Source organism: Erythranthe guttata, chromosome 5, assembly GCF_056151865.1.
Source record: "Erythranthe guttata isolate IM_541 chromosome 5, IM_541, whole genome shotgun sequence".
Lineage (NCBI taxonomy): Eukaryota > Viridiplantae > Streptophyta > Magnoliopsida > Lamiales > Phrymaceae > Erythranthe > Erythranthe guttata.
Window position 1 is genome coordinate 12,848,050 of NC_142537.1, and position 56,271 is coordinate 12,904,320.

General features: G+C 34.2%; 1 protein-coding gene and 1 pseudogene across 2 annotated transcripts; both read right to left on the reverse strand.

Annotated features, from left to right (window-relative positions):
• Window positions 1-5,516: 5,516 nt before the first annotated feature.
• Window positions 5,517-21,962, reverse strand: LOC105967371 (labd-13Z-ene-9,15,16-triol synthase, chloroplastic-like; annotated as a pseudogene). Its single transcript, XR_016031169.1, has 4 exons — window positions 21,881-21,962; window positions 21,447-21,763; window positions 6,017-6,877; window positions 5,517-5,929 (listed from the first exon to the last, which is right to left on the reverse strand). The product of XR_016031169.1 is annotated as a labd-13Z-ene-9,15,16-triol synthase, chloroplastic-like (transcript).
• A 6,729-nt stretch (window positions 21,963-28,691) lies between these two features.
• On the reverse strand, window positions 28,692-30,785 carry LOC105973266 (labd-13Z-ene-9,15,16-triol synthase, chloroplastic-like). Its single transcript, XM_012998287.2, has 2 exons — window positions 29,693-30,785; window positions 28,692-29,596 (listed from the first exon to the last, which is right to left on the reverse strand). Exons 1-2 carry the CDS (start codon window positions 30,602-30,604, stop codon window positions 28,964-28,966), a joined length of 1,545 nt encoding a protein of 514 aa, XP_012853741.2. The 5' UTR covers window positions 30,605-30,785; the 3' UTR covers window positions 28,692-28,963.
• Between the last annotated feature and the right edge of the window lie 25,486 nt (window positions 30,786-56,271).

The following is a 56,271-nucleotide window of genomic DNA, read 5'->3' on the forward strand; positions in this document are numbered from 1 at the left end:
TAGCTATATTCCAAAATAAGATGCCAAAAAATTACCATAAATTCTTAACAATTGTGAAAAGAGCTTAAAGTGTTTGCTTAACACCCATGTCGAAATAGCTCAATCACTTAGGTCTACATTAACCAAAATGGATCTATACTTTATACACATCATAAAAATCAAAAATCAGGAATAAACCACACGATCTCCCTAAATATCTGATTTTGATAAATGAGCATATGTATATAACTTACATTCCCTATAATTACTGTATAACCCATTTCACTGCTTTGCTAAATGATCCACTTTATAGGGTTATTCAAATATCTGCCTAACTTTATGCACGTCTTAACCGAATGCGCACATTCTTTTACTTTAAAATATTTATTGGACATTGAAATGAGACTAAACATGCCTCATTTATTGTGAGATTATCTCACACTGATCCTTGGGTATGTACAATCATTAACTTTATTTATCTCAAAGTGCATATGAGATAATTAGCTCAGGATTGTAATATCATTAACGGGAATTTTAATTTCATTAATGGACTACTTTAGTTTGCAATCAATATCCTTCAAATCTTTAAATATTAAGATTTTATGATTGCACTTTATTGTTCCATAAATGTTACCATTTGAGAAACATATTCCCGGTGTCCATATATTTCTTAATAGAGTCGATATGAGTGCAATATTTAATGACTAAACGTACCATATATCTTTCAATATTGCCCATTTGAATTACATTTGGTCTCTATTATTTGTAACCAAATTCACACCTTATGGCAATTTGATAAAATCTTAATGTCTTGTCATTCTAAATTTCAACTCATCTTTAATGCTTTATTATTTTAAGGTTGTTGAGTTTGCTCTTTAAGTAACAATTATCAAGACTTGATTGGGTAATTGTTCAACATTGTCTTATCAAATCTCCAAATCTACTTTTCAAACAATGACAAGTATAAAGACATGTACATTGTCAAAAGCAGTATTAGGAATCGAATTGATTCATCTTTAAAGACAATGTCTATAATCTAAATTTCTCCCCTCAAACTCAACATCCTTAAAAGATTTTAAATTTCACCTTCAAAAATAATATATTGCAGCACTTAGTGTTTCTCCTAAATGTACCTTAGTGAAGAAGAACGACTTATCATACTTCTTTCAATATTCTTGAATGTTCTATTTTAAATTTTGTATTATTTTAAATTGCTTATGCAAGATTTCACCGTAGGAGACTTTTACTTAAATTATAGATCATATTTTGAATTATGAAATAGACCAAGCTTAATATTTTCAAATGAACAAGCTTACCGAATTTGTTCAAGAGAAAATCTAAATTCATCTAATGATGGTACCAAATGTCTATTTCATAATTCAAAAGAAAACCTAAGAGTCCTCATAGCCTCAATCCCAAATGTCTTACATAACCTTTATAGATGTATATCTTTCAACATCAATTGAATGTTGGTTACGTGAATAACCCTTTATATACACACTTATGTAAATAGTGTAACACATGATCTATTCACTAAATGTGTCTAGGTACAAAGTCAAAATATATTTTAGAACAATTAAAGTGAGAAACAAACATAATTACGTTACTCAACGTACCTGAGATGTAAACTGCAATTATAGATATTAATTTATATAAAGGTGTACTAGTGAAATTAACACTTAGTCTTTTCCCCGTTAATTATTTATTCTTCGTGTGTACGGTCAAAGTTTTATTCTTTATGTTTTACAACAAACCTTATATTGACCGTTCACGAAGAAAAATAAATTAAACCATATCCACTTTCAAGTCAGTGAAACCACACTACCTGAAGTGCTATAAGTGAAAATGAGATTAGACTATTACTTAATGTGCTTACTTATGTTCCTTTTCTTTATACCTTATTTAAACAATAGATATCAAAATCTAATTTGTTGCAACTTTATCGTTTTAAAATAAAACGTATCCTTACTATCTTTAAGGAACCTTCTAGTACGTAGCCCCTAATTAAACCTTATGCCCCTAAAAGTTATTTAAAATCGATGCACCTAATGATCTTAAATTTTATAAATAGAACGGCGATATACTCTAGGTTCTTCTATTGTTCTATCCAAAAAAAAAAATAAAAAAATTCAAGATCTATGCACCACAGTAGGTAATAATAAAAATATTTATGCAACTAAGCACAAAGTCTTATAGGCAGATAATGTGTAAGTATATAAATAAATTAAATAGAGAACGTAAATAAAACCAATATACTCACATGATAATCCAAAGGTGACTTTTCAATTTTAAATAGTTATGGAGTACATCTCAAGATGCCTAGCACAACATTAATATCATATCTTTGGACAGTAATATTAACTGTAAGTGGCACTCTTGTTGTAGTAATCAAGTGCTGACGATAAATCCTGTCAAATAATGAGCCCATCTTTGGATGTCACTTATTATTCACATGGAAACTTAACAATTGTCACACACTTATTACCACAGTTGTATATGTAGTTCGGCCAAATATCAACCTACCTTTGGGTATAATTAAGTATTCGCATGAATTTACATACACATAACATCTTAACATTCTCAATAAGCTAATCTCCACAGAGAGGTCACTTTGGTGGCTTCATGCTTCAATCAGAGTTATCTTAAAAGTCAGACAACTTAATAACAAGTCATTAGATGTACCCAAAAAAATATTTAGAAATTTAAAGTCGTTGTTGAACGCCAAGGCTCTAAAGACATCACCTGAGCGCTAACAGTCTGTATCCAACGCTAAGGTTGCCTCACTGTATTGTTTTCAAATCAAACTCAGTTATATGGTTATTCATAAAAATGAGTATGAATTGAAAACATTGAATCCGTCTTTATTTTGAATTTGAGCTAATGATAATGTGGGGCTCATAATTCAACCTTATATAGATTTAGAGGCCAAAATAAATTTTAACCAATAAATCTAACCTTATATGGATTGGAACTAAATTAATACACTTAATTAGACTTAAATAAAAGCCTTGAGTCAAATATCGAAAAAGTCAATCTTTATTTGGTTAATAGTAACCATTATCCATATTTTGACTCAATAATGATGAAATGACAATGGATCAAAAGACTTATTAAAAATTAATTTGTATCTTTAATTTTGACCCATCTTTAATTTAAGTCTAAACGCCATAATTTTATCATCTGAAAATTCCCCAAATTAGCCTTAGAAAACCGAATTAGAAATTCAAAATGAATTTCACTTTATTGACCAAACAAAACCTTTAATGAATTTAAAAGAATTCACATATTAGTTCGGTCCCTCAAAATAATTGAAATATTTTAAACGGCCCCAAAACCTTAAATTAACTTTTTAACCGTAAAAATAGTCTTTGCCCCAAAACCAGAAAATTTTTCAACTTAAAGGACTGAATTGAAATTTTGAAAGAAAAGCCTTTGGTTAAAAAGGGACCTGAGATTCAGAAATATTTTAATTTGGAGGTTAAAATATATTTTCTGAATTGTATATCGCAGTTTTGAGAGAAAGTTTAAAGATGGGGACTGAAATGTACTTTTCGAAAGCTTTGAGGGCTGTAATACAGATTTTACATTATTTCAAATCGACCCCGGCACAAAATCACGAATAACAAAAATATGGGCCAAATTGAAATATTGCTAAATATTTCAAACTTAAATTAGGCGACCAAATTTGAAATTACAGAAACCCTAAATATGGGGTTAAATTGTAATTTCCAAAAGGTTCATTAATCCTTGTACCCTAATCTTCCAATCCCGCCGCCACCACCATGCCTCAACGCTGACCGTCGGCTGGCCAGAAAATGGCCCCGCCGCGAACGACTATGGGACCACCATCCTACTCGGCCGTACACCACCGCCGGATACAGATAACTCACAAGCATCCAGGTCACCGAAATCCACCGTCGGCGCCCCGGTTGCCCCTTCTGCGAATAATGCCGCCGTGGCGAGACCGAAGCTCCATCGCCGCCCGAAACTTCACGACCAAGAAAACCATAGGGCCGCCGTCGTCTCAGGTTTGAAACTCTATGGCGATGGAGGGTTTTCTTTATTCCATATTCAGATTCACGTGAACAAAATTAAACCAAATGGGATCTGAAGTTTGAACATTAATTGGTGGCATAGGGTGGTGAGATTGAAACTGTGGTAGACTGGTAGGGATTGTTAGAAATTTTATCGTACATACATACGAATCCCAAGAACCAACATGCTTGAATCAACGAGAATTATAAAGAAACATAAACACGGAAGCGTACCTTACATCATTGAATCGAATCTCTGAATGTCAACTGGATTTGGGACAGGTCTTCCAAAGAATCCGCAGTTCCTTAATTATCTCTCTAACCATGGATTTTAGAAAAGCCGGAATGATTGCGTTTCTTTGGGGACCACGACCCTTTATATAACTGTAGAGTCCAGTTATATTATAATTGTGATTCAGCCCCATCAATAAATCACAATTAAGCCCTAATTGTCTCTACACATTAGGCCCATAATTATAGTCTAATACCCATAAGTCCAACCCAATAATCTTTATTAGATCACAATTAATTTGGACTTTCTTTAAGATAGCCATACACATTTACGTCACATATGTGAGCCCACATAATTATTGAAATAATTCCAACAGAGATTTGTTGCTTTTATAGGCTTTTCTTGATAACGAAGTAGTGGAAAACTAATAGGAATCAATTTCTCGCACTTTCCCCCATCAGGATTTGTATTTCGATTTTGGCCATGTAGGGGTCCGAATTATGGAATGTTGCATGAAATAAGAATTGTAGCCATCGAAACTAGCTTCCCAATGCTGCTTGAATTAGGTGATTCGGAGTTCGTATGAGAGAGATATGCTCGAAATTGTGGACACTGCCAAAGTTGTGGCTAGATTTCTTTGATTTATTTCCTTAGTTGCAATTTTTTCCTTTTTTTTTTTTATCATTTTTCCTTCATGGACATTTAATTCTCGTTTATCACCTATTAAACATTAAATAAATCAATTAAAACACAAATATAATTAAATCTAAACAAAAGATCCACGTAAAGTAAACGTATTGAGTGTAAAATCTACACTCAATAATGTCAGGTGTAGCAACACTACGGGTTTCTTCTACCATGCCACAAAGAAGATCGGCGTTTCAGGAGAAGTGCTTAAAAGATCTCGGGAGAGGTCGATCCGCTCTCTGAGGAGAGTTCAACATTGGAGGCATTCAAAAGTGCGGATGGAGGAACTGATGTGAAGATCAACAAGTTCGAGTCATGTGCAAGAACGACGTATAACATAAAAGAGAGAGTCTTTTAGTGTTTTTATTAAGCCAATATTGTACACTTAAATCTGAACTAGTAAAATCTTGTTTGCAGGTGCTTGTGGATGTAGGGTACATTTATATCCGTAAATTTATTAACAGCAATATGTCTCAACAATAATCTATGTTACCAACAATATGTTTCAACGCAAAGACTAATTTCTATAGGCAAATAAAATAACACTTCCTATAAGCTTTTAGAATATTTTTAATTAAGGGCCTCTATTTTGGATTTTTTTTTCCTTTATTTATGTGCATATATGTATACAAATATTTTTAATTAAGGGCCTGAATTCCATTGGACTATCCCAAATGCAAGGGTCTCTATGGACGGCCAACATATTTATAAAGACCCGTGTATTCTTCGGGATAGTGTATCCCCCGATTGTGGAAGATTCGGTAGGCGACTTGGGAATCAGGATGGGTGCCGGTGGATATAAGCGAAGTGTTTCTTTGATAATTGCTTCCAAATATTTCAATTTCGGAATATGGAACTCTTCGACAATGTTGTTCGATCCCACTACTTCGGATAATTCTTTTTGCGCCTTGCTCATGAGCTCGGGATTATTCATTAGGTCAGCAATTGCCCACTCAACTGTCCTTGTTGTACTATCAGTCCCGCCTCCCACGATATCCTATATAAGATAACACATATTTAGAATTCGATAATTAGTCGCTGACTGTAATCAAATTTATTTCCTAATTTAGTTTAGAATACGTACGGCTAACATGGCCTTGATTGTTGTATGACTAATTGACATGGCAGAATCTTCACTCTTTTGAAGCCCTAACAGGATTTGGAGAAAGTCCTTCCTTCCGGCCTCTCTCTTGATTTCTCCGGACGATTTGTTCTTGTATTATGCAATAACAGCTTCGAAAATCGTGTCCGTGGATTGCAAGTAACCCTCCATCTGTTTCTTTATTCCTTGCAAATCAAACCTGGCAAGAACTGGAAATAAATCAGAAACATTTGGCTTTCCCAATAATTCAAGAATCTTCGAGACTAGGACAGAGAACTCTGCTTCCATTTTTTCGCCTAGTTCCCCTTCCACTATCCCGCCCCACAACATGTTCATTACGAGATAAAGTGAAGTTCGGAAAGTCAAATGGCCAATTTGAATGGGCTTCCCCACGTTGGCTTGCACGAATCTGACGGCATTTCTGACCACGTCCTTACGAAGAGCGTTCGATGCCTCGAGGCTCGTTTGACTCATCATTTCTTGAATAAATATTTTTCTCATAAAAACCCAATGGGAATTGGGATTGGAGAAAATTATGTCTTTTCCGCCGTAAGAGGAAACGAGTGCCGCGACGGTAGTGTCACGAGTAGCAAAAATCGCGTCTTTGTTGCGGACCACCTCTTTCACAAGGGATGGTGAACTTATCACAACACAAAGTTTGCTACCGAGATAAATCTTAAAGATTGGACCATATTTGTGTCCTAAATCGGTGAAAGTTTGGAGGAAATTTTTGCCGAGAAACGGCAAATATCCGAGGATTGGAAGCCCACGTGGACCGGGTGGCAAAGGAGGAGATTTTTTAAGGAAGGATTTCAAGTACCAGAAAATGGAGGACAATGACAGTTAACACAGAAAATAAGGGTTTTTTGCAAAAACTACCCTTGTGTAAGTTCTAATTGTTAAATAAGACCTCGTGTTAAAAAAATTAGCACATACCACCCTATGAAAGTTAGTCAAAGCTAATAAGGTCCCTATGAACCGAAAGTGTGCTACACGCGCGAATTGTGCGACTGAGGTTGTGCTTTTAACGTGAAAAGACACAATTATCCTTTATCATAAATTTCAAAAATTATAAATTCACCTCAAAATCTTTATGAGGCCCAAAACAAAATTCTCAGAATTTTCAATCCAGTCCCTAATATTTTCAAAAAGGCCATCTCTCCAAAATATTCCCCCAGTCTCTCGTCTTTTCTCTGTTCGCTCGTTTCTGAGCGCTCCTGTCATCACATGGAATTGGACGGCTCCGATGACCCCATTAACGCCACCATTTCAGCGACAGAGCTCGTACCGTAAATTGGTCCGGCGAAGGGCGGCGTCCAATCTATTTGGGTTATCGATCGGACTTTTGTTGCCAACTTTATCGGAGCAATTGAAACAAAAATAGACGCCGCCGTCGATATGGACTGGGGAATGGAGAAGTTTTTTAGGGTGGGGGGCTGATATGGTGGTGGTGGTGCGGTGGCGGGGGCTGGAGAGGAAGAAGGCTGGTTTTGGGTGGGGGAGGAGTGGGAAAAAATAAAAATAAAAATAAAATTTATATATTGATTTTCATTTTCATTTTCAATTTATTTTAATTATATAATATTAAATTTATATTTTTGCTTATAAAATTAAAATGTTATTAAATATTAATTTGGATAGTTTAGTCATTTTATTCAAGTCAACATAAAATTTTGAAGCAAGGGGCAGTGAACTTTGTAAAACACAACATAAGGGGGTTCTTGCTAATTTTTATAACATGAGGACTTTTTTAGCAATTCGAAGTAACACAGGGGGTTATGTGCAATTATCTCCAGAAAATAATATTGCTACTACATACAAATGATCCATGATGTTTAATTTGGTATACCTCTCCAATTGGTTTTCGTTTCTATCAAATTTATAAGTGGGTCGATACATAATACATGTATGTTTATATTTAATTCCACACTCCTGAAGCATGGCAAATATAAAAACAACTTTTAATAAACAAATATTATTAACCTAATATCTTCAACAACTGCGGGTATTGGTTCCATAAACACATGGCTACTATATTATATATAAAACAACAAAAAATAAACAAATATTATTAAGCCATCTTGTAATATACCTACAAGTCCTTATCTTTACCTTTATGAAGCGACCGGTTTGGTTCCATTAAATTCATCATTTTATTTAAGGGCGAATGGCAAAAAGGTCCATCACATTGGACTTAAATGCATTTGGGTCCATAAAAAAATAGTCTCTCAATTAAACTCATCACCATATCTTTAGTCTAAAATACCCATATAGTTTTTATCAATTCCATTCATTATGCTCTAACTTCCTTAATATTACACATTGACCCCGGATTTAAACAAATATATCACATTAACCCCCAAAATATTTTTTTTCTATGAAAATAATTTTTTTTCTGAATTTTCTTTTTCCGGCCAGATTCCGGCGTTGACTTTTTTTTTTAATTTTGTTTTTTCTTAGAAAAAAATATTTTAATTAATATTACTGTCTTGACTACTAAATTACTGTCTTAGACAGTAATATTACTATTAGGACAGTAATATTATGAATATTATTTTCCCGAAGAGTAATATTATTAATATTATTGTTTAAAACATTAAATTATTGTTGGAGACAGTAAGTTAGCAGCCAATGCAGTAATATTAATTAAAATGATTTTTTTAAGAAAAAAAATTTCAAAAAAAAAAAGAAGTCAATTAACTGTTAAATTACTGTCTCCGACAGTTGAATAACTGCTGGAGACAGTAATTTAGCAACGAATACAATAATATTAATTAAAAAAAATTAAGAATAAAAAAATCAATTAACAGTTAAATTAATGTCTCCGACAGTTAAAAAACTGCTGGAGACAGTAATTTAGCAACGAATACAGTAATATTAATTAAAATATTTGTAAAAAAAGTCAATTAACAGTTAAATTATTGTCTCCACCCTGGGATGTGATTAAGAGAAACTGATCTTCAGTTAAATAACTGCTGGAGACAGTAATTTAGTAGCAAAGACAGTAATATTAATTAAAATATTTTTGAAAAAAAAAAAAGTCAATTTACAGTTAAATTACTGTCTCCGACAGTTAAATAACTGCCGAAGACCGTAATTTAGCAGCCAAGACAGTAATATTAATTAAAATATTTTTTTTAAGAAAAACAAAATTATAAAAAAAAAAAAAGTCAACACTGGAGACCCGACGGTCAACGGCAATTGACCGGCTGGAAAACATTTCTGGGAATAAAAACTTTTTCAAAAAAAAAAAAAAAAGTCAACGCCTGTCAACGCTGTCGACAGGCTGTCTCCGGTGGTGGCGGGTCAAAATTAAAATTAGGGTTAAAATTGGTTAATTGATGAAATTGGGGTGTAAATCATGAAATTTGAATTAAATTGGGTTTCAATGAATTTGGGGTAATTTTGGTTTATATAAAAGGATTTTCCTTATTTGCAAATAAGTTTGAATGAGCTGGATTTATTTGAAAGACAAAAAAGTTGGATGTCCCTCTTTTAATTAAGTGCCCTTGTCATGGGCCTATTGGTGTCATTTGCCATTTATTTAATAGGGTTATTTTACATATCCCTAGCCACCAAATAAATTAGGGATAAATTCTAGGGCTGGGCAAAAATTACCGAATACCGATTACCACGGTATACCTACCAACAATTACCGAATAAATACCGAACTATCGGTTACCACTACATTTGGTACGGTATCGGTACCGTACCATTATCTTACGGTATGGTAGCGGTATTGTATCTTCAAAACCATGGTAATACCGTACCGTACCGTAACTTTGTATTTTAAAAATTAGTTAATATATTTTACCCTTTATATTGTAAATATTAAAAATATAGTCAACAAGTATTATAAAATAAAAATAAAAAACAAGAATAAACATATGATACATATTATATATATTATATATACATAATTCTATTTTTTTTATTATTTCCATATATTTATTCAAACTCAATATTTAATTTGGTTCTCGTTAAAGTTAATTTAGTTTCAAAGTCCAACTAATCTCTTATTGGTGGAATATTTTTTGCCATAATTTTCTTCTCCCTTTTTTCCCCCCTAAGTTCTCACCCTTTTGTTTCATTTGCATTATTACAACATAATTTTTTTTATTTATCTTACTTAAACCATGAAACTTTTTGCTCATTAGTTTCTACAATTTTTCTATACATATCTTAGTAATCATTAGTTAATTGAAGCAACATACGCTATTACGGTCGTATAATGTATATTCATGTAAATTGTTTGATTACCATATTCATTTGCTTAATTTGTTGTATTTATGCATTTAATTAGTATTCATCTTAATTATTGTATCATCCGAGTTCATCAACAAAATGACGTACGGTAGATTACCACGTACCGATCATACCGTACCGAAACTAACGGTATACCGAATAACGGTATACCGCAATTGTTGGTACGGTAACGGTATAGAATTTTTCAATACCGAAAGATACGGTAGGTACACGGTATTGAACAAAATGTTCGGTAACCGTACCGAAACCACCCCTAATAAATTCAATCCCAAATCTTTCTTTACATACTCATAGAGAAGCGAAAGTACTATACAAGCCTAGCCTTATATTAAATTTTCGACCAAACTGCATTCAACATTTCTGGTGTTGCATTTATCATTTTCGCTGATTTATTTATTTATTATTATTTTTATTTTTTTAATAATAATAAACATGTTTGTTAAATATATATATATATATATATATATATATATATATATATATATATATATATATATATATATATATATATATATATATATATATATATATATATATATATATATTTTATAAATATTTTAATTTTCTTTTAATTTAAAAAAAAATTATTTTTTTTTTAATTTTTTTTTAATTTTCAAAACAATATGTTCATTGTACTGAAAATAACTACATGTAACTGTAGTACCTATAGTAATTCGGAGTTATGTTCGTTTTTTACCCTATATTTTTAGTCGACCAATTGTATACACACACGAATACCGGCTTATACAAAAGAAATTCATGTACCCCAACAAAAATTTACAAATTTCAATATTTTTATTATAAATCACCTCAGAACCAATAAAATACAAATCGAAAATACACAAATATATGCTTATGTAACTACATGTTACTATATGTATAGTAATGTATACAGTCTGTTGAACACTGTAACTTGAAGCACATGTAACTTCAACCAAAATTTTGACACCTTGAATGAGAGGATCAATGGTTTTCATTAAGCTGCAATTCCAAAAAAAATAAAAAATTTACTTTAGTGCAAATCAACAAAATTTGAAGAAACGTCAAAACACTCAAAAATCAACAAACGCTAAGAGATCGAGAGATAGAGAGAAATGTTATTGTTGGGAAATGCTACACATTTTAAATCAAACAGACAGTGACTCCTCACCCCCCTCGCCTCCTACCAAAACCCTAGTTGCCGCTAATAACCACCCACGGTTCCGCGCGCCCACATATGCAAAAAATTATAGAAATAAATCACAAAACATAAAAATAACAAAATTACCATCAAAATAAAGATCATGAAGAGAGGAATCCAACGTGGGTAGGCCGTCAAATTTCGACTGGTGGAACACAAAATACACATCTGGCAAGACCACCGTCGTCGAATGAACAAAAATTGCAGAAACAAATCCAGCGCCTCCAAACTGAATGAAATCACCACGAAAAAAAAGAGCTCGGCGAGAGGAATTCAAAGGTAGTTAAACCATCGAATTCCGACCACCGGAGAGAGAGTTATGACTCCGGGAAGCAATTTCGCCGGTGGGAGGTTTGTGGAGGCGGGATTTTGAATCTGGGAGAGGAAGAGAGAGACCGAAATGTGTTGGGCTAGGATTTAAAACAAATTTTAAAAGGGTAATATAGGGACTTCAGGGTGGCCCAGCGGGTATGTCAAAATATTTTCGAAATGAGGGGGGTTTCCCCTAGAGTGTAATCCACGTGGTAGTTAGTTCTATATAATTTAGAAATAAGGAGGGTCTACGAAATAATCCCGATTTAAATTGAGTTTGAGAACCGATGACAAGTGTAATAACTTAAATAAAGCTAATGGTCTCGTAAGGGTGGTCTAATGGTTGCAGCAAGTGAGCCTGTGTTAATTGATCCCGGTTCGAATTTTCTTACTAATGGTCATCAGGTCGAGCGCGTCATACATAGTTAGCCTAGTGTGATTTACGTCTCTCGTATAATTTGTAAGTTATTGGACGAAAGTATTAGTTTACTCAATGCACCTATATAATTGATTCTAGATTCTGTCATTACCAATAGAAATAAAATAAAATAAAAGTAATTAGGATTTAGTTATTATAATAAACTCCCACTCGAGAAGCATGGCTAATAAAAAAACAAAAGATGCTTATCAACTTCTATGAACAAAATTATAATCGATCTCGGACCCATATACGCACGTCACGCAGTTGACTATCTTGAGGCGGTGTTCAATTGAAGCGGTGTTCACTAATTTATATGGGTTTGTTTTGGCTGAGATTCACCTACTATGCTTTAATTAAATAATTAATTTAAATTTATTGTTACACAGTTTTATTTGGAGAATAATCGAAAAAAATGCATTCATTATGAATAGAACTTGAGACATCTTAGTGCAATATTCAACACTGCTAACCATTAAAGCACATTAACTTATTAAAATATATTTAACCACAATTGTAGATAGTGACTTTTTATTTTTTATGGTTTAAAAATTGCTATTTGTAGTTCAAACCTAATCCCTCTCTCTCTAGAAAAAAACCTCTCTCATTAACAATAAAACCTAATTTGGCATAAAATCATTTTTGTTGAAGTGATATACGAACACAAATGAGCTCATCAGATGAAGATCGGAATACACATCATAATGAGGTAAAAATTTTGTCATTTCGTTCGAAAAATCTGAACAGAAAGGGCAAACGCCCAACCCGGGCGCCCGAAGATGTTTTACACGCCCAAGTTGGGCGTGCAAACCACCGATCCATGCCCATTTCGGGCGTGCAAAACACCGGTCCACGACCAAACCGGACGTGTGTAACAGCTTCCCGCGCCCGGCTTGGGCGTCCCCCCCCCCCCCCCCCCCCCCCCCCCGTTTTATTTTGCTTTTTATGTTTTTTACGTTTTTCTAGGAAACCAACACAATACGGCTGAAGTCGAACATTTTACAACAACTCAATTGTTTGACTCCAAGGACGAGCTGGTAGATTGGGCGAGGTTCGTTGCTAGAATTTTTTTTGTAAAGTTGGGTAAAAGAAGTGGCCCTTAGTACTTTATTATGTCGAACTTAGTACTTTATTATGTCGGACGTAGTACTTTATTGGATTGACAAATCTGAATTAAAAAAAACCAACAATCCTAATCAACAAAACCGAATAAAAAAGAAAACCAACAATCTAAATCAACAAAACCGAATAAAAAAACCAACAATCCTACATCAACAAAATCGAACAAAAAACAACAACCCAACATCATCAAATCCGAAAAAACAACAATTTTGCAGTAGTTTCATCCACCGGATCCGCAGGGTGACGAATCATAGGCCTCTTTCCTTTTCTGATCTTCAGTTTTTTAACCCAATTAGACATCCTGGAAATATAACATATATTCAAATAAGTAAAACTTAAATAAAAAAAATAAAAAAAAATGCTGAATGCCCATACCGAGCACCCAAACCGGAACCGGATGCCCAAACCGGGCGTTCACCCAGCATTTTCCACGCCCAAACCAGACATGAAAAATGCTGGTGAACGCCGTGTTTGGACGTTCACTACCAAAAAAAAGGGCTATTGGGACGGACGATTTAGTCACGAAATTGAAGAAAATCTATCACAAAAGCTCTTTTGTCACACATATATGACCGAATTGTTTTGTCAGAAAAACCTTCGTCACAAAATAAATTTGTGACTGATTTTTCTTGTCCGTCACAGTTTTTATGACATATATGTCCGTCGCAATTATAAACAGTCCGTCTACGTAATCTACAGTCTCCGAGTATTGTGACGGATTTCGTCACAAACCTTTTTATTGGTCATTAATGTGTCACAAATCACTAAGAATTTCCATCACTTATCCGTGATAGACGCCGTCATAAACCACGTCCGTCACAAATAATCCATCCGGAAAATCGATCACAAATAATCCATCTGGAAAATCGGTCACGCGGAACGCGATTGATTTCTAAGATCACTTCCGGACAAATAATTCATTCAGAACCTCCGTCACAAAATTCCATCACAAATATCCCGTCACAAATCTGTTACAAATATCTAATTATCTTTCGGTCACAATTCCATCGTCGATGCAGGAAGTTTCGCTATTCGCTATTCAAAGCTATTTTAGTTTTTTTATACCTGTTATCTGAATATTTCAAAATTTCATTCGACTTCAAAATTCTTGATAATAAACACAAAATCTACTACAAAACTAACAAAAAGCAGAAGATTCCAAATAAATTCTCACTGAAAATTCTTAGAACACCAAATTCATATACGATTCCACAATAGTCAAAACATATAATACATAGAACGGAAGAAAAATTGAATGAGTTTTGCATTAAAATTGAAGAAAGCCACCAAAATTTTCAATTCAATCAATACATGTTAAAAAAGCTATTTCTTCTATAACTACGTTCGAGATCAATATCATTCACATTTACATGCTTTGATGCAGAAAACTGGTTTCGATCAGACCGCTTCTGCATTGAGACCTCAAATTTGAACTCGAAAAAAATTTACACGAGACCCTGCGAGCAAATAAATTTATTTAACAATCAGTAAATTCCAATGTGCAATGTGCAGGTTTCATGAATATGGAAAAAGAATTCATAATTATTCCCTTATACTTACTGATGTGTAATCTATCACAATATGACAGATTTATGACAGAGTTTTGTATGACAGATGTGTGATAGCGATGAAGTAACGACGGATCAATGACAAACCTTGAATGTGACGGATTTACGACTGAAATGTATGTGACAGATATGTGATGGAAACAGGATTGTGACGAATTAGTGTCCAATATTAGTCAAACTGTTACTTCTTTAAAAATATTATGCCCGATTTGTGACCACACTATTTTCTGTCATAAAATATGTCACCGATTTGTGACAAAACTAATTTATGTCAAACAATATTTTACTGAAATGTGACAAAAGTTTGGTTGTCACAAAATTCGTCGCAAAATTAGTCACGTACTCGTCACAATCAATTTGCAGAGTTTTTGTAATGGAAGAAGTCACAAATTTGTCACTAATTCGATCACTAGTTGTGACAGATTTAGTATGTCACAAATTTTCCGTTACAAAAGCCATGTTTTTTGGTAGTGGTTCACCAAGCGCAATTTTGGAGAAAAAAAAACAGCCCTACAATCGATTATTAGGGGCTGTTTAACATGAAATTACACCCAAAATTTCCTACCCAACGCAATAAAAACGTTTATGAGTTGAAAATACCTCAAAATTTCGATAAATTTGGCTTGTTTTTGCTTTAATTCGAATTTTTTGATATTCTTTTTCAACTGTTTCGGTTTTTGGGGGGAGTGGGTGGGAGAGGGGTTGCAGTGAGAGAAACGGTTTTGGGGTATGAAGTGCAAATAGCAAAATTCTAACCCCAAAAAGCATTTCACTTGTACATTGGTAAAACACAATATAAAATGATAATAAATGTAAGTATTTAAATTATGTTAAATAAAATATTGATTGCGGCATTCATTTTTATTAAACGATATTAAATAAATTATTTACACATTTAATATAATAAAGTTTGAAAAATATAAAGAATTGTGGTTCAATATCCCAAACATCTGTCATTAATTTTACAATATTAAAAATATTAATAAACTTCACTATTTAAAAATATAAAGAATGCTCAATTAAATATAAACAAATGCATAACTTAATCCAAGCTCACTTATGTTATTAAATTAATAGTGTGACAAATCCAAATAAAAAAAATAAAATAATATGTTTATTTAGAAAAAATAAATTATATCTCATTCCAATGAGTTTTCTTATTTTAAAATAAAACTGTATACTCCAAATACTATATTGTGATTTTTATTTTAATATTTAATTTAATCAAATAGTAAGATGTGCTGGAAGCTATCCTGTCAAATCATGCTATCATGCCATTCATGCTAGCCTTACCACTACTGGTCATCGCTCGGAGAGTGGTCCGTCTTTGAGTTGTGATGAGCGCAAAGAGATGTGGAGAATGGTGTGGAATTTGAAAATCCTTTCCAAGATCAAGCACTTTGTATGGCTCCCTGCTTATGCAGAGCTTTTCCGACGTCACATCTCAAATTCTCCATTTTGCATTTTGTGTAATGATCAACCGGAAACGATTTTACATGTGGTCCTTGGCTGCCGAAGTGTATTGCAGCTATGGTTGGGTTCACCTTTCAACTTGAAGCTCAATGGTGAGTTTTCATCATCCTTCTGGACATTGCTACAATTCCGAAAAATGAGTTTGAACAATGATGATTTTTTACATGCCGTGGTGGTGTGCTGGAAGCTATGGGAGCAGCGGAATAATATCATCCATGGACAAACCAGATTACGAGTTGATGAGTTGGTGCCTTGGTGCAAAAGCTATTTGATTATGTTTAACAAGGCACGATCTCCTACCCTCCCCTTAAAAGAACGGCCGTATCCCATAGCCTAGCAGCCTCCTCCACATGGGGTCGTTAAGGTTAATTATGATGTTGTGATTCCGTCGGGCCGCAATTTAAATTCATTGGGGTAGACGATATGGTGGAGCATGGGAATGATACATTGTATGATTCGTCCAGTTGAAGGGGAAGCCCACGCCGCCCTTAAAAGCAATCCTAAAAGCTCGTCGAGGTTGGTCAGCCGTTATTATGGAAGGGGATTGCTTGAATATCATCGGAGCCCTTCAAGACGACGACCATTCTCTCACATCCTATGGTGCTTTTTATAGAGGAAATTAAAATTACTGCCAAATCTTTTAATAGTTGCTCGTTTTCTTTTGTTAAACATCATTGTAATCAACTTGCTCACTTCCTTGCTAGGGCTTCAGACTTAGCTTGTCTGGAGGGTTCATCCGTACCTCCCAACTTGGCATTTTATGCCCAATAAATGCTCATTGTTTCTCTTTGAAAAAAAAATAATCCTTTCAATTAGTAAACATTATTCAAATTTTTTAATCGATTAAGCTTAACTATTGACAAGAACGTATTACATAATTGATTTAACTATTTATAACTAATGTCTAATATCTATTTAACACAATTTTATCCTGAACATAATAAATTTAATTCATAACACACTTAAGAATCAAATCGTAAATCGTAATATTTTATTTAAGCGTAATATTTGAACAAATAAAGCTCAAGTCCTTTCAATTCTTAAACATTATTCAAAGATTTGAATCGATTAAGCGCGCTCAACTATTGACAAGAACGTCTTAATAAAATTAACTATTGGTAATTAAAGTGTAATATATTTTTAATTCAATTTTGTCATAAAAAATAAAAATCTAAAATACGTAAGAATCAAATCACAAGATTAACTTAAGTGTAAGATTTGAATCAATTAAGCGCAAGTCCTTTTAATTTGTAAATATTATTCAAATATTTGAATCGATTAAGTTCAACCATTTACCAGAATGTATTAATCGAGTTAACTATTTATAATTAAAGCCTAATATCATTTTAATTCAATTTTCAGAAAAAAATAATAATAAATTTAATTCGTAAAATCGTAAGAATCAAATCGTAAATTGTAAGATTTAATCAAACCACGAACCGATTAAATATTACGATTTTTACAAATTAAATTATATTAGTTTTTTTATGATAAAATTCAATAAAAAAAATACTAAACTATAACTATACATAGTTTGATTAATACCCTATTGTAAATTGTTGAGTTTAACCGATTCAAATATTCGAATATTGTTTACGAATTGAAATGACTTGATCTTAATCGATTCAAATCTTTGAATATTGTTTTCGAATTGAAAACTCATGAGCTTAATTGATTCGAATCTTACGATTGAATTAAATTTTACAGTTTAATTAAATCTTACGATTTACGATTCAATTCAAACATCAAATTCTTCCGAAATTCATTTTTAAATTACACGAGTTGATCAGCATTTCCTTATATTCTTATAATATATTATATATAGATTTTTTAATATTGGATTTTTTAATATATAATAATAATTATATGAGAATTAGTAATTTATTTAGCATTATTTATATAAGTTTTATAATCATTATACATTGTAGCTTTCTGATGTAAATGCGTATTGTTAGTTTATTTTCAATAATGTGTTGTGTCTCAATGGTAAGTATTCTTGTATGCTTTAACATGGTCACAAGTTTGAGTTTTGCATGATCCAATTTTGGACAAATCATTAAAAATTCAATTGTATTGCTGGGACACGTGGTGCGATTTAAAAGACATATCTCATATGAGCTGTTTGGATCTCACACAAACCCTATCTATCTATTTTTTTCTATAAAAGTGTGGATAATTGATGAGATTTCTTCCCTTTGTGTGTACAAAATTACCATTTGGCTAATAATTATCTTCAAGGTCAATATAGTTAAAATACATTACAATTACAAAGTTAAAATAAAACAAATGCTATTCATAGTTCGAGTTTTACTAACTTTATTTCATTTGCAACTTTTACTAAAAAAAACCAAAATCCTCTCAAACCTTTTTCAAACTCTCACCAATTAAACAAGCAATTCCGACAATATTTTGAGATAAAAGAAATTAGGTTTGTACTTAAATTTAACGTTTCATTGTTGTTGAATTGAAAAATTCCATCAATTACGAATAAGTTTATGATTGAATAGGAAAAAGGAAAAAAATCACCGATTTTTCGTGCTACGAAGCACGAAATTGACTTCTTTGTTTCGTTCTATGTAGCACAAAACAAAGGCAATTTTTAAATTTTTGGTTTGTTTCATGTATATTTACGTGAAACCGAAACTTCTGTTTCGGGCAAATCTATGTGAAACAGTGCAAAAGTATTTTTTTTGTTCCATTTCGTGTGAAGTTACACGAAATGCAAGGTTGCATTTCGTGTAGTCTCACACGAAATGGAAAAAAAAATTTAAAAAAAGATTATTTCGTGTAAGATTACATGAAATGCAACATTGCATTTCATGTAATTCTACACGAAATGCATTAAAAAAGACGAAAGTCGACCAAAACGCGTTTTTGACCTTCGAATCGAAATTGGTTTCGCTCATATTGATAATTGTTGTGTTTTAACTGATAATATCATAAAAAATATTGACGATTTTCAAAGTTTTAAAATTTGGAGGTTAAGAGAATTTGGAGAAAAGGTTAAACAGTTTTTCAACAAATGTGTCAAAATCGCACTGCAACTGGGAAAAAATGCACTATGAATAGTAAGCCCCAAATAAAATTAAATTTCTAAATCTCCCGTGCCTTTCACAAATTAGAGCATCTCCAATGCTAGACTCTAAAGAAACTCTGAAAATCCAAATGTGAATCTTAAAATTTTCTTTATCATATTTGGAAAGATTGAAATTCTCTACAGCAAATTCTTCTACAATGCAACACTCAAGACTCAAAATATTTTCTTAGAAAGTAAAAGAAAAATTGTAATAAATGATGAGTTGGCACTTTAGAGATCCTCAAGACGACACTCCAATTTCCGAGTGTCATGTTAAGAATCTCTAAAATCACAAGTGCCACCTCATTGCCACGTCATTTAGAGATTTTTCTTAAGATTTGTGTTGAAGATGATTTTTGAACAAAAATCTCAAAATATCCTATATGGCATTGTAAATATTAGAGATTAAGTTTAGAAATTGTACCGACCATGTAATTGTTCCAAAAAAATAATTACATTGCCATGTCATAGTACCTAAAATATGCCTCACAACTTAAATTCTAGAAATAAAAGAGTCTTTGCGACCTAGAAGTTACTTTAATAAATAATTAGTAACTACCATGTCATAATTGTAGAAACCCAGTCATCATGCGATATTTCCTTCCCTTCTCATAATTCGTAATCACCCAATTTCACTACTCCTTTGTTCCATCACCAAAAGAAGAAAAGGAAAAAAAAACTGTCAGCAAATCTTAAATTGAAGAAACAACATTATACGAAGAGTCATTTCTTCTCTATTCTAATAAAAAAAAAATACATGAGAAAAACATTGAGGTCAAAATTACAAAATAAATTATATTGACTTAATAACATTTCCTATATTACTCACAATCACATATGTTAACAAACTGTACTCCATGTATATATATGCACATTATAATTCAATTCCATATCTATGAAGCAAATGGATAGAATCCACTTCACACCAATATGTTTTCATTTACGTATTTTTCTATGCTACATCTTTAAATGTCAATTCCATCCTTAACATGTGTTTCTTACAATACAATAAAGTAACCAACTATGGCTCTTGCTTCTATGCTTCAAATAAGGGACTTACAAGTAACGCCGAACTGTAGGACGCTTAAACTAAAAGATTTACGAGTTGGGAGTGAGATAAGATACGAGACATACTTCATTAAAAAGGTGAAAAAAATAATTACGATGGACGAACAGGTAAGTACGGCAACACTAAAAATATTTTATTCTTCCAACTTATACAATATACCATTTGAACACCAATTTACCTGAGAAAAATGGTTGCAGGGTTATCGTATTGGGGTCGTAATATTTAAAGACGATCTACCATATTCGATGGTTGTTTCTCCCTCCATAAGTCTACATAATCTTTAACGAAGTTGTTAAGAATCGAAACCTTTCGTATTTTTTTGCACACTCACATTTTGAAATGGTGTTTAGAAAAAATAGCATTGTCAATGAGGCTCCAACACCAATTGAGGATGACGACAATATCAAATTTAATTTCGTGGACTTCAAGGATATAGATATCAACATCCACGCTAAAAATTCAAATGGTATTTTTTTTCCATATTGATTACTAAGGTTATTGGTATCATATTGATTTTGTTACGATTTGTTCTTACAGATGTTTATGGTATACTCACCAAAGTAAAATAATAGAAGATAATAACTTCATTCAAGGGCGGCAAAAAGAATGTCCGAGAAATAACCATAGTTGACAAAGAGTAAATAAAATATATAAATATTACTATCATTTTTTCATAAAAAAAAGAACAGGTACCAACTTTGGCAATCATTTATCTCACAACTATTGTTCCATAACAGTCAATCTGTGGGAAGATATAGCACAACTACAGCAACAAGTAAGATCTCTGTTCCTTCTTCTTTTCTCATATACACACAACAGTCAAAATTGCATCTTTTGAAACCAATTGACAACACAAAATCATCAAACCTTCTATACCAATGCCTTGGACTTTGCTTGAGGCCATATAATGCTTTCTTCAACAACACACCTTATCTTGATTAGATTCCTCAATGAATTCCTCTGGCTGATCCATATGAATCTTCTGTGCCAAATTACCATGTAAAAAAGTTGTTGTAACATCCATCTGTTCGAACTCAAGGTCATACTGAGCTACTAGTGCCAACACGATTCTGATTAAGCAATATTTTACCACTTGTGAAAATATTTCACGAAAATCAAGTTCTTTCACCTGTGAGAATCCCCTAACAACCAATCTATCCTTGTACCTAGGCCTCTCCACACGAGGGATTCCCTCTTTCTTCTTGAAGAGCCATCTAAACTCGTTAGCTTCTTCCCACTTGGTCTCTTAACCAAGACCCATGTCTCATTCTTCTTCAATGAAGCTATTCTCTTCTCTCATAACTTCAATCCACATATGCATTTCCTTTCCCTTAATTGCTTCTTGGTAAGTGGTTGGCTCACCTTCTTCAATCTCAGAAGCAATATTGAGTACATAGGACATAACAACTTGTCCAAATCTTGTAGGTGGTTTAATTTGCTTCATGTTCTATCTCTGGCCAAGTGATAATTTCTCAGATAATCCTCTGATTCAGAACTCTGACTGTGAGATTCTTCCTGAGCATCTGTTGCCACAACCTACTCAACAGTGGTTTGTTTTAGAAACTCCACATCAATCTGAGCTAGGGGTGGTTTATTTTTTTTTTACCAAATTTCCCTACCATCACGTCGCCCTACCAAACCCTACCGGTTCTCTACCGAATTATTACCGTACCCTATTGTACCATACCAAAATATTTTGGTAGGGCGATGACTCAATATTATTAAAATGGTATTACCTTACTGTACCAAAATATTATTAATAAATAATAATAAATAAAATAAAATTTTAATAATTTATTTATTATATATGAAAAGTGAACATAGTATTTTAACTAACTACTATTAGCTAAATTTAATTATACTCCTTAGGTATGTCAAAAATATTTTAAACTGCTTTCACTGATGATGATATAATTGATGTTAAATGTTTTAATGTTATAATTTTATTTAAGAAATATTTTATATTAGGTAAATTAAGAACATGTATTTGGAATGCTTATATTTTAAATATTAGTTTTGTACATTTTAAACTTGTATATACCTTCAATTGCTTTGGAAAAATGATATTCAATTCAGACTTAAATAGTAGTTAACATAAATTGGTAATTACTATTACCATACCCTACCGTACCGACTTTTGGTATACCGAAGTTTTTGGTAGGGCAAGGGTAAAGAATTCATAATACCGAAATTTTGGTAATGGTTGTGATTCGTAGGATTTGGTACGGTTGCCCTACCAAACCCATACCTAATCTGAGCACCATCACTTGAAGTTCCTTTAGCAGACAGATATCCATTCATCTTTGCCATCTTTGATTCATCAAAGACTACATCCTTATATACTCACAATACACTTCTCTTGACCAGGTTCCAGACACCATAACTTAAATCCCTTAACCCCAGTTGGATAACCAATAAAGGCACATTTGAGGGATCTAGGTTCTAGTTTATCACCTTTAACATGACCATAGGTTACACAACCAAAGACCTTAAAATTACTAAAATTAGGAGGCTTACCGTACCATTTCTCATATGGAGTTTTCAACTCAATAGTTGTGGACGGACTTCTATTGATCAGATATGCTGCTGTCGCCACAGCTTCTCCCTAGAACTTCTTTCGCAAACCAGCACCAGTAAGCATATGTACTCTCTTCAGAATGGTTATATTCATTCTCTCAGCCACTTCTTTTTGTTGAGGAGTGTGTCCTACTGTCCTGTGCCTTGTGGCGCCCCTAACTTTGCAGAGATCATTGAAGTCACTAGAAACAAATTCGAAGCCATGATGTATTTGATCTCGAGGCTGCTAAGCCAGCATGTGAAATGAAAGGTATTGTTCGAGTTCGAGATTATGACCTCAAATGCTACAATTTGCTTCATGATTGATTCTCCACTTCCACTAGCCAATCCATGAACCTCTGAAATGCTTCATCCCTAAATTTCAGAATAAAAGTCCATAGGGTTCTTGAGTAATCATCTATGATTGAAATGAAGTATTTGCCACTACCAAGAGTTTATGTCCTAGCTGGTCCCTACAAGTTAATGTGAGCATAATCTAAAGGCCTTTTTGTAGTGTGTGATCCAGTACCAAAATTGATCCTCTTAGCCTTTCCATGAACACATAACTCACAGAACTCTAGCTTATTCACCTTGTCCTGTCCCAACAACTGTTGTTTAGAAAATTCATGCAGACCCCTTGCACTGATATGACCAAGTCTCAAATGCCAGAGCTTAGTCTTATCATTCTGGACCGTCCAAAGAAGGATTCAATGGGGTGGAACCGCAACCCGTTGCCTATAAGGAGGCAAGAACCTTGGTATGCGAAGACGCCACAATCGATTGCGAAAGATCGATTGATAAGTCGGGGTGAACGAACGGAATCCACCGATCTGTTCAAAAGTTCTTAAAGAACCAAAGAGAATAAGCTCAATTTAATCATCAAAATTCGTCCATTAAAATAAGTCAAATTGGCAACCTATTTATAAGATCTAAAAAGACTTTTTTTTCACAAGGAAAAGGACTCTTACCTAAACTATAATAAAGAAACTAATAAATAAGAAAATCCTAGCCATAAATAAATCTAAAATAATGTAACTATATTAAATCGTATAATAAAAACGTAATTTAATAAAATAAAAACTCCAAACATCAAGTCGACCACACGAACACTCTTCATAACTCGAGTAGACACTTGGTTGTGCACGTGTGTTAACTTCAAGCTATATTTCTGATCTCTTCCACACCAAATCTCTCTCAGATCAAAACACCAAAGTTTTAGATCTTTAAGTTGGCTTTCCATAGCAATTCGAATCACCTTAATTGAACTTCAGATGAGAGGGTACTAAGCCAAATGGTGTACTCTGCCAGAATCATACGGGACTTTTGGGATGCATGAAATTCGACTTGTCCAACGAATTTTCCTCTTCCTCGTCTTCCAATTCTTCGTGTTAGATTTAGTTAGGATCATATCACACTCCATCTCTTCAAAAGAATTCGTCCTCGAATTCGATTCCTTGGAATGAACGTCTAGTAATGAAAGTGAATCCATGAGAGACAAGAACATTGGTATCCGAAGACGCCGCAATCGATTGTGAAAGATCGATAGATAAGTCGATATAAAAAGATCGATTGATAAGTTGGGGTGAACGAACGGAATCCACCGATCTGTTCGAAAGGTTCTTAAAGAACCAAAGAGAATAAACTCAATTTAATCAACAAAATTCGTCCATGAAAATAAGCCAAATTGGCAACCTATTTATAAGATCTAAAAAGACTTTTTTTTCACAAGGAAAAAGACTCTTACCTAAACTATAATAAGGAAACTAATAAACAAGAAAATCCTAGCTATAAATAACTCTAAAATAATATAAATATATTAAATTGTAATATAAAAACGTAATTTGATAAAATACAAACTCCAAACATCAAGTCGGCCACACGAACACTCTTCATAACTCTAGTAGACACTTGGTTGTGCACGTGTGTTAACTTCACGCTATATTTCTGACCTCTTCCACACCGAATCTCTCTCGGATCAAAACACCAAAGTTTTCGATCTTTAAGTTGGCTTTCCGTAGTAATTCGAATCACCTTAATTGGAAATCAGATGAGAGGGTAATAAGCCGAATGGTGTACTCTGCAGAATCTTACAGGACTTTCTGGATGCATTAAATTCGACTTGTCCAACAAATTTCCCTCTTCCTCGTCTTCGTATTCTTCGTGTTGGATTTAGTTAGGATCATATCACTAGTGCTTATGCAGTTAGAAATCTAGTGGGTGGTCTGTGTATTTTAGTTGGGGATTCGATCGCTAGAATAGTCTTGGATGTCCTGTGTGTTCTAATAGTTTGTAATCTTTAAGTCTATGGCCAGAGCTGACTAAGTGATGATTAGGGAATTCTATTCTCCAAGTCATGCACGTAGCGATTACAACACTTAGAACGATCGCACAGTTATTGAATGGCTAAGGAGGTCTCGATGACCTAATGCCTCTAGTTCAATCGGGACATATTAATCGAAGGGATCGTACCGTACGTTAACTATATCAAAAGGTTCTTGCACGCACTTCATTTGTATCTAGGGAATCATGACGTGTAGTTGCTAGACGTCAATCTTGATTCGTTGGGTGATTAAATTGAAACGAGCTTCATCTTAACTGTAACTCTAGGGACGAATTTAAACCACAAAGAGTTGTGGACCCACAGCTAGCTTACACATGAACCATCGAGGGTCACACTGCTGGTGCACTCGAGTTCTCTGAATAAATGGTCAAAGATAAAAATGTTTAATCTTTGCATAATTTAAAGTCAATATGATTGAGTTCAACATTCGTAATTTGGAATTATGAACCTAATAAGAAAATGAAAAGAACTAGGCGAACATCTTAGTGAACTTTCTAAATCGGAAAATTTTCAAATTTAGAAGGTCCACTGAATTAGGGTTTCCCCTTTTAGTAATTGGAAATCGATAATTGGCATTCGTAATGACGCGGAAGTTTCAATGATTCCGAAAATATAATCTTTATAATTTTCCAATCATTGAGTTGTGAGAAACGAGCGAATAAAGACTAACGAACTTAGGCTGTTAGGCCCGGTCCAACTTAAGCCTGTTGAAGCTTTTATACAAGACACTATAAATACAAGATTTATAGGTCTTGCACACACACCACAAACCCTAGCCGCTCGTTCCTCACGTCCACGGCCATCCTCCACCGTCGCCGTCGCCGCCGCCCCATCGCCGGAATCGGTGCCCAGGCGCCGATAATCTTCGGTAGTTCAATTCCTTTTGATTTATTCTTCCGTTAATTCAAACTTTTGTGTGTTTAGTGCCACGTATTTAGTAGAACTTGGTATACGAGGTGAAATTAGAGAGGAGGAAGACAAATGAGTCAATATGCCGATCGAGACGCCGCCGCGAACCACTGATGCACGCGCCCTCACGCGCCGCCCGAAGATAGCACGTGAGCCTCACGCGCCGCCGCTGCTCCTCCCGACTGTAGGGATCGGTTTCCGTGACAGTTTGCTTCAATCTGAGAGTTCGCCTCACGCTTCAAGATGTAACTTTTCGGATCCGTTAAGTATTAGGTTTTAACTTAATTAGATTAAATTAAACATTGTTGTTTTCATGAAATTGTTTATGTATGTTTTTGTTTGAACGCTTTTCGTGAAATTATTTGTATGAATATTATGATTTATTGCGAGCATGCTATATATTTTAATTGTCGAATTAAATATGCATGTTGTAATTTAAATTTCGCTGGAAGCGTTAAGGTACGTAATTAATTGCTTATATCGAGTACGTGTTTATATGGATGAAATCATTTTCAATATAAAATTTTTGTTTTCCACTGCGTACACGTGCCTGATCCCCAACAAAATATTAGGTCAAATTTCATACCGTATATGGGGCAATGTCAGACGACAACAAATTTGGCGGTTTTTGATAATTATTGATAAGTGAGGCGATCTTTTGTAAATGAATCTTAATGCAGAGTGTTTATCATAATTTATCCATATAGTTTTATATGAAGTAAATTTCATCTAAAAATTCAATATGTTGAAAATATTACAATAAGATGAAAATAAACTCCCACGCACCTTTTACACATGTCATAGCATAAGAAAAGATACTTGATATTTAAAGTATAAAATTAAATTATTTTTGTTTAATTGCTTGTTTTAATTGTTTTATTACACAATTGATCATATCTAATTGAGGGGCTCTTTGATATAACCTCTCAATACTTCTTTTAGTAAGGAGAGGCCCAAACTATTTTGCATCATTTGAGAAAAGCCCCTTCGTAATTTCAGCCACTCATTTTTCCAATTATGCCCATGCCACCTCATAACACTATCACCAATTATGCCCTTGCCACATCATCAGCTGTTTCTTTTTTTTCTTTTCCTTTTTTCTTTTTTTTTTATTAATTTTTTTTTTGTCTTATAACTTTTTTTTTCTCTATAAGGTATATTAATCGACTATGAGATATAAGCATAGTCGATTAAGAATCTGACAACTAAAAATAACAAATCACCACTACAAAAAAAATACAAAATCAACTATATTTTACAAAAACAAAGAATATACAAACAATGTAATTGATTTATACAATTGGAATCAATAAACAAAAAATTCAAAATAAAAATAAAAATTGGAGTCGATTACCCTTTAATCGACTACCAGAGCATAGTTGATTAACTTAATCGACTATTGAACATGTACATAGTCGATTAAGGCTCCAGCCTGCGTGAATTTCTCTACCCGCGTCGTTATCCGCCCGATCCACCAAAAAATCCTAAATCTGCTTCTCCATCGTCACCACACCGCCGCAACACCACACTTTGTCAACCATAGTGGGAGTTTGATCTTCCAGTCTCCCAGTTTCAAGAATTAGAATCCTCCATTAACGACATTACTGAAGAACTGCATTAAAAATATAACAAGCAGAAGAGAGAGGAAAAAAAAAACCAACACAAAAACGAGAGAAGATGAAGAATTTGGAAATTCATACTTTGTTCCCAACAAACGATAATTTTGTCAAAATCAACAGAAAATTCTGACAGATCTACTCACACTCATGACATATTTGCAGAAATTAATCTCAAAATAAATTAGGCGTTGCTTTTCTCTCTCTTAATTTCTTAAGCAATTTCCTGTAAGAAAAAATAAATATAAAAATAAAAAAGAAAATTAATGTGTGTACGACTTCAATTATGTTGATGGTATGAGTGACGACCTTAACCATGTGTACGGAGAAGAAGAAGATGAGGAAAAATGAGAGAGAGAGAGAGAGAGAGAGAGAGAGAGAGAGAGAGAGAGAGAGAGAGAATAAGAAGAGGATGAAAAAGGAGGATAGAGAGTGTGTGCATGTAGGATAAATGAAAAATGAAATTATGGTTTTAAAAGAGTATATTGGACAATTAAGATCAATTTTGGAATTATGAAAATATTATTTAGGTGAAATATTAACTTAGGGGAATTTCTCTAATTATTTTTTGGAGAGGGTGTTTCTTTACCTACATTTCCTGGAAGGGAGTTCTTGCTAATTTTCCCATCTAATTAATGTCGTAACTTATTTAATAGGGCACAACAACAAGTACCAAAATCAAGAAGAAAAAAAACCCATCATTTATATAGTTGGTGTCGATGTCGAATAGTATAGAAAACAAAGTTAAAACTGTCCCATTTTCACCCATAATTACTAACCCATGCAATGGAAACAATGCATAAGGTGAAATTTAGAGGTTTCACAATCGATTCATAATAAAAATTACACGATTGAAAGAAATTAGACATACCTTCTACAAAGTAAAAATTAAAAAAAAAAAAGAATGAAAAGAAAAGAAAAAGAAATTAGGCATACAAGAACACCACTGAAAATAAAATCACACAATTAAGTGAATACATCTCACCCTATTATTCTTAATTGACAACATAATAAAACATGATACTACACATACAAGGTCGAATCAGACAACCTAGGAGTTGGGATACCAAACAATGGTGTAGTTTTCCTCAAGGCAATCCCGAATGTTTCGGACATATCAATCGTCTCCCCTTGTTCTATTTTCCAATCGAAAGAATGCAAAAGCGAAGCCAGAAAATATAATAGCATTCTCTCCGCAAGTGGTATGCCGGCACAAATCCTTCTCCCCGATCCAAACGGTAGATAATGAAAATGGTTACCTCTATAATCACATTTCCCATTATTATTATCATCAAGAAATCTCTCCGGCTTGAATTCCATCGGATTATCCCAAATCGAAGGATCTCTTTGTATCGAACATATATTTATAAAGACCATTGTATTCTTGGGGATAGTGTACCCCCCAACTGTCGAAGTATCGGATGCACACCGTGGAGCCAAAAGGGGTCCCGGTGGATATAAGCGCAGTGTTTCTTTGATAACTGCTTCCAAATATTTCAATTTCGGGATATGAGACTCTTCGACAATGTTGTTCAATCCCACGACTTCGGATAATTCTTTTTGTGCCTTTGTCATGACGCCCGGGTTATTCATAAGCCCAGCCATTGCCCACTCAACTGTTGTCGCCGTAGTGTCGGTGCCAGCTGACACAACATCCTATAATTAATTAAGTATTAATTGTTGGTCAACAAGTACTCAATTTTTTGTGCAAAAAAGCTAAAAAAAAAAAAAAAAAAAACAATGTAAAATTACCATTAATAAGGCCTTGACTTGCTTGTGACTAATTGACATATCTGAATCTTGTTTGTTTTGAAGCTCCAACAAGGTTTGAAGAAAATCCTTTCTTCCTGATCGTTTCTCGCGAATCATTTCTCCAGCTGACGATAACGTGCTTTTGTGTTGAGCAATAACATCTTCGAAAATTGTGTCCAAAGATTGCATATACGCCTCCATCTGTTTCTTGACTCCTTGAATATCCAATCCCGCAATAAGTGGATAAAAATCGGAAATGTTTGGCTTTCCCGATAAATCAACAACCTTCGAGATAACGCCGCAGAACTCCGCTTCGATTTTCCGGCCTTGCTCCCCTGCTTCAATAGTCCCACCCCACAACATATTCATCATGACATTAAGTTCGGTCCGGAAACCCAACCGGCCGATTTCAACGGGCTTTCCAACGTCGTCGTGGACCTGTCTGATTGCCTTTCTAACATGGTCTTTACGAAGAACACGGGATTCCTCGAGGCATTTGTTGCTCATCATTTCTTGAACAAATATCTTTCTCATCGCCCTCCAACGCGAATTCGGCTCCGAGAACGCAACGTCGTTCCCACCGTAGCTGGCGACAAATGCTGCAACCGGAGTGTACCGATGCGAGAAAACGCCGTCCTTTTCGCGGACCACCTCTTTCACAAGGGACGGTGAGCTTATCACGACAAGGAGTTTGTTGCCGAGGTAGAGCTTGAAGATTGGACCGTATTTATGTCCTAATTTTGTTAACTGATTTAATAAGTCTTTGCCAATTAGAAAGGGCAAGTATCCTAGGACTGGAAATCCCCAGGGGCCAGGTGGTAATAATGTATTAGGATTTCTGTTGTACCAGATACTAATGGAGATTAGTAACAAAGAAACTGATACAATTGAAGCTATGTATAACTCATCCATTTTTTTTTTCTTTCTATTGTCGGCTATAACTTATTACTGATGGGAGGTAGGCTCTATACACATATATATATATACTGAAATTAATTGGCGTACATGATTTAGATCTGGATTTTTAACTATGGTTGAGTTAGTAGAAATTTAATATATTATTATATAACAAGGGGTTGGATATCATTTGATTACATGAATATAAAAATAAGCACGCATAATATAAAAAGAACACGACTACACAGCCTATATTATATTCAACTAGGATGAATTTACAAGAAAATCCCTCAACTAAGGTTAATATACAAAAGTACCCATCACATATCCATATTTATGGAAATTCTCCCAAGTTTGTTGCGTCTTACGTTGTTCTCTTACAGTGTGAAAGTTAGTGAAATCTTTTTTATTTCGTGGAATATTCCTCATGTAAAATACCAATTTTACACTAGGTAATTTTTAATAATATTATTTCATGAGGAGGCTAATTGTGATATTTTATCCTGTACGCGCATACCACCACATTACTCAACCATAGGTCAATTTCAACTTCAACATAATAATTCCTCTACATATTTTGTTATAATCACACAAAACAACGGTCATTTTATTTATTATCCGTTGAAATGTATGTGTAAACACAAAAATTTAGCTCATGTTTGTACTTTTTTTAGATCTATGGATAGCATCACATATGCGGAGAAATCGACAAGAAGACAGCCCTGCGATGTTGTGTAGCATGCAACATCATGATTCACGTTTAGCATATGGATGAATATTCACTGGATGCACTCGAATTTTTTTTTTCTTGATATAATTCCTTTTTTCACCCATGCTTCTGTGTTTTTATCCATTGATTATCTTTGCGATAGTTGTAAAATTGTTTATGATAAAGAACCATTTGATGTTGATGAAGTTGAACATGTAATAGAAAAAAAAAAAAAAAAGCCGTGCATTTATTGATTTATACTTGAGTACCTCTATTATAGAACAATACACAATTTAATTAACTATGACACCGTTCGTAATCTAATATGGTATTAGAGCCACATAACTTTTTTTTTCCTCTTTTGTTTCTTCTTCATCCCCACGCTTCGCGTTTGCCAAGAAAAATGTAATTGCAATCTATTTTTTTTGGTGTTCTTTTTTTTTCCCCCTTATTTCTGCTCTTCCAACGCAAAGAAAAACATCATAGGTTATCGCTCTTACTTTACGTGTCTTGTTTGTGGTGTTTCTTCTTCTTTTAGGGAATTATTGAATAATCATATATAAAACATATGCAAGTTGCAAATACAATATTGAAAAAGATGTTCCCGGTGCGTTAAGATAGTCCACTACGTAACATGCGCATCAGCTTTTGAGATTCAGTATAGTTTTATTTATTAGAATTAAGAACTCCGTACCATAAGCATCTTTTCTTTTTATATTAGCCATGCTTCTCGAGCGGAGTTTATAATACTAATTCTTTTCGGTGATATCAAACTCACTTAATATAAAATGATGAATTTAATGGAACCCAACCACTCACATATAGAAAATGACTTCATTCTAACTGGCACATCTTCTTTTTCTTTTTTTCTTTTTTTCTTTTTTTTTTTTTCTTTCATAAGGTCCATCTTTGAAATGTAATAATTTGGCACTTTATAATTAAAAAAAAAAAAAATTAATGGCATCTTGCATCTTGAAACACAACAAATTTATTGAGTAAATTACTGAAAAATCCCTGAGGAGGTGTAATTACAAAAGAACTCCTCAAATATTCATAATTAGTAAAAAGAACTTCTGATAAACAGTGGACCAAATTTCTTAACAAAAAAATGTTTAATGTCTATAATACTCGTAAGTTAAATAAAAACAAAAGCACTATAAATACCCCAAACACCGTGAGGTATTGTCTAATTACCAAAACACCCTCAAGTATCTGTTGGCACCAGATTTCGAATTTGAGGAGTGAATAAATCTGCCAAACTTAGAAGTAAAGATTAACAAAGATTTAGTTGCATGTTTATTTCTGAAAATTATTTATAGTCTTATTTTTTTTTTTTACATTAGGACTTTGAATTATTTTCATGTATTTTATCTAACTAGCAAGATGCACGTGCGTTGCACGTGTCTAGTTAAGTATTTTGTTAATTTTGATTTTATGTATTGCATTTCTATAGTAGCCTAAAATTGTATTAAAAATTAAAAATTAGTATTATCTAGTTTTTCTCCAAAAGTTTCAAGAAAAATTATATGATCAAGTTAAAACTTGCAATTTTTTACTTTCTACAAAATGAGATTGTGACTGAATTTCATGCTACGGTAAAAATTTACTGGAAAGCTCATACTATTGCCTGAACTCCTCCAAACAATTTTTTTTTAGAACATGCTATGTTTTAACTTTTTAAAAACTTGTATTAAATTATATAAGTTAGTAAAAAGGAGAAAATTCACTCGAGGACCAAGGAGATAAGGGGAATAATGAATGTGAACATATGACAAATAGGCCCATAGGGTTAGACATAAATGCATAAAGTCCAGACAAAAAATAGTTTCCCAAAAAAACCATCCCCATGCCTTTTGTCTAAAATACGCTTCATAATATAAGTTTCATCAATTCCATCCATTATACTCTAACTTCATCAATATTTCACATTGACCCCAGATTTGAACAAATATATTACATTAACTACCATTTTCACAATTTTTTGAAAAAATATTTTTTTGTAGAAAATAAATTTTTTTCTGAATTTTTTTTTCCGGTCAAATTACGGCGTTGATTTTTTTTTTCTTTTCTAAAATTGTTTTCCCAGTCGGTCAGCCGCCGTTGAAATTGGATGAACAAAGATTACACAGAGAGACACAAATTGAGTGTCCATATTAATTAGGCAAATGTCGAACTAAACTTTTTAACAGGGATAAACAACATAAAATATACCTGTGTTATGGAACCAAATTAAACCCCTTTGTGTTAATTTTATTGGGTAGAATCCTCCTATGTTTTATTTTATGTTGAATGAAATCTCCAACCATTGAGGGGGACAATATAATGTCAACCAAAACTTAAATTGTTAGTGAAATTTATCATTTAATATTAACATCTCCAATATGACCCCTCAAGTGCAGACGAATTACATTTGAAGACACTTGAAATATTTGAAACGGTGGCGGTGTGATTCGAACTCATGACCTTTTTATTGGTTTTGGCTCTGATACCATGTTGAATGACCACTTCTAGTATATATACAAGAGGCATTAGACAAAAAACTAATTTACTTACTTATAAATATTAACATTTTTGATTTATTAAAATTTATATACTATCAATACCTATAGTTTTGAATTTTTTTTATAATACAAAACTTTATCCAAAAAAAAATCAAAGTTTTATTTACTTTCAGTTTTGATGCAATTTTTTTTTTATGAAAAAAGAAAATAGAATCAAATTTTGTAAAATCCAAATAAGAAAAAAACTGTTCTAAAATTTAAAATTTTGAATTGGAAATGACAAAAGAAAAAAAAAATCGTTTAAAAATTTGCCCGAACCATTAGTCTTTAATTTTATATACTGCAATTGAATAATTGCCTTAATTTGAAAAAATAATTCGAATTTTAAATAAACAAATTATTTTTGCATAAGCCCTCTTTGTAGTGTAGAAAACATACACCAAAATCTCTTGTGTTACTAAAAAATTGCATAAAACCCCCTCAATAGTTAACGGTGCTAAAAGTTAACGAAATAGGACATTTTATGCAAGATAAAATAAAATTACAGGGGGATTCTGCACAGTAAAATTAACACTGAGTTTGGTGTAGTTTTTCCATAACATAGAAGGATTTTATGTTTTTTTTACCCTTCTTAACTGCAGTGCACTGAGTTTGGTGCAGATTTTTTATAACAAATGAGGGTTTTATATATGTTGTTTACCCTTCTTAACGATGGTGCCGAATGAAAAAATCGATATCCGGATTGTGCCCATTCTCATTTCCATTGATGGCTAGTATTAGTCAACTAATATTAGAATGTATTTGAATCTAACTGATCCTACACAAAGTTGAATGATTTCATTGTTCAATAAATCTTTAATATAATTATTATTAAAAAATTGATGAAGTATCAATCAAACGCTAAGTAATATTTGTTCAATAAATCTTATAATAGCAATTATTATAGTTATTAATAATTAATATCCTAATTAATTTTTAATATTAACTAACATTATCAAAATTAAATAAATTAATCAACAATAACTGAAACAAATAGTATACAACCAAAACTGGTCAAATATATTGAGGAAATAAAATTGCAAAACAAAAGAGTACCTGATCACGAAAAAATACTTTATGACCATATAAATGTTTTGTTGCAGAATCATCTCTATAGTAGTTGAATCAATTTGCCTAAAAGTTGGTATACATTCCTACATATTAATAATTTGATCTCATAATTACCCAAAGGAATAATAACAAATAGAAGTAATCCGAAAGTAAACAATAGAAAAATCCTAAAGAGAAAAAATAACAAATAAATAAATGGATTATACATATATTATTGACAATAATCAAATTTTCTCCGTCAGGCCGTGACCATGCGTATAGTTGTCCATTTTGACATAAGCCAACAAAGGGAAGGAGTTGAAAGTGTTAGAAATTGTGAAATCATCGATTTCCCCTATCTGATTATCTACACCACCCAGGGCCGGCTCAAGCCCATATGGGGCCCTAGGCGAAGTAATAAATTTGGGGCCCTTTACATTAATTTTTAATATAAAATTAAATATTTTGAATATTTTTATTTTAGTTTAAATACACGTATTAAAATTATTAATTAGTATATTATTTTTTATATAAAATTCAAGCTATATATATTAATATTTTTTTAAAATAAGAAAATATAAATTCTATTTCGTATTTGGGGGCCCTAATTATATAGTAAACATAATTTTTGGGGCCCTAACTATAATACTGAAAAGTTGGGGGCCCTAGGCATAGGCCAAAGTTGCCTATAGCCTAGGGCCGGGCCTGACACCACCGGCTTCGGACATTGGGTGATTTCCGCCACATAAACTTATATGTCTTGATTTTTTCAACAACGTAGAGTGTTGGGAAGAAATATATGTTATTTTGCCTTTTTTTTTATGATTTATATTACAATTGGTTAGGATATTACCAATGTACATATTAATGACTAAACCATACAAATACCATTATCAATGAAATTGATGCTAACTAAATGTCAATGAACATTCATCTTCCCATACATTTATCGTACAAATTAATTTATGAATTAAAGAATCATATTATAAAAACTTTTAAGAAAAAACAACAAAATTGGGCGGATTAATTTGTTATAATAAAATATTACCATATTGTCCTTCACATATTGTCTCTAAAGGGGGTATTTTTGTACAATCAAAAAAGGGATGAAACCACTTATCACATTGGTACTTTTATAAGTAGTATAGATTAGGTGTATTTGTACTTATCTAGAATAGAGTTAGAAACGACTAGGATTCTACTTCCCTAGTATACGATTTCTTGGAGATCAAGCAAGGGTTTGAGAGGCTAAATTAGTGCCTATATAAAATCTCACAAGTCATTGAAGATCTCAGCACTTTAATTAGAGAAAAAACATGTCATCGTATTGAAGTTATGCTAGGGCAGTCCGTAAAGTAGTATTGTACCCTCATTGCTGAGTGCCAACATATACAGAGCTGTTGTATAGATCTCGTTGCTGAGTGCCAACATACACAGAGTTGTTTTATAGATCTCGGGAGAGGTCATTCGCGTTTCTGATGGGAGTTTAGGCATGAAGAAGGTTCAAGGTTCGTGGAGAGAAGCTGTTGTGGAGAAATCACGAAGTTCGAGTTGTGTACAAGAACGGCATAAAAGTTAAAGAGGTATTTTTTATTATTTTTATTAAGTCCTATTAATGTACACTGTAAATTTGAACTAGTGAAATCGTGTTTTCAAGTCCTCATGGATGTAGGGCACAATTGTGTCTGAACCACATTAAATTCTTGTATTTTTTTTATCTTCTTTTTAGTAGTTAATTACTGTGACAACACCAGATTTATAGTTAATACAGTTTTAACAACTATACTGTTACTACATAATAATTAATTTCTAGGGGCTCTTTGATATAACCCCCTCAATACTTCTTTTAATATAGAAAGGCTCAAACTATTTTGCACAATTTGAGAAAAACCCACTCCAAATTTTAGCCACCAATTTTTCCGTTTATGTCCCTCCACATTACACATCCCTATGACCCATCAGCCCACTATCCCCATAACCTATGAGCCCACTATCCTCATGACCGTCTTTTTTTCTCTCTTTTTTTGTTATTATTTTATTATTATTATTATTATTTTTAATTTTTTTTATTTATTTTTATTTATTTTTAATTTTTTTTAATGTTTTTTTTCTTCGTTTTGTAACTTTGTTTTTCCTATCAGGTATGTTAATCGACTATGAAGCATATTAAATCGACTATGATGAACTATAGTCGATTAAGGAACCGACTACTAAAAATAACAAATCACAACTTCAAAAATGCAAACTCAACTATAATTTACAAAAACAAACAATATGCAACCATTATAATTGACTTGTACAATTGGAAATAATAAACAAAAAATAAAAAATAAAATAAAAAATTGGAGTCAATGAAGCATATTAATCGACTATGATGTGAAGCATAGTCGATTAAGAATCTGCTACTAAAAATAACAAATCACAACTACAAATGCAAAATCAACTATATATTACAAAAACAAAAAATATACAAACATTATAAATGATTTATACAATTGGAATCAATAAACAAAAAATTCAAAAAAAAAATAAAAAAATTGGAGTCGGTCAACCTTAATCAACTGCCAGAGCATAGTTGATTAGCTTAATCAACTATGAACATGTACATAGTCGATTAAGGTTTCAGCCTACGCGAAATTCTCTACATGCGCCGTCCTCCGCCCCATCCACCAAAAAACCCTAAATCTGCCTCCCCATCGTCACCACACCGCCGCCACAACACACCATCACCACCTTACATTGATTTTATGAAGGTTTTTTTATTACAAATAAATAAATAAAATCACAACTTACACCACCAACCAAAGCAAAACCACCACCCATCAAAATCCGACTCGGCGACAAATCGACAATTTTACCTCTTTACATCGCCGATGTAGCAATCCTAGCATTCGAATTCAGAATCACTATCAAAATCATTTATAATGTTTGATGGGTGCTTTCTCTTCTTTCTTTCTCCATCTTCCAGCGACGGCGAAGGCGACGGCGGAGAAGATTGCCGGAGAAAACAGAGGAAAATAAAAAGAAGAAGAAAACAGAGAAGAAGAGAAAAACAGAGAAGAAAAGAGATTCTGTAACGTGAAAGCGGCGAATGAAAAATTAAAAATAAGATTAGGGTTTTGAAAGAGTATAATAGACAATTAAGTATAGTTTTGAAATTATGAAAAAATCACATGGTGGAATATTAGCTAAGGGAGTTTTCTCTAATTATTTTTGGGAGGAGATGTTTCCTTAACTCATTTTCCTAGGTGAGGGGGTTTTCTCTAATTTTCCCTAATTTCTATAGGCATATAAATCAACAATATCCATAATTAATAGGGTACATTATCAAAAAAAAAAAATAAGAAAAAAATAACCTTGAACTAAGGTCTAGCTACCAAAAAAATCCGCATGTATTCATAATTACAAAAAACCTCTTGTAACTAATGGTTGACCAATCTGTTAGCCGAAAGGTTACTTTCGAATGTGATGATTTACAAACAATTGATTTGATCTAATAGCCTTTCTTTGAGTCATGTTTTTATTAGACAAATTTATCAAGGCGAAATTAATCAAGATCGGAGTGACATAATCCATAAGAGGCCTAGTGTCCTTGAACTATCCCGAGAACGAGATCCGAACGATCCTCCATACGGCTTTCTAGTCTTGGTCCAAATTCTTCTTTCTTGGATCAAATAATAAGCCCAATTTATTTGGTCTTTATTTTCGAAAATTAGCCCTTTATAAAATGATAATTTATTTTTGAAAATAAATCTTTTTTATTTGAAAATTATTTCAAAAGGGTCAGCTAAGATTTGAAAGAAAATATCCATGAGATTTTGGAAGCAAAAGGTTTTTCGAAATTCAAGATCTTCTATCTTTGGAAAATGGTTTAATATTCAAAATTATTTGATTTGTTTGAAAAAACGTCTTTTCATTGATTTAAACTGATTGAGAATCATATTTTCGGACTTGGAAGATTTTAAATCAATCCTCAATCAAAGATTAAAAAATATATAAGTTGTCCGGAAGTTAGCCTGGAAGTTGTTGAAGCTTGCTGGAAGATGTTTTGCTGAAAATCGTTTTTGAAGGAAGAACACTCCTTTTGAGTTTCAAAATTCAAATGCTTACCATATTCAAGTGATTTAATTGATCTCAATCAGCTGGAGATCAATCACACTCATCATCTAATCAATCAAGAGATTAAAGATTGATTATTTCCTTTCTAGAGATGAAAAGCTTCACCTATAAATAGTTGACCATTCATTCAAGCTTATTCATTCCAAGCCAATTTCGAAAAGAGCTTATAGAGAGTCATTTATTTATTAGGAAATTCGAAATTCTCCTCTTGCTTATCACTTGTTTCATTATATATATTGAGAGGGATTTTGTAAAGCTCTTAGAGAGCATTTCTTTGTTGTGAGGTTTTTGTTGAGTGCGAAAGAGTTAGTCTCTTGTAAGCACGTATTGATAAGTGCGAAAGAGTGAGTCTCTTGAAAGCACGTCGTTGGTGCAAAAGTCGTTAGAGTCTTGTAAGCACATCTTTTTCGTGTGGAGGATCCAAGGATCTTGGAGGCACGTGGAATAAAAGTTCGAGGGCCTAGAAGAGTGGAGTAGGGGAATTTCTCCGAACCACTATAAATTCGGTGTCATTTACTTCACGCACTTTATTTTATCGTATTCAAATCTCCGTACTCATATATTGTTTATTGCTAAAACTTTATTCGGAATTAATTTGGAAGTTTGCAAAATATTTATTATCAAAGAAAAATATATTTTTCTAGAAATAATTTAATTCTGCAAAAATAGTAAAAGTTTTGAAAAGCCTAATTCACCCCCCTCTTAGGCATATTTATTCTCTCACAATCAATTAACTTAAAAATTTCCAAGGTGTTCAATACCTTTAAGCAATGTTATCAAAACCGGACCGGACACAAAACCGGCGAGGCATTTGGGTCACGGTTAAACCGGTTCAACCGAGTTCAACCGGGTTTTTATGTTTTAATTTTTTCATTATTTTATTATATTTTCTACATATTTTATTTATTTTATATTTCACACCCTCCCTTCCTCTTTAATATTATATTACGCATTCCTTATCCTTGCTATTACCCCCTTAGACGGAGACATCGACTATAACTCGAGTGTGGCCGAGTTATAGTTGAAGTGGTGCCAAGAAGTGTTGGCACAAGTCATGCTACACATGGGCCAAACGGTGGCCGATAGATGGTCAAGTATTGAGGTGCTTGGCCGAGAACTACAAGGCAAGGGTTTCGAGTGATTGGCAAGCATTGAGATGCTTGGCCGAGAAAGGCATGGCAAGTGTGGGCAAGGCAAGCGGGCTGAATAGCACGCGTGCGAGCAGAATCGATCCTTGGGCGCGCGCGCGCCGATTGGGCAAGCCGGGCAGCTAATTGACTTGGGAAGTTACGGAAGGCAGTTGCGGAGTGGTTGGCATCAGCAATGACTCAGAAACCATCCCTTTTATGTTGTATGTGAGCCAAGTGGCTGGCCTGCGTGCCGCCATGTGTCCCTTGGCAGTTTAGTGTGTAAACTGCATTGTACCTTGTATTTATAGGCCCTTGAGTGCACAAATCCGACCCATTCAGATAGAGGGACTCAGATTGCAATTGTTAGCATCTGTTGTGAGGATTAGTTGTGTGCACCAAGGGCTTTCCTTGTATTATTCGTGACTGAATCAATAAAGGTTGAGCGTTGCTCGTAAATTGCTTGTGTTGTTCGATTTCCGCTGCATACTTGTGATTGTCGCTGTTCATTTGATACAACTATGGTGCAATTGTGGGAAAATTTTCGATTGTAAATTAACCCCTGTAACACTTGCCATCATCTTCACCACCAGTCCACCCTTTCTCACTCCACAATTCACTTCCACCCGTCACCCTCCTTTACCCAGCATATCTGCCCCCCCCTCCCTCCCTTTTCTAGTAATGTCATTTTCTTCATTCTTTTTATTTTTCCTTTCTCCATATCCAGAAACACACACAACGTTTTCCGGCAAACCAAGACAAAATCCGTCGAAATTCGCAAATCCACGGTCAGATTTGCCGATTTTCGGCCGACCTTGGCCTATTCTACAAAGATCCGGCCACACCCAACGAATGCCGACCGTGTCTCGCCACCAACAGCCACCGGACGTAGTTTATTAGATGAAAACCTGGGTCATTGACCGGTTTCTGGGTTCACCGATTTTGGCCGGTCGAACCGGGTTTTTTATGTTTGGCTCGGGTTTCTATTTTCCCGGTTTTGAGGGTCAGATCGGACCATTTTCATCACGGGTCCCGGTCGGACCGGTCCGACCGGCCGGTCCGGTCCGGTTCTGAAAACATTGCCTTTTAAGTTAAATAAAAATTCAAAAAAATCATTAATTCAAAAAAAAAACCCCTTAGATATGGTCTAAGTATTGGGGGGAAATTCATTTTTGCACCCTAAGGTTTATTTCCATATAATGATGCTTCCCTACTTGCTTAATTTTCTAAAAAAACTGAAAATTGTATTTCAAGGTTTGAAAAATGAACAGCCTCTTAGAGATTTCGATGGAGGCGGTCAGTGGTTGGTGGGGGCATCCGATGATTTTTTTATGTACTTCAACATTATATAATTTCGCACCGATGAATTTTTCAGTTACATTTATGATATCAATATTATTATGTATTTTAGATGAATTGAAAATACAATTTCTGAATTTTGTCATTATGATCCAAAAAATTCTCATTTGGAACAATTCTTCCATTTCAATTTTGAAAAGTGTTAAATCCGATTTTTCATATGTTGTTTGAATCGAATTTGGATTAGTTTTGAGAATAGCTATTAGGTTGAGTCATACAAAATAAATAAATTAATATAGTAATGGAGGTAAATGTCGTGAATCAAAATAATTTATACTACATACATAATACCATTTGTTAAAATTTATTTCGTGCAAATATTAATTATTTATGTTAGATTCAGTTTTTCGTTACTACTGGGTGAAGTGTTGCAACAGTTCGTAAAACAGTTTGTAAAAACATAAATAAACGAGACACAAATTTAATGTGGCTCGGATACAATTGTACCCTACATCCACGATGATTTGCAAAAATGAATATTCACTATTTTAGTTTTACAAGCACAATATTAGGACATACACAATAAATTAAAGACTCCCTCTTTATCTTGGCGCCGTTCTTGTGCAATACTCAAAACTAGTAACTCCGATTATGCCAGCCTCCTCTCCGCTCGGTTGAACTCCCTTCAAAACTAGTAACTCCGAGATCTGTTTAAGCCCCTCTTACGAAGAACCGATCTTCTTATTATATAGAAGAAGCAAACTTGTGATAATCTTTGAATCTTGGTGTCTTCTCCGCAAAGCCTTTGAAGCTGATATATTTTCTATGAAAACCATGTATCACGATGGAACAATAAAAAACGACAAGAAAAAATATTTTCTCAGAACTCTTCTCTCGATAAAAAAGGCACACCGAATGTCGTGCTTTGTTCCCTTATTTATACGTTATTGTGAAAACCCGTAAGAGTCCAATAATTAAAAGACGTATAAGAATCGTAATGGATATTTAATAATAGGATAATGCCTTATCACGAGATTTTCAATCCTGCTATAATTCTAATTTTCATATAAAATAACATCTAAATTAATGACAACATATCAAACAAAGGAAACCACTTCTTCCTTTTTAGAAAAAAAAAACACATGGCAACATACAAGGCTTGTGTAAAGATAATTCCCACTATTAATCAATTAATGGTAAAATAAAGAATTAAAACACAAGGAAACTCCCCTTCGTATATTACGGCATATCTAGACTTGTGGTACAAGTCTTTTACACGTTTCCTTGCGAAGTCAGAATCCAAAGGATTCTAACAATCACGATCCCGTGCAGCTCTCGTATGTATGCTCTCCTACGTTTTTTGATTCGCTGTACAACAAGGAAAACTAGAGACCATTAGGTCTAAGTTAGCTAATATATGTGAAGACAAGTCATTAAAATAAGAATAACTCTTTTGAAGAATAATTCTTATTAGAAATCAATTAATGACAAATTAAAAGAATTAAAAGCTATAAGGACTCTTCCCTTCTATTAAGTGTATATTTTTTACACTTTATCGTATCTTTTTATTTGAGCTTTTGGTGTGATTTAACGATAATTGGTGCTTAAAATTTTGATTTATTGTATTTTAGGTATAAATTGAAGAATTAAAAAAGTATGGGGTCAAAACTGCAATTTTCGAGAAAATATGGGCCAAAAGTGAAATAATCAAAAATCTGAAGAAATTAGCATGGGACGGCCGTCCCAGATTTACACTTAAAAGTGGGACGGCCGTGCCAACTGCAGAACTTGGGCAGAAGGTTTCGGCGATTCTCGCGCGGCAGTGTGAGAATTGCACTGATTTTCGCGCGGCCGTGCCAAAACACGCTGGAGACAATTTTGGACTTTTAATCACACAAGGAAACCTAAAATCATCTACCAAGTTGGGACATCTATTTAAGCCCATACCAAGCACGAATTAGAGGACTTTTGACACAATCTTGGAGCGAGAGAACGAAGAATCGAAGACGGAGAGTTGACAAATCTTCATCACAATTCTTCCTTTATCTATCTTTTCTTAATCTATATCTTTTTATATTTTTATTATGTTTTTCGTAGAGAACATGAGTAGCTAAGTTTTTAATCTAGGATTTTGTTGGAACCCTATGTGCGAATGGTGAACCCGTTTTCTTGAGATTATGCAATTATGATTTTATGATTATTTCTTATACTTGTTATGATTGTTAGTGCATGAACTTGATCAATTTATGTGCTTTATCTGTGATTATTGAGATTGACTCGACAGAGCTATTTTGATAATTAGACGGGAAGTATAAGAGCCTTCGAGTAGTTTTCACCGGATGAGTGTGTCAATTGCATGTGGTGTCGTAGACATACAGATATCACCTTAGGTAGCCATTTACGAGACTTGTTTGGTAATGCTTTATTCATAATTGGTTTGCATAGACATATAGTGAATCGTTTATGAATAATAGACTCATAATACATGCGACAGCGGGTTATGAGTAAATTAGTGTCTCGGGTTAATAATCATGAATCATATATTTCATAATTGAGGGGTTTTGGGTGAGCAATTCTTGCATAGGGAAAGATAAAATCCTAGGTCCGTTTTTATTGATATTTTCTCGTGTTTAATTGCTTTCATAATTAGTTTAATTATTTAGTTGATTAAATTTGACAACTTTGCGTAGGCTGGATATAAAATTATAATTGTTAGAATTTGGTACTTAGGATTACATAATTTGAGTATTCCCTGTGGGATCGACATCCGACTCTCACGAGTCCACTTTTACTACTTATTTGCGATACGTGCACTTGCGTGTTAGGTATTTAGCCCCAACACCTTCTTTAGCTCACGGTATATGAGAATCAAAGGGATTCTAACACCGTCAAACACTCAAAAGATCACAATTAACAACCTCTTTAACTATAAAAAATTTACTATAAAATCCATCACACAACAACTTGTACAAATGGTCATATTTTATTTCAAAAAATTAAATTACAATTAGCCCCTAATTAATTAATAATTTTACAATTACCTCTGAGGGGGACAATACACGATGAGAACAAACTTCACGAGGTTTTTTCTAAGAGGCTGTTAATTTCCAAACCTTCAAAGACCTTAGTTGTGGGTGTTTCTCATAAATAGATCTTAGCTCGGGGTGTTTCTCGTAAACTAACCTAATTATTAATAACCCCATGCACTAAGGCTTGTATCATCTTACAATTTCCCCTTACATGCTTAATTGAAACAAAATTGTATTCTTTTGTCTTTAAAGGTTTGAATATTCCGGCAACCCCGTGCAGATTCCGACAGTGGCGGTGGTGGTGTACGAGGGCGTCCATTGAACTTTTGGTGAACTTTGTCATATACTAACACTCTTACTAGCTTTTAGGCGACACTCTTACGAATTTTCGTAGATTTTCAACATCTTTCGGGGCGACTTTCAGTGATATTTATAATATTGATATTATTATGTATCTATATTTTAAGTGAATCGGATAAAAAAAAAATCATACTTGTCGGAAATTTTGAGTGCTGGCTCAATTTTAGTTGATTATTTAAGTGAATTAAATTTAATTTCTCAAAATTATTTTTTAATGAATGAGAAATTAATAAAATTACTTTAAATAATACATGGAAAATGAAGTGGTGAATAGTCACCTTTAAAAAACATGTAGTTGTTTAAATACCATTTGAGAAATATGTGTTTAATGTGAGAAGATGTGTTATCTTTTCAAATTATCATTTTTCTAAGAATTGTGACATTTGGTCATAACCTTTCAAGATCTATACATAGATTTTAAAATCCTACATTTGAACCATTCATTAATTCATTTTTCACATGGAATTCAATACATTAATTGAATTCACTTCTCATCATAACATCTCATTGCATATTGTTACAATTATCAAGTTCATTTCTTCGTGTCTAGAAAATCCAAAGCTCTCGTTTTGTTCATCTGTACTTCGAGCCTTGTTGTGCTGCAAACTCGAATACCCATAAGTCGTTGTATCTTGGGAACAATTGACAATAACCGTTAGCACTAATACGAGCCAATAATGTCTTACGGAGAAAGAATCTAATTCTTGCCTCGACTTCTTTTTCCGTTCATAAAACTTGTTCAAATTGCATTTCGAAATATACCTCGCACATAACAATCGTCAGACATTATCATGTATTTTTTGAATTTGCAAACCACAGAAATGAAGAAGATTTATGTTCATAATCCGAGAAGTTACAAAATCAAATTGGAGAGATGATTCATTTTCGGACAGCAGACATGGTTGACATTCCACGTCTTTTTCGAAGATGAAGAATATGGAAATTTTAACGTTTCACTAGAGTTTCAGAAAATTTATTTGGCTTTCCAGAACATGTTCAATTGTCTAAATCGGAGATTATACGAATGAGTTATGATGAAAACATGAAAGGGTGCCGGAACTGCCAATGCACCTTTTCATGTAACATGGAACCGTTCGTGACCAATGCAACTCAATGCACGAAAATTTTGGTGAAAGAAGATTAAATCCAAGAAAAATGATGGAATCATACCCCAAATAGATGAGGTATTATATTATTCTCGATTCATGAATATTATTTAATATTTTATGGTTCCATTGTAGGTGCATTTTTACACAGCACACATGCTTCAACTTGGAGGCTTAATTTGATCACGATCCAGTTCGAATCTAGAAAAATGTAGAAGACGAAAGTTGTAGGAAATTTTGTTGGCTATTCGGATCATATTGAATCAACAAAATTGGACATCCGATGCTAAATATATGAATATAGTCGCCATTGCTGCCAAAACTGCATAAAGCATTCCTTTATGAGAGAATTTAGATGCGCGATGAATTTATCATTTGGTCGGTTACGCCTTTTTATTTAAATTTCTGTATCGTGAATTAGGTGGTAATATTATATATATTAGATATAAATATGATTATATATGATAAGGTTATGGCGTAATAAGATAATAAATGATAGGATCAGAAATGTCATATAAAAATGAGAGAGAGAAATATGTTTAATAGCCGTAAAAGTGCAAGAATCTTAAACACAAATAAAACTACTAACCTTTGTCAAGTTCGAGAAGACAAATCTCCAATAGTACATTCAGATTACAACTTGAATAGATAATCCTAAAATTATAATTCTCTAATTATTTATAGGGGCAATTTTCTATAGGTCCCTCTATAAGAGATTATATAGATTATATGTGTAAAATTTCATCTAATAAAATCTAATTTTTAGCATATTTTGTTATTAGTATGTGTCAAAAGTACCCCTAACAATATATGGAAAAATAAATTCTAAAAATAAAATCCTCTATTTTTCTCCTCATTTCGTTTGACCTAACTGTTACCAAATCTGACAACGGGGACTGCGAATTCGAAAATTCGAATTCCACATCTCTGAAAGATCGATCTAATCAATACCAAAACCTCTCCAAAATTTGTGATGCCTTCCATAGGTTGCGTTGTCGAAGCGTTTGCAATTTACAAGGTCGTTTGCTGTTTGATTTGCTGAACCAGTTTGCCCCCTTTATGTTCGTATTTTCCAATTGTTTGTTGTTTGAAGACATAAGCTGGGTTTCTGTTTGGGATTTATACAATGGAAAAAACACGATTAAATCTTGGTAAGCAATGATTCTATAAACTGTTTGTATGATTAGTGTGTGCAATTTATTTTTTGTTCTGCATTTGCATGTTGTTTTTTTTTTTTTTTTTTCAATTTTGCTGTTTTTTTATTTTATTTTGCATTTTGTTGGTTTGCAATTTATTTCGAATAATTCGATACTAATTTGAGAATCTTTTTTTTCCATGAGGATGATGACTTTGAATCCCCAAAATCAAACAATTGAGGGGTTCGTTAATGTTATAACATTGGTTATGTTTATTCTTAAACAAAATGTGGTTGCATTTAAGTTACAATTTTTAAGGTTTGTTTGATGTTAGTCTGAGTTTTTATGTGATTTTTTTAAACTGAGTTTGCATTTTGCTCTTAAAATTTTGTCACTTTGATCCTGTTTTTTGCTATTTTGTGGCTGATTTTTGGTACTTATGTAATCTGAATTCAGATTTTTTTGGTTAATTTTGAGTAGTGTTGTTAGTTGTTTGCAAATGATGTTTGCTATTTTCACGTACCATTTTTTTTCGACTAATTCATGTGTCGTTTATTTACATATGATGTTTTTATTTGTAGTTTGCATTTTGCAAATCTTGTATAAACTTGCATAAGTTGTTAGTTGTTTGATATTTTGCAATAACATTGTTTGAATACTTCCATAGTTCTAATTTGTTATTTTTTTCCTTTTCCAACAGTCAAGCCAAATAAAAGGAAACAAGTCACTAAATCATCGAAAAGAAAAAGAAAAATCAACTCAGACTGTAGTCGAGACTCAAGAACAACCAACCGTTACAAAAAGAACAACGGATTCCACAATATTGTTCAAACCTCGTTTTGTTAGAGTAGGTGACCAGCAAGCCAACTTGTGGCTGTGGTCTTTCTATTTATTCTTGTAATAAATAATCATTTTTCGTATTAATGATAAAAACACCTTGGCATTCTATATCTTTGTCCCTTTGTCTCAAACATAGATATAGTCCTTACAGTCATTACAAGTACTAGTAATTGATCGTTAGGATCGTGAGATATTTACTTTAGTATTATAATTGTTAAACGTGTTAGTCGAAGGGTTACGCCACCAATGAGGATATCTGCCTTTCCCATTAAGAGACTAGCACTTAGTGTATGTGTACTGCATCTCATCAGTAAACGGTATTGTGATATCGACATGCATAAGTGGGTGCTCGTAAGTTGACGAATTCACTGAACTCCTTCACCCTCGAAATCTCTAAGTGGTTCTCAATAATCGAGTAGAGATATCTATGGTATAGTTGTACACCATTAGTCCTTATGACCTAGACATCATCGTGACTTCACTAGAGGACCAGCTGTATCGTGACATGTTCCTGAGTTCCACCGAGGACCGCCCCAAGGGCCAGTGTTCGTGCAGTCAGAAATCTAGTGGGAGGTCTGTGCATTGTAGTCGGGGATTCGATCGCTAGAATAGTCTTGGATGTCTTGTGTGTTCTCATAGTTTGTAATCTCTAAGTCTCTGGCCAGAGCTGACTAAGTGATGATTAGAGAATTCGATTTTCTAGGTCATGTACGTAACGGTTACAACACTTAGAACGATCGCACAGTCATTGAACTACTAAGGAGGTCTCGATGAACCAATGCCTCTAGTTCAATTGGGACATATGAATCGAAGGGATCGTACTGTACGTTAACTATTTCAAAAGGTTCTTGAAGGCACTTCATTTGTATATATCTAGGGAATCATGACGCGTAGTTGCTAGACGCCAATCTTGATTCGTTGGGTGATTAAGGTGAAACGAGCTTCATCTTAATCATAACTCTAAGGGATGAGTTTTGACCACAAAGGGTTGTGGGCCCACGGCTAGCTTTCACCTGAACCATCGAGGGTCACACTGCTCGTGCACATGAGATCTTTGAATAAACGGTCAGAGATAAAAATGTTTTATCTTTGCATGATTGGAAGTCAATATGATTGAGTCCAGCATTCATAATTTGGAATTATGAATGAGAATAAGAAAAGAAAAAAAAATAGGCGAACATCTTAGTGGACTTTCTAAATCGGGAAGTTTCCAAATTTAGAAAGTTGGAAATCGAGCACTGCCACTCGTAATGACGAGGACATTATAATGATTCCGAAGATGAAATCGTTACAATTTTCCGATCATTGAATTGAGAGAAACGAGCGAGTAAAGAACTGATGAACTTAAGCTGTTGGGCTCGGTCCAACTTAAGCCTGTTAGGGCTTTTAGGCAAGACACTATAAACACTTGATTTATAGGTCTTGCACAAAGATAACACATCTCACACAAACCCTAGCAGCTCGCCTCTCTCTCTCTCTCTCGGCCATACTAACTCACGACCGCCGCCGTCGCCCCCGTTCCACCGCCGGAAATCGGCCTCTCTTGGCCGATCATTGTGGCAGTTCTTTTCCTATTTTCTATTCTTCTGTTTACTCTAACTATTGCGTGTCTAGTGCCACGTTTTAGTAGATCGAAGAATACGAGGTGAAATCCGAGAGGAGGAAGATCGGAGAATCGAGGAGCAGCCCCCGAGCCGACGACGCACGCGCTCCCACCCGCCGCCCGAAGACAGCGCGTGATCCTCACGCGCCGCCGTAGCTTGCACCACCGCTGTTGCTGCTTCGCCGTCACCGCTCCCGGATTGCACAGATTGGTTTCTGTGGCAATCTTGCTTCGTTTCGTGCGCCAACCTCACGCTTCAAGAGATAATTCTCGAATCCGATATTCGTTAGGTTTTAATTTAATTAGATTAAATTATCCTAGTTCGTTTTCGTAGTATGTTTTGTGAATTTGTATGTTTTATATGTTTACATGAAATTTATGATTTACTGCGAGCATGTTAATTGATTTAATCCGAACATGCTAATTGATTTACTGTCGATTAAATTAATTCGCATTATTGTCGTTTTTAATTTCGCTGGAAGCGCAAAGGTACGCAATTAATTGTTTATAATTATCGGGCATGTGATTATGTGATTTAAACTCGTTTAATTCGCATAAATTTTTTGTTTTCCACTGCGTACACGTGTCTGATTCCCAATAGTGGTATCAGAGCTCGTTGCGCAATTAATTGCGTTTGTATATGCTATGCTTATTTTGATGCATGTTCGATTTATTAAAGTTGTGATTGTTGTATTATTTAATTGGGTGTTTTTCGAAAGTTTAAAATATTTTTGAAATATTGTTTAGTATTTTTTCCAGCTTTAAAATTGTTTAAAATTGAAAAATCGGGTCTATAATTTAATTTAAAAATGTCGGTTTTTATTAATTCGGATCGTACCAGTCGAACCAGCCAGTTCTATGGTTCTAGTCGATCCAATTGACCGAATCCACGTGGATTTGGGCCGGTCAAACCGGTTCTCGGTCTGACTGACCTGGCCCACTGATTTGGGTCAACTGGCCCGGTCAGAACCGGACTGTTTCTGTCCGAACCGGTCACACCTGTCGGGCCGAACCGGTTCACAGAAAATAAAAAATAAAAAAAAAAGTTATTTCAGATTTCTAAAATTAAACTTAAAACATATTGATTTTAATTTTTGAAAAATTATTTTCAATTAATCCCAATTAGATAATCGAATCAACGATCATCTATTTTAGTAAATAGGTGTTCGATTAATTAATTAATTTACATTGTTAAATTAATTTTAATTAATAGAACACACATATAATATTGATTATACTTCAACTTAATTACTAGTACCTCAACATTATTTGATTGATTTATGCTAGTTGAGGTCCTATATTTATTTTGAAAACCCGATAATTAATTAATGTAATTAATTATATAGTTAGGTCGTATGTTCCTCTTAGGACAATATGCGCTTCCATATACCTTTAGAGAACATAGATGTAGGAATCACATAGACCAATCCGAACCTTCTGATGAGATAATTTTTTTTCTAAAAATCCCTCATTCTTAATTTAATTAAGAATCATTTCAAGCTATAAAGAAAAAACCAATTTGTTGAATTTTTCTTTCCTTCTGCCAACGATTGAATTATGTGTAGCCCTTTACTGTAGTGCAGTAAGCCGTGTTAGCGGGGAGTGCTATGGTAAAGTAAGTTGTAATTCAATTGACATAACGATGAAGGTAGCCATAGAAAAGGGTTATGGTAGATTAAAGTGGTCGGCTAGATTAACTAGGGACTGCATTAGTTTGGCATAATTAAGTTCTATGAGCATCTTTGATTGGTAGGTTAGACTTGAAAGACACACGACGATTTTGAATTCGCGAGATTTACTAAGGTCATTATCAAGTGTGAGTAAAATTAATTTAGGGTCATATAAACGATATGATTGATTGTGATCTACCTTTGGGCAAATATAATCGGGCTAGATTAAATACGGGTTATATTTGTCTATTGGACCTAAAGCCCATTAAAGAAAAATCAGTTTTCTCGTTTGTCTACTAGAGGGAAGTGGAACTCGATAAAATTAGTGGGAGAACAATTAAATAACATAAGTCCAAACATTTAATTGTAAAATTCATTTAATACAAATCTCTAATCATCATCTTCTCTAAACCTCTCAAATAGTCATGTCTAAGAATCCCATAATGTCAATCCTCGACAATAAACTCAATGGCTCTAATTACCTAGATTGGTTGCATAGTCTTAAACTTGTGCTAACCGTTGAGGGGCGTCTCTATGTCATTAATGAGAGACTTCCTTCCACTATACCCGACACTGCGACCGATGCTGAAAAGGAAACTTATGAAGCATGGAAGAAAGACGACACTCATGCTAGGTGCTATATGATAGTCGCCATGGAGCCCGCGCTTGCGAGGAAATATGAGTCTCACTTACATGCTTTCGATATCAAGGCTCACCTCGATAGCATGTATAGTGAGAATATTAGGGCATTTAGGTACGCTGCTACAAAGGAGTTGATCACTGCGATACTGCGCGAAGGAACTTCGGTCCACGAGCACTGTCTCAAAATGACCACTCTCCTTGAAAAGCTAGTGAATCTCGACGTCACCCTCCCTGCCGAGCTCTCGTTGGATTTGATCCTGTTGTCTCTTCCTAGCTCTAATGAATCATTCATAGTGAACTTCAACATGAACAAACTAGATCCTCCCTTGGATGAGTTAATGAACATGTTTGTCATTTTCGAGTCCACCATTAAGAAAGAGAAGTCTGTTCTCGTTGCTGCTACTTCTGGAAAGAAGAGTTCTTCCCAAAAGAAGAGAAATGAAAGAGTTCCCTTCCTTAACAGCAAGTTCGAAGTGGGTGAAGGTAGTGGGGCCCCAAGGCAAAGGTCAGCAAGCAAGTTGATGATGCTTGCCATCATTGTGGAAAGAAAGGACATTGGCGCTGCAACTGCAAGGCTTACCTAAAGCGAAAACGTTCTGAAAAGGGTACGTATTTCATTGACGTAAATTTGTCTGTCAATTCTTCTTCTTGGGTAATCAATACGGGCTGTGGCTCACACTTATGTAATGATTTGCAGCTAATGACAAGAAGTATAAAGCTTAGAGTGGGTGAGACCTACCTAAGGATGGGGAATGGAGCAAGAGTTGCTGCTGAAGCCATTGGCACAATTTACTTAAATGTTTTGGATTCTAGTTTTCCTATTGTTTTGAACGATTTTTTATTTGTTCCGTCTCTCATTAGAAACCTTATTTCTATTGTTGTATATGATATTGAAGGTTTTACATTGTTTTCGGAAATTCGATTTGCATTATACAAAAGAATGAAAATTTGATTTGCAAGGGACAACTATTAAACAACTTATATGAACTAAATCCAAGTGAAATACCTATTAATGTTATATCAGCAAAATGTAAGGAGATAGATCAAAACCCCGCACAACTTTGGCACGCTAGATTAGGTCATGTCTCTTTATGAAGGATGAACGATTTTGTTAGTGAATGATTGTTCACTTTGGACGACGTGAAATCACTACAAACTTGTGAATCTTGCCTTAAAGGGAAAATGACCAAGTCACCCTACAAACGGAAAATGGAGTGGGCCGAATGTCTTTTGGATTTTATCCATACAGACGTATGTGGTCCACTAAGTGATAGTGCGAAGGGTGGATACAACTACTTCGCTACCTTTACCGACGATTATTCTAGGTATGGGTACATGTACTTGATGGAGTACAAGTCCGAAACATTTGAAAAGTTCAAAGATTTTCGACACGAAGTAGAGAAGCAACTCGGACGAAGTATTAAGAAACTACGATCCGATCGTGGTGGAGAATACTTGAGCATCGAGTTCATTAACTATCTAAAAGAGAATGGAATACAATCTCAATGGACTCCACCTGGAACTCCTCAACTTAACGGAGTTTCCGAGCGTCGGAATAGAACCTTGTTAGACATGGTTCGATCTCGATCTATGATGGGGTTCACCAACTTACCGGCATACTTGTGGGGTCATGCAATTCACACTGCCGCGCATTTGCTGAATAGAGTTAACACCAAAGCAGTTAAATCCACACCATATGAACTTTGGCATTCCCGGAAACCCAATTACAAACACATTAGGATATGGGGTTGTCCCGCTTATGTGAAGCGATTAGTGGGAGATAAGTTGGATAGTAAATCCGACCTATGCTACTTTGTGGGGTATCCCAAAGACTCAATGGGATACGAATTCTATGATGTCAAGGAAGCAAAGACGTTTGTTTTGAGAAATGCCACCTTTTTAGAAAGGGAGTTTCTATACGACTGAAAAGGCAGCATGATAGAACTTGAAGTAGTTCAAGAACTGCAAAGTGAAGTTCAAGCACAAGAATAAGTAATCGAACCAATACAACAATCCACTAATATACCTCCTGAACCAACAGTGCGTAGATCCGAAAGAGTTCAGAAATTGCCGGATAGGTTATTCCTCCTCGAAAATGATGAAGATCATGTTGATCTTGGACAAGATCCAAGAATATACAATGAGGCCGTATAGGATGCGGACATGGGACATTGGCTAACTGCCATGAAATCCGAAATGGACTCCATGTACTCCAACAAGGTGTGGACCTTGGTAGATCCACCTAAGGGAATAGTTCCCATAGGCTGCAAGTGGATCTATAATAAAAACACCGGCCCGCCAGTATAAGCGAGGAGTCCCGACGTGTGATGGCTTCTAGGGTAAAATCCACCAGTGTACTATCGATAAAGATCTACAAATCCGAATCTATTGTAAATTCTATGTTCGCTAACCCAGACACTAAAATACCCTAACCCCCGTCTCCAGTGTAGTTAGAGTTTACCCACAGGTCCGACGTCTCCGTTCAGAACCTGATATGAAGAGAGCATTTAGGCAAGTCCTTAAGGGCTACCCGAGGTGCATCACGTCTCCGTTTCCACAACCCGAGCTATGTTTTCTTAAAATCAAACGAGAAATCATCTCTCGAGTTCATTCCCATTTAGAATCAATTCTAATGTTGGCCAAACAATCGAAAGCATTTCATACAGGAAAACATAAACAGAATCAAAGAACGACAAATAGATCACAGATCTGGAAATCAAAATCAATATATACAAGGTTTCATTTCCCTAAAAGAAAATGCTTAGTTCGTTACAAACATAGCATCAAAATGAAGAACACGAGAAATCATAAACTAGACGTAAAGAAAATGTTATGAAAAACCCGAGTCGAAACCCTCGTCAAAGCTTCCCGCGAAGAACTGTCGAAAACCGAAGAGAAAACCGAAGAATAGGTCGAGAGATAAGTCTTGATCCCTAAAAATGAAAAAGAGACATTCTATTTATAGTAAGAAATCAAAGAAAAAATCTCGTCTCGAATTTTGTGCCCAGATCGCGATCTGGGATTCTTGGATCGTGATCTGGCAGCCTTGGAAACTGCGCACCGCCTTGCCAGATTGCGATACGGGAATGTGGATCGCGATCTGGTTCTTGATCAAAAAATGTTCTGTAACACCCCCCCAGATCGCGATCGAGGAAAGTTGGATTGCGATCTGGGTCCTGATCAAGAAAACCTTCTGTAAGACCCCCCAGATCGCGATACAGGAAGGCTGGATCGCGATCTTGGCTTCTGCGCCAACTTCAAACACTGTTTCGACCCTTTTCCGAATTTGACAATTTTGCATTTCACAAAAGTTGTAGATCTTGAAATTATCTTTCTAAGGCCACTTTAATCATCTCAATCGGAGGTCGTATGCAAACGTTATGCGTCAAATATAAAACAGTGCCACAACCCGCGATAATGCATTTTTGCACGTGTTTGGTTTGATTTTCGGCTTCGCTTCCAAAATCGTTTCGAATCGGCAAAAATAGCTTCTCTTTACCTAAAATAAAAATAAAACAAAAACAACGTAATATATACAAATAAAGCCGAAAAATCGGACGAACAAAGACCAAAACTCGAAGAATTGATGAGTGAAAATCATGCAAAATGAACACTTATCACACCCTCAAACTTAGATCTTTACTCGTCCCGAGTAAATCAAAACAAAACTACAACAAAAAGAACAGAAACAACAAACTAAATCTAGGCAACTAACGTAGGGAATCACGATTGCATTTAGCGTATGCAACAATCCTTTGAACCCGTGGGTACCCCCAAAGGACGAGTTGTGTCTCGTGAGGGTTTTCAGACAATACACCCACAAAGTTGCCGGATTGGTCAAAGCATTGCAATTAATTCCAAAGATAAAACGAGCTAGATAACCTAAACTCTTAGAATAGCTTAAGATATACGACTTCCCTACCGACGCAATTAGTTGTTTCTACACCAAAATATTAGATAGACTCAAGAATCCGTAATCAAACAATAAGCACAATCGTCGAGGGTTTTGAGTAAAAATGTGGACGAAAAGTAAGTTTTGATTCTGAAATTCAAAAACTCGAATTGGGCATAAGTAGGTCAATTTATTCAACAGAAAAATGACAACAACAACAACAAAAATTTTTTTGGTGATTTTCATCACAACTTTTTCTTTTTCCATTTTTTTGAAACGGGTATAATCGTGACTAGTGCAAGGCTCGATTCCACTATGTTATCTCTCTGACCCATGTATCGAACTTTAGTCCAAGAAACCCCCAAGCTTGACAGCTCGAGAGACTAGGCGACGAGGTGCACCCAATGGGTTAAGCTCGAGTCAGAAAGGCTGGAAAATCAGAGCGTGAATCACAACAATACCATATAATTTTTTTGTTTTTATCTTTTTTTTAACATAATTTAACAACACAACAACATAACATAAAGAAGAAAAGACCATTGATAGAACTTTTAGCCAAC

Bases quoted from the DNA above. Each gene is read 5' to 3' on its own strand.
- LOC105973266 (XM_012998287.2), bottom strand. From the start codon at position 30,604: ATGGATGAGTTATACATAGCTTCAATTGTATCAGTTTCTTTGTTACTA. The intron at 29,597-29,692 runs GTAATTTTACAT...AATTAATTATAG, and splicing joins AAGTCAAGGCCTTATTAATG to GATGTTGTGTCAGCTGGCAC.